At 51.1% G+C, this 67,555-nt stretch overlaps 1 protein-coding gene across 1 annotated transcript; it reads left to right on the top strand.

Moving 5' to 3' along the window:
* Positions 1 to 659: 659 nt before the first annotated feature.
* Positions 660 to 56,825, top strand: VDR (vitamin D receptor). Its single transcript, XM_043885921.1, has 10 exons — positions 660 to 759; positions 22,284 to 22,365; positions 25,598 to 25,745; positions 34,639 to 34,769; positions 41,803 to 41,987; positions 42,159 to 42,273; positions 44,248 to 44,419; positions 51,854 to 52,005; positions 52,197 to 52,313; positions 53,544 to 56,825. Exons 3-10 carry the CDS (start codon positions 25,600 to 25,602, stop codon positions 53,801 to 53,803), a joined length of 1,278 nt encoding a protein of 425 aa, XP_043741856.1. The 5' UTR covers positions 660 to 759; positions 22,284 to 22,365; positions 25,598 to 25,599; the 3' UTR covers positions 53,804 to 56,825.
* Positions 56,826 to 67,555: the final 10,730 nt, after the last annotated feature.

Genomic DNA, 67,555 nt, shown 5'->3' on the forward strand with positions numbered 1-67,555 from the left:
GGCTCAGGGCCCAGGGAACCTGAGATTCAGCTTGCCTGGATGACGTTCGCGCCGGGCCAAGTACGTGGTCAGCCGTGGTCACGCCTGAGGGGACATGGAGTAGGGATGACAGTGCAAGTCCAGACTTGACTTCGGCCCTGTTTTCCTTCGCTCTTTTAGTGTGTGGGATCGGGCTGAGCTCCCTGGCGCTCGGCTGGAGTAGCGCGACGGCGGCTGGCCCCCAAGATCCCTCTAGAGCGTTGGGAGAAGCGCTTGTGCCGGCTGCAGGCGCCCCTGTCCCCCATCCCGAGACCAGCAGACGACGGAGACGTCCTGGCCGGGTCATCCCAGGTGGGGGTGACGCACCTGGAGGAGGTGTCCGCAGAGAGTTGGGTAGAACCACGACAACGGGAGGAGAGGGGAAGCATCACGAATTATCGCAGGCAGACTCGTGGATCTGCACACGTATAACCATCGAAAGCTCTCGCTCACGGAGGGCAGAGCTTGCCTGGCCCCATGGACGGCAGTCCTGGACAGTCTATACTGGGCAGGCTCCCAGGAGAGAGTGCGGTGGTTGATTCCGAGTCAAGATGGTTGCAGCGCGGTTGCAGCGCTTGGCAAGTGAAGACCGGACCTGTGGGTGGGGCCGGGGCGGGGCCGAGGCGGGGGCGGGGCACGCGGGGGCGGGGCCAGGTGCTGGGTTGCCTCCGCCTGTCAAAAGGCAGCCGCGGAGCCCGGGGCGCCGGGAGCTCTGAGCAGCGTGCCCACCCGCAGGAACAGGTTCGCACCCGGGAACGGTGGGGCGGGGGGTCCCAGGATCGGGGTTAGCCGGCGCAGGGTTGGGGGCTTCGGGAGTTCCGGACCTCAGTGCCCCGGAACAAGCACTAGAGTCTGGGCAAACTTGGCGACTGAGAACTGGGCTGTCGTGCCGTAAGGCTGGGGCACTGAGGGGATCCTGAGGTCTGAGAAAGACCCGAAGTTCGTGCCAGGCTGGCACGGCGAGCGGCGAGCTCCTCGGCGCTCAAACAGCCGAACGCAGAAATGCTCCTCCGGCAGGGTGCTCCGCACTTGAGCAGTAAGAAGCGTTTGTGTCCTTCCCCAGTCTGGGCGCCTTGGCGTGAGCGGGAGGAATAAGACAGGGAAGGATTGGCTCTCGGAGGTGCTGAGGTCTTCTGGGGGGTGGGGGGTGTGTAGCCTTGTTATCTTGTAGGGCCCATCTATGGTCACCTGCGATGATGGAGTTGGATCTTTTAAGTGGAGTTTTTCTTTTTTCCTTGACTTAAAAACAAAACAAAGCAAAACAAAAAACCCTACCGATTATTTTAGACCTGGTTGACCCTAGCTCACTGCACTTACTTTTTCAAGAAAGCCTTTTCATAGATGTCCAGATGAACTTGGGAGACAGGCATCTAACTGAGGAGGGGGCTCAAGGAGTAGTTTCTACTGGAGGAGTGAGGAGCCCCACATCTGTGGGTGGTGGGTGGAGAAGGTTTCAGGGGAAGTATGTAGGAGAGAACATCATATCGTCTCCAGGCAGCAGTTGGACACTGTCCCCTCCCCACCATGGATAGCTGAGACGGAGACCCAGGCTGCCTGGGCTGGGAGAGCCCTGGGTCTGTGAGCCCAGGCCCTTCCCGCATCTCGTCCTCCTCTCTCTTCCTCCTCCGTGCGGTGAGTGAGTCAGCCTCCTGTCTGGGCTCAGTTGCAGCCAGAGGGGCCAGAGCCCAGGCAAGCAGTTGGGCAGGCATTTTCTGAGCATTGCAAAAGCTCTCCTGGGCAGAGTTCAGCTCTGTGCCATCTCCCTGCTGGAAGCCGGTGGTGGCCACTCCTGAAGGGGACACAGCACAGCAGTGATTATGGGATGGCTATGGTATGACTCCAGAATGGGTTGACAGTGAAGGGACTGTGGCTTGTGGTAAATGCACATTGCTTATTCTCCTTGGATCAGGAGGTGCATCCCAGCACTGCAGACTTTTCCAGCCCCTCATTCCATGTTTGCCTAGTGATCTCGTTAGCTGCCAGTGTCTTAGTGGGATGGCTATGCACAAGAAATCAGGGAAGATTCTGAGACGAGAGAAGCCATGTTGTTGGCAAAGGTTTTGAGTTGGGCTGGGAAATAGGGGTGGTTTGCTGAGGTGGAAATGGATTATCTGGACACTGGAGCCTCAACTCTATAAACCAACAGTGTCATGTTTGGGGGAGATCTTCCCCATTGCATCCTTGTCAAAGTGCTGGAGGAGATTCTAGGTTCTTTTGAAATGGTGTCAGACCAGGAGGTTGTTACTAAGACTTCACATTTCTCTCTGACTCTTGTTTTGGGTGCTTCAGATCCTTGGGCAGAAGTAGGAGCCCCAGAACTCATTCCCCACCACCACCTCAGTAGCCTCTCTGGACCCATTTGAGGAGAATCCACAGCCAGGCCATGGGACTGACTCAAACTGCAGAAAGCTGGGGAATTCACAGTGTGTGCTCTGGCTGGGTCCCATGGCTTCAGTTTGGCTGTCCCTCATCAACCACGACTTGGACCCTTTCCAGGGTAAGGGATAAGAAAGGAGGAAAGAGAAAAGGCATAAGAAAAGAGGAGAGCGGAAGAAGGGAAGAAGAGGGCTAGGAAGTTTTTCTGACTCCTCACAGCTCTTCAGCCAAGGCTGTCGCTTTATTTGAATAAATATTGTAGGAAGTCTGATGCTGTGTGAGGTGCCCTGATTACTTGTATTTGTGATTTCTCTGTCTTCTTTCCCTATTTGACCTCAGAATTAATCTCCTTTGGAGAATGAGTCCCAGAGGCAACACCAAGAGGTCTTCTTGGACTTCCACCCTCCACTCCCAGAGCAAATAGCCAGTGCCAATGCCAGTGCCTTCCACATTTGGAGGAAAGCCTGGGTCCTCATGGGCCAGACCAAGACAGGAGAAGGACTTGCAGTTGTTCATTTCTTTACCCCACATCCTGAGAAGGCAGCGGCTGTCCTGCCTGAGAACCAGAGTTTCTCTACTAGAAACCGGCTGGTGCCTACATCCAGCATGTAGGTTCCAGTGGCCAGAGAGCCAGAGTCGTGAGCACCTGGAGGTCTGAGCTAGGATGGCTCTCCAGGGTGTTGCTAACAGGATGAGCTATAGGAGCTCCAGCTTTCCATTTGTCACTGTTTATGTGGGCTTCCCTGGTGGCTCAGATGGTAAAAAAAAAAAAAAACAAAACACCTGCAACGCAGGAGACCCAGCTTCAATCCCTGGGTTGGGAAGTTCCCCTGGAGGAGGAAATGACTACTTACTCCAGTATCCTTGTCTGGGAAATCCCAAGAACAGAGGAACCTGGTGAGCTACAGTCCATGAGATTGCAAAGAGTCAGACATGACTGAGTGACTAACACTTTCACTTTTCTTTCATGTATGTTTTAGATGCAGGAAAGTACAAGTAAGCAAATGATAAGATTTGCTTCAGAGCTTCTTGTGTGCCCAGCATGGTCCTAGGTCCTCTGAGGGATGACAGGGAGCAGAACCCACCAGACTGGACCTCCTCCCCCCTAGACGGTCTGAGCCCAGGCTGGGCAGTGGGTCCTGGGCTCTCCCTCCACTATTGTCCTGTTCTCAGGGGATCCAGCTGGGCAGAAGCCAGCCTGGCTCTCGCTTGGGACCGGCATGGTCTTGATCCTTCTAGTTACACTTTGCTCTGATTCCCCATTGACCTTCTGTGTCAGTCCCCTCTTGGATGTGCTAGAGAGAGTGACTGTATAATTTATTGCCCAAACTGGGAGCAAAAGAGATGAGATGAATCGTTCTGTCAGGACAACAGACATAAGCCCAAGTTGTTCAGGACCAATTGGAACATTAAGGCATTCTAGCGAACCCCACCACAGACCTGGTGGAGGTCACGGTGTTGAAGCAAAGACAGGTGAGTGTGGGTTTAATGAGAAGAAGATGGGGGTGGGGCTTAATGATGAAGGGAAGTTGGGGGTAACCTGTAATGTGGCGTTACCACCATGCGCAGTCTCTCCCTGAGGGCAGCACTGGTCCTCGCTCCCCTCTCTCAGGACCAGCCTACCATTCACTCCCTTTCCCTTCCCGGTGACTTTCCTACACCCTTGACTTGTGACCGGCCTCACCTTTGGTTTTCCTGCCCCACCCCTATGTCAGACAGGGACAGGAAGGCCTGCCAACTCCCCTTCGGGTGCCCCTGGGGGAACTGGGAGTTATCCTGGAGCCGAGACCCAGCCTTACGCTTCCTCTTCCCTCTTCCCCCAAGTCTGCAGCCTCTTCATTCTGTCCATGCATCTTCCCAGACCTCCAGGGGCCATGCTGCCTGGCAGGAGAGCTCAGCATTAACACGGGTAGACAACCAGAAAGGGAAGGGTAGTCAAACCTTGCCCATGTGGATACAGAGCACAGGTCACTTGTAATCAGATTCCCAGGAAATAGTAAGTGAAGCGGAGGTAGGAGCTGAGAGAAGCCGCAGAGCAGGAGATGGAGTTGGGTCCCCTGGACGCTGGAGTTTGACTCTCAGCAGGTCTGACTATTGGGGAAATGGTCCAGGGTGGGGACAGATTGTTCTTGCTCAACCCAGACTAAAGGCGTTGGTGGCAGCTGCTGCATCCTGACATGGTGACATGTGGAAGAGAAACCGCCTTCCCTTCTGAGTCCTGTGTCCTTGTGGTCCAGATGTTCAGGGTGGGTTCCCTGGAGAATCCCCAGAGGTTCAGCCTGAAAGTGACGGGGACGTGGGGGTGGAGCCTCCTTGATGACTGTGTGCGATGACTGTCTACTGTGGCAGGAAGGAAGTCATTCTCATCATTGGCAAATGAAAAGGGCAAGTGAAGCCCTCTTGGGAAGTCTTACCCTTTGAAACAACTTGTGGGGAGGGGAGAGGAGAGACCTTCTGGGGTGGTAGGGGTGGCAGGCTGGTAGGTACATGGCAGGAGCCAGAGGCAGAAATAGCAGACTCTCGAGGAGTCTGAGTGTGTGTCATGCCTTTGCAAACCTGCTGGGCAGGTCCTGTGCCAAGGAATAGACCGAGCAGTGTTCCCAGAACCAGATGCCACACAAAGTCCCCATTCTGCACAGGGGAGAGCCCTGGTCCTGAGCAGAGCGTTGGCAGCCGCACTGGCGGGAAAGTGGAGCGTGGGCAGCACCCAGGGAAGCTGCTCCTCTCACTGGCCTTCTGAGGACAGGTGTGACTTTCCAGGCCCCGTGGGGCACCCACGAGGCCCAGAGCTCTGCTCGTGAGACGCTCACTGTGTGCCACCTGCTGGCACGGAGGCTGTAGCTCCAGGAACAGCGACTCGCCACATGCTCGGCTCCGCGGTTCCAGGTGGGGCACGGCCGCCCAGACCTGCCATAGCCTGGGACGTGGGAACCACATCCAGGTTCCATTTACAGATGGGAGACCAAGGCTCAGGGAGGTGGAGCCGAGGTACGCAGCTGGTGAGTGGGAGAGTCCGGACCCGCACCGGGTCTGTCTTAGCCTCCAGGCACCCTGACACCTCTGGTCTCAGCAGGCGGCCACAGGCATTCAGGGCCTGCCTTGCACGTCATATGCAGGCCTGCAGAAACGTTCCTGAGTGGCAGGTTTGGACTTAACACACCAATTTGAAGGAGGTGACCTGGGAGTGAGTTCAGTCTGCTCAAAGATTACTCTGGGGACAGTGGTCTCTCAGAAGAAGTCCCCCTCTGCTAGACCCTCAGGCCTTGTGCCTGTCCCACTTGCTTGGGTTCCTTGGGTAAAAACAGCAGACAAGAACCTGTGTGGGGAGATTGCATGGATAAAACAAGACTTGGATGGTCTGGAAGGCAAATAAACTCAATTTCAAACAAGTCACTTTACTGATGACCGTCTAAGTGCTAAGTCTACCAAGGAAGAAGAGGCCATTGTCCCATAGGTCAACTGGGAGCTTGTTTACCTCTTCCTCTCCTGGCTATCCCTTAAGGAACACTCCTGAACCTACACGCCTGGAAAGAGAATTGGATTCCAGCCTCATCTGACAGCCTCTGCCAGACACTGTGCTGATTACTCTCCTTGTCTCCTTTCGTCTTCCCCGCTTTTCTAGCTTTTCTTTGGGTTACTAGTTACTAGTACAGGAAGCCCCCTACATACTAATGAGTTCTGTTCTGAGAGCACCTTAAGTCCAATTTGTTTGTAAGCCCAGCAAAGTTTGCCTAGGTACCCAACTAACCACAGTCAGCTATATGGCACTGTACTGTAATAGGTTTATAATCCTTTTCACACAAATAATATATAAAAAACAAACAAATACAAAAATATAAAGAAAACTTTTTAAATCTTACAGTGCAATATCTTGAAAAGTACAATAGTCCAGTACAATGGCTTGCTGGCATACAGGGACTAGCATCACATGAACTGGCAAGAAGAGTTACCAATTAGAGGAGGGAGAGGAGGTGGGAGACGGCAGAGCTGAAGGATCATCAACAATAGGAGATGGAGGGCAAGCTACAATTCCAGTCAAGCCTGGATATGCGAATACACATTCTAATCTTTGAAGGTTCGTAGGTAGGGGACTTACTGTATTCTCTCCAGCATGTATATGGAAAACCAAGCTTTAACGTAAAGATGCAATAACCTGCCCCATGCTGTAAAGTTCACCCATGATTACCGTTCTATGGGCTTCCCAGGTGGCACTAGTGGTAAAGAACCCTCCTATTAACGCAGGAGATGTTAGAACCTCAGGTTCAGTCCCTGAGTAGGGGAGATCACCTGGAGGAGGGCATGGCAACCCGCTCCAGTATCCTTGTTTGGAGAATCCCATGGACAGAGGAACTTGGAGGACTACAGTCCATAGGGCAAAGACGCAGACACGACTGAAACGACTTAGCACGCGCGCAGACATGCTACACTGTGCCGGTGTTGGGCCTGGCTGTGCAAACCACTCCAAGCACCGGGAGCCTGGAGACAGTAGGAAACACTCAACCTGACCTTCAGTGGAATTCTCCGAGTTTCTTGGTAAACGACTGAAAGCTCAGGTAGTGTTATTAGCAACCTCATAGGACAGGAGAAACACTGGATTTGAGTTAGACATACTTGGGTTTAAACTCTGGCTTTGTCACTTTGTAGCTCGTGACCTTGGGCATGTTTCTTGGCCTCTCTGAATCTCAGTTTCCTTTTCTGTAACCTGGAATGAGAGTAACTCCCTTGCAGAGTTGTATGAGGATTACAGATGATACAAGCCAAGCACTTGGCACGAAGCAAGCTCTGGAAGAGAGAGTGTGTGCAGACACTCAGTAGATGTGTGCTGAGGTTTACCTTCCATGTGCCAGGCACTATGCAAGACACTGGCAATTTAACAGTGCAAAGGAAAGACTCTTGCAATTGTTGTAAATTTACTAGACCAGAAACTCATCATTGTGAGAGGATGTTTTAGAAGCCAGGAATGGCTAGACTCCGACTGAGTAACTCGATTTCGCTTTCTGTCATTTCTTAGCTGATGAGCTTAGAGAAGTTGTTTAGCTTCTCTGGGGCTCAGAGTCTTATTTTTTTTTTTAAACTAAATGTATCATATACACAAGAGTACAAGTAGTCCTATGTATAGATTAAAAAATAGTGTAATCTATGTGGTACCTACCACCCAGGTTTGAAGTGGAACAATTTCAGAACCTTAAACCATAAAACCCACTTTCCTCTTCCCTTTTACATCCTCTTCCTCACTCTCCCCCACAGCGAAACTAATATGAATTTTAATTAATGTGTCCTTGCTTTCCTTCGAAAGTTATTATCTCTGTTTGTTTTACAAACAATGTATTGCTCAGCTTTACGTCTTTTGAGTTTATATACATGTGTCTTATCTGTGATGCACTTTTTTCACTCAGTATCATGTTTCTGAGATTCATCCATGTCAAAGCACACAGATATGTTGATTAGTTTTCACCAGAATGTTGTATTCCATTAAGAATATGCTGCAATTTGTATTTTTCCTCTTGTTGATAAACATTTGGGCTCTTTCCAGTTTGGGGCTCTTATGATCAGCTAATACTGCTGGGAAGATGCTATGGTTGTCTTCTGGTGTCTCTGTAGACATTTCTCTAGGGCACATGGCATTCCATGTTTGGCATTACTCTACAGCACCAGCTGTCTTCCACAATGGTTGTACCAAAAACACTCCTTTAAGTAGTAGATAAAAGTTCCTATTGTTCTCCATCCTTTTTAACACTTGGTATAATCTTCATTTCTAAAAGGAAGAAGTTATACTAGGTGAGCTTCCAAAGTCCCTTTCAGCTATAGTAATTGTATCATTTTCAACCCAAGGGTCTGGTTTCTGGCTTATGCATATGCTTGTCTGCTGTGTTGTGCACAGATGGTCCCGTAAATGCCACAGCCCCGTGCAGGGTCCCCAGGTGCAGCTGAAGCCCTTCCTCACTGGGCTTCCACCAACAGTGGGGGATGGATCCAGTGACTCCACATCCTCCCTACCACTTGGGGTTTTGTTCACTTCAACCAAAGACTGGTGTCGGTGCTGAGAACATACCAGATGCTCAGTTAATACCTCCTGAATTGCCTTCCTGCCAAGTGGGTTGGGAGGCATGGATATTTTCCCTGAGCATTGATTTTAAGAACAAGACATGGAAGTATCAGAATCATGTGCATGCTAGCTAAGCAGAGCACATGGGGCTGGGAACAGTGGTGAGATTTACGAGTGTCTCAGGCTTCTTAATCACTTAGACTCCAAGTGAAGTGAATTGAAGTTAATAGTCTCCATTGACCAACTGTTCAGAGTCTGGCCTTATTCTTTGACTCTCTCACTTGCCTGATTGGAGAGAAGGGAGTATCTGGAAGATGAATTGAAGAGAGCAGAGGCCATGTGGAAAGGAGCAGAATGCCCACAGAGAACCCCTTCCCCTTCCAAGGGTTGAATATTTTGCCTGGGGGAGGATGGGAGATATACTCAGTGTCCTGGCAGCTATATAAACAGCCAGCTGCCCACCCAGCCACCCACGGAACAAAAGAATGTGGCTGGTTGGGCAGTTGCATGGGCCACCCCAGCCCGCAATCCTATAATTACCCATCTAGTCTGTGCCTGTCAGCTCCAGGGGCAGGCGGGTGCGTGTGCCCTGGGCCTCATCTTGGTCACCAGGCCCAGGCTGGGCTCCGTGGCAGGACCCCACCTATCCTCAGCCACCCCCACCCCCAACTCTCCCTGAATGTCTCTCTCTGCACCCACCTTTGACCCTTTGGAGTCTAACATATTATATAATAGGTGATAATCATAATAAACCAAAAGGTTACTATAACTTAATACGTTCCAGGCACTGGGTTAAATGTCTTTCATGCATCTTCTCATGTATGCGTCTCAATAATCCTATGAAAGGTAATATTGTTATCCCCACCATACAGATGAGGAAACTGAGTCCCAGGAAGTTAAGGGGCTAAATTTCTTGCCCTAAACCATCAAACTTCCGAGTCAGAGCTAGAACTTAAATTGAGGTCTTTCTAAGACCCGGCGTGTGGTCGTTCTTCCCCGGCCCACCGCCTTTCCTGACAGGGTCATGTCTCCCCAAGCCAGAGGGCGCTCAGACTCCCCGTCTCTTCCCCTTCCCTCCCCTCCCCGCCCTGTCTGAGGAGGGCTGGCAAGAGGCAGCAGGGGGTGCCAGTGGAGGGTGAATGGAACAGTTCCAGGCTGGCCAGGGTGATGCTGGAAAACACCTTCGGGGCAGAGATCTTTGTTCCAAAAGACTCTGAATTTCCGGACTTCTGCCAGAGGCGGGAAGTTACTTCTGCCCGGCCTATCTGGCAAGCGCGCCAACTTCTTGGGCGCCCAGTTAAGAAGTGGGGGATGGGCTGCCTCAGGTAAAATTCCATTGTAATGAATGCCATCTGAGATCTGAATGGCTTTGTTGAAATGGGAATTGTGCTAACCTGGGTGTAGGGAAGAACTCACATATGAGAAATTGGAGGTGAAATGGAGGTAATTTCCCACTTAGTGTCTCTCAATAAGGCTCTGGGAGGGTGTAGAGCCTAGACAGAGGAGAGTCAGATGCATTCCTGCTCTCCTTTGAAAGCCACGCTCCCCAGCAGTAGGGCAGGGCTGGGAGGGGACGAGGCTATGACTGACTGTTCAGTTGTCCATTCCCCGCATTGTGCTGTGAGATCTGAATCCCATGTCCGAGGTGTCATCATTCCACACGACACCTAAGATACCTAACTCATCACAGATACGCTCAATAGTTTATTGGGTGGAAATATGTTTGTAGGTAGACTGGGTCCCTTAAGCTAAACAGGACAGTTGAAGGACTGTTGCTTCATGTGACTAAAACATGAGATGAATCCTCCCATGTATTGAATAGTTTGCATAATAACAAACACTAACACTTACTGAGAAGGAGCCAGGGACCAGGCGCTGTGCTGAGCACTTTTCACGCATCGTCTCATTTCATCCTCACAGACAAATGAGGTAGGCATTGTTATTTTTCTCACTGGATAGGTGAGGGAACAGAAGCTTAGAGAGCCCAGGTCACTGGCTCTGGTCACACCGCTGGCAAGGAGGGAAGGCAGGGTTTGTGCCCAGGCAGGCGGCCTGGGCTTCCCGCGTGGCTCAGATGGTAAAGAATCTGCCTGCAATGCAGGAGACCGGGGGTTTGACCCCTGGGTCTGGAAGATCCCCTGGAGAAGGCATTGGCTACCCTCTCCAGTATTCTTGTCTGGAGAACTCCATGGACAGAGGAACTTGGTGGGCTACAGTCCATAGGGTTGCAAAGAGTTGGACACAGCTGAGAGACTAACGCACAGGTTGCCTCCCAGAACCTCTTTGCTCAACTGTCTCCCTGACAGCTCAGCTGTCGCTGGGGGCTGGTTCCAGAACCAGGGCCAGGTGGGTAAGAGCGAGTGCAAACCCTGGTGGGATGGAGTGGAGGGCACAAGCCTGGTCTAGACAGGCAACCCCACTTCAGGCCAGCAGGTTGCCTGGAATTGCAGAACAGTGTGGCCAAAATGTCCCTTTTTTTTTTTTTTAAATAGGAAGCTGGACACCCAGATTTTTTTCAAAAGTGAAATCTATTTTTTTAAACATTGACAAGTGACTTAAAAATGTATACTCACTGGTGGCGATGGGGAGGGGGGTGACAAACCGAAATCATTCATAGTCAGGTTTAGTTTCCTGTGTATCCTCTGGTAGTTTCTTTTAACAGATGACTGTTACCTGGAGGGGGACTAGGAAAGCCCTAGTATGCACAGAATTCATTACTAATGCCATGAGTGATCTCTCTCCATGGGTACAGTCCCATTGCATGAAAATACTTCACAAAGCAGAGTGCTTCTTTCTGGAGAGTAATAATGAAATCTTTCCATCTGATAGGCCTGGAATGAATCCTCCCCTTTCCTCCTTATCTTTCTCCCTCTCTCCTTCCTTTTCCCCTCCTTCCTCCCTTACTGTCTTCACAGTCAGATATTTTCCTATTGATGTTAGAAGGAAAGTTCAGTGTAGAGAAAAAACAAAAGTTTCCTTTTCTTAATGGTCAAAGAAAAGATCTTGAGGCCAAAAAAAAAAAAAAGTGGCATCTTGGGGTTGGGCTTGGCAGTCAATGACTGATGCTTATCAAGCCTGGTCTGAAACCCTACCAGCACTGCGGGCTCTCCCGGGCTGTGAGGATGTCACGCTGCTTGCTCTCTTGTGACCTCACGGAGAAGAGCTCACTCTCCACGTTACACTTCAGAATGTTTTTACAGCCTTCCACTGTGCCCCTGAATTGTAGGCCTCCTCCCCCTCTTAAATACCTGGGAGAAGAATTGTAAACTAATAACCAACATTGGTATGGAATATAAAGGCTTTTGTAACATATGTTTGAATCTCAGCTGATACAGCACTCCTGTAAGATAGGCAAATGGATATAGAACCCCCTTTTTGAGGCTTGATAGAGTAGCAGTTTGTGATTTTTTTTTCCTTCCATTCCATAAGAGAGCAGTAGCCATGGAGGCCTGAAACCCGGAGTGCAGGAGCCCCTGGCTCCCCCAGGCTTCCCTTACTTGCCGCTCTCACTTCTCACCTGGTATCCACAGGTTGGGGGATTGTGGTAGGTGGGACAGCCAGTAAGTTCAGAGCCCCTGACTAAGGTCTCCACCTCCCTGAAACTCCAGCTCCATGGCATGGGCATGGGGAAGGCCCTAAACCAATGGATGGCCCGAGGCCAGCCTCCTCTCCAAGCCTCCCCCCACTGTCTGTCACCTTGAGCCATTGTTCCCCAAGCTGGGCAGAAAATAGCTCACTCAAGAGAATTATTTTTGTCTCTGTTAAACTTCAATCCTAGGCTCCTGATGAGCCTGGCTGCAGAATTGTTTTTCAGGCTAGGAGGAGTTCTGGGAAAAGTGAGGGGTTGGGGAGTAAAGGGGAAGCAGTGGTTGGAGGGGTGCCACCTCTCCCCCAAGGGGCCATGATGAGCACAAGCACTGGTCCTCTTCCCTAAGACGCTGCCCATTGGGCGGCCTGACTAGTGGCCAAGAGTGTGCAGCCTGCCCAGCCAGCTGGATGCTGTTTCACTCATGGCTCCTTTCACCAAGTGTAGGCCCTGAGCAGGTCCAGGGATGTTTGCCTCTGCCTGAAGCTGTGTTGAGTGAAGGTAGTGGAAACTCTGTTACATGATGGAGGTCCACGTGGGCAGCTGGGGGGCTGCAGACGGCTGACTGCCAAGGAGGGAAAGAGGTTTTTGCATTGGAGACCTGGGCTCAGCTCCTCCCATGCCCTGAGGCAGCACTGAATGGCACAGTTCAGTTCAGTTCAGTCACTCAGTCATGTCGGACTCTTTGCGACCCCATGAACCGCAGCACGCCAGGCCTCCCTGTCCATCACCAGCTCCCAGAGTCCACCCAAACCCATGTCCATTGAGTCGGTGATGCTATCCAGCCATCTCATTCTCTGTCGTCCCCTTCTCCTCCTGCCTCAATCTTTCCCAGCATCAGGGTCTTTTCCAATGAGTCAGCTTTTCACATCAGGTGACCAAAGTATTGGAGTTTCAGCTTCAGCATCAGTCCTTCCAATGAATATTCAGGACTGATTTCCTTTAGGATGGACTGGTTGGATCTCCTTGCAGTCCAAGGGACTCTCAAGAGTCTTTTCCAACACCACAGTTCAAAAGCGTCAATTCTTCTGTGCTCAGCTTTCTTTATAGTCCAACTGTCACAACCATACATGACTACTGGAAAAACTATAGTTTTGACTAGATGGACCTTTGTCATCATACTAATATCTCTGCTTTTTAATATGCTGTCTAGGTTGGTCATAACTTTTCTTCCAAGGACTAAGCGTCTTTTAATTTCATGCCTGCAGTCACCATCTGCAGTGATTTTGGAGCCCCCCAAAATAAAGTCTGTCACTGTTTCCACTGTTTCCCCATCTATTTGCCATGAAGTGATGGGACCAGATGCCATGATCTTAGTTTTCTGAATGTTGAGTTTTAAGCCAACTTTTTCACTGTCCTCTTTCACTTTCATCAAGAGGCTTTTTAGTTCCTCTTCACTTTCTGCCATAAGGGTGGTGTCATCTGCATATCTGAGGTTATTGATATTCCTTCCGGCAATCTTGATTCCAGCTTGCCCTTCATCCAGTCCAGCATTTCTCATGATGTACTCTGCATATAAGTTACATAAGCAGGGTGACGATATACAGCCTTGACGTACTCCTTTTCCTATTTGGAACCAGTCTGTTGTTCCATGTCCAGTTCCAACTGTTGCTTCTTGACCTGCATACAGATTTCTCAGGGGGCAAGTCAGGTGGTCTGGTATTCCTATCTCTTTAAGAATTCTCCAGTTTGTTGTGATCCACACAGTCAAAGGCTTTAGCATAGTTAATAAAGCAGAAGTAGATGTTTTTCCGGAACTCTCCTGCTTTTTCAATGATCCAACGGATGTTGGTAATTTGACCTCTGGTTCCTCTGCCTTTTCTAAATCCAGCTTGAGCATCTGGAAGTTCATGGTTCATGTACTATTGAAGCCTGACTTGGAGACTTTTGAGTAATACTTTGAAGCTAGTAGTAATACTTTGCTAGTGTGAGATGAGTGCAACTGTGCGGTAGTTTGAGCATTCTTTGGCATTGCCTTTCTTTGGGATTGGAATGAAAACTGACCTTTTCCAGTCCTGTGGCCACTGCTGAATTTTCCAAATTTGCTGCCATTTTGAGTGCAGCACTTTCACAGCATCATCTTTTAGGATTTGAAATAGCTCAACTGGAATTCCATCACCTCCACTAGCTTTGTTCATAGTGATGCTTCCCGAAGCCCCCTTGACTTCGCATACCAGGATGTCTGCCTCTAGGTGAGTGATCACACCATCGTGGTTATCTGGGCAGCACTGAATGGCACTCTGTGCCGCAAATCAGCTCCATCTTTGCCCCAGGTACCAAAGGAAAACAAGGAAGAGGAAGAGGGCCAAGGGGTAGGGTTGGGGGAGTTTTAGTTTGGAGAGAGTTCAAGGGTTAGGACAAAGGCTGCTATTTCCTAGCACTTTGTGGCCCCAGGGAAGAATCCTCCAGTGGTTTGGCCTGAAACAGTGAAGCAAGAGGGTTATCTTCAGTGATAGCTCTAAGGGCTATCAGCAGTGAGCGTGGACTTCTGGACTTGGGGTATGGGCCAGCAGGGGCAGGGGACTTCCTGCACATGTCCATGGTGCAAGTTGTGTGTGACCATCATGTGTGTGTGTGGCTGATGCCCTTAGAGGGATTCCTGGGAACAAGGAAGTGACCTGTGGACTGGGAGGCAGGCATGGACCAAGCTGGCTGGTGGACACAGGTCTGGGGACTGGTCGGATGTGAGATAAGTCAGGTCTCCCTGTGCCTGGCAACCGTACCTGGCTGCCCTGGACAGATTGATGCATTAAATAAGGATTGGCTGGTCATATGCCGCTGAGCTGTTTACAGCTTCCGTCTGCCCTTGTTGAACCTTTTCTTCTCTCTTTCGCCTTTCTCTCACATTTTCTTATTTAGCTGGACTGGATTTTCCAGAATTCTCCCCTCTACCTTTCTTCTCCCACACAATTACTGATGGTCTTCTTCCCAGGGCAAAGCGCCAGTGCAGGGAGGCCCGCTGCCCAGCTGACCCAGGGGTCCATTCTCCATGAACCATAGAGTAGGAAGCCCGTTTTTACTTCCTTCACAAAACTCAAGGTCAATTCAGGTTGGAATGGGAATCTGAATGGAGTCTGAAAGCCTTCGGTTGCAAAATACCACTGCAACAATTTAAAATTCCTGGTATTCAAGAGTCAGCGGGTTTACTAGAAGAAGTACTCAGTAGTGGAGAGAATGGAATTTACTTCCGACTGAAATGAGTGTAGTTGGTTGGTTTCTGTCTTCCTGGTGCCCCCCACCCAGCCAGCCAGCCATATAGAACTAGTTTCTCTGCCTCCAGCATGCTCTTTCCGTTTTGCCTCGGAGACTTTGCTCATTTGGTATCACCTGCCTGACCTCTCTCTACCCTCTCACCATGATCATGTTAGAACTACGGTCCTTCCTGTCTCCGTTGGGAGGCAGAGAAGTGACATCCTCTAAAGAGCTTCTCTGCCTCTCCAAGACCAGGCCAGGTGCACCCCCCCCACCTGGTCCCGTCACACCTGTGCTTACCTGCATTGCAGCCCAGATCTGAGTTGAAGATTCCTGTCATTTTCTCCCTGTAGACAGTAAGCTTCACGAGGTTGGGTCTCTGTGCTGCTCACCATGGTGTCCCTGACTCCTTGTGTAGAGCTTGCCGTGTAGCCAGTGCTTAAAACCAGGCAAGGGTCACCATCAGAGATAAGGCATCAGAGACCAGAACCAGTGGCCACCACAGTGTGAAGCCAAGAAGAATTGCTGGGGCCTCCCTGGTCCTCCAGTAGGGTCCCCAAGAAGAAGTCTACACAGCAGGATGGCTGAAATTCTGACCAGAATGAAACTCTGGAAAAGCTCTCTGGAGGACATCATTCTACATGAGAACTGAGGAGCAAGCTGGGGGTGACTAGGTCTGCCCTTGAAAGTAAACGGGAACCTCCCAGCTTGGCCTCTTCCTGGGAAGCCTCAGGAACATAGGAGGACTGCTCACCTCCTCGCGAATAATGCTGAAGACAGACAGGATGTCTTTGGGTAAATGAGGCTTCCCTGGTGGCTCAGACGGTAAAGAATCCGCCTGCTAATGCGGGAGACTCGGGTTTGATCCCTGGATGGGAAAGATCCCCTGAAGAAGGGAATGGCTACCCACTCCAGTATACTTGCCTGGAGAATTCCGTGGACAGAGGAACCTGGCAGGCTACAGTCCATGGGGTTGCAAAGAGGCAGACATAACTGAGCAACTAACACACACAAACATGGGACTCAGCATGGGGCTCAGAGAGAGTTATCCAGCCCTGCCCATCTCAGAGAACCTGAGGGACCTCGTGGATTTCTGACACAGGCCTCAGAATCTATCCTGGGATCAGTGGTTGGCTTTCCAGGGCTGCCAAGAGCAGGGGGCAGTCAGGAGTCCAGGCCCACTGAATCAGAACCAGCCCAGTGCCTAGGTGTGGGGCCATGACAGAGCCACTGGCCTCTGCAGCCTTCTGCTGCCTGCAGAGGGGCAGGAGTGAGGGGAGAAAATGCCACTGCCCTGAGAACACACAGGAGGTGCCATGGTATGCTGAGCCAGTGTCCCACCGTGGACAGAACAGATGCTTGATGAGCCCTGGACGACAGAGGAGGTAGGAGAGAGACTTGGGGTGAGAGAGGAAAAGGGCCGGCGATGAGCAGAAGTGATTAGTAATTGGTGGCACTTTGGTAGCCACAGTGTCATCTTCTCTGTGGAGGAAAAGTCCAGATGTGTAGCTCAGCTTCTCTGCTTGTCGGGGAGAGAAGAGAGCAACCCATTCTCCCCATCCCTAGCAGCCAGATTTTTGGGAGCCACAGCCAATGGGTGGGGTGGTCAGTTTTTTCCCAGTTAAGAAATGTGCCTTTCTGGGCAATGTTTGTTTGGGGTGGGGCTTTGGGGATCGACAGCAGACTTCCTGACCTCTCTGGGTCCTGAATTCTTCGTGACTGTACTAACAGTAACTGCTGTAATAATGAGAGCAAACATATAAAACTCTGGTGTGCTGGGCATCATGCTGAGTGCTGCGTGGAGAACTTGGTCCCCATGACCGGCTGAGACCTGGGAGCCCTCAAGTCTCTGTTCATAGATGAGGACACGGGGAGGGGCTCTGGGGGAAGCGGGACAGTAGTCAGGTAGCCAAGGTATCAGGCTGGCCGAGTGGTTGTGGAGCTGAGCAAGGGCTGTGACACCAAGGATCTGGAATATCTTGCTTGGAGCTGGCAGGACCTGGGGCTTGGGTACTACCTTTCCTGCAGTGCAGAAAGAGGCTGAGTGATGCCTAGATCGCACTGATCCCAGAAGAAAAGCGAGGAAGACCACTCGCTTCCCCTGTGGTGGTCTCAGTTTTCTTCTGCTAGGAAACCAGAGAGATTGAGCTGCAGCTACGCACGGGCTGGTTCCCATGCTTCACTAGTCACCGTCACTGCCCACACTTTCCGGTAGTTACCTGGAGAGCAATAATCAGCCCAGAGATCTTGTTGACAAAGCTGAGGGCTGAGTTTCCACTGGGAAAAAAAGCAGCTTGCAGGAATAATTGTTGTTGATAAGAAGTGGAAACATATCTAAGTAAACTATGAATCTCCTGTTCTACTGCCTAGAGCCTCATGGATTCCTGCCTCTGGGTTCTGCTCAGCTCCAAGAAGCTGCCAGTTCTCCCAAGAATGACAGAACAGTCTGCCGAGAAACAGTCTTGATGAATGGCCAGTAGAGTGGGTGTCTGTGGCATGGTTTCTGTGGAGTGACCCGCTACCCCTTGACCCTGTAGGAGTCAGTCAGTCCAGAGTGAGGTGTAGTCCCCAAAAAGTTAATTAAGAAGCACTTTCAGAAGAAAAATTATTCCTGAAACCGCTGGGTCATCAGCCACTTGATCTACCATGCTTCAGCCAGCCATTAAACAGTTTGATCCACCTCAACCTTGTTCCTAGAGCCGCAGTGCTCAGCGTCAGCCTCCCCTGGAAACAGCTAAGCCTGAGACGGAGGTGGCAAGAAAGTTTGGAAAGGTTATATAGCTACTCATACTCTTCCATAGGCCCTTTTCTTGGGCTGGAAGCTTCTTTCCAGGTGAAGGCCAAGGAGGCAGACACTGTCTGCATCGACCGCCTTATTCACGGCCCTGGTGGGAATCATGACCATACCTGGGATGTGTATGAAGTCTAAATCAAAATGAAATGTAGCCAGGCTAGCTTCCTCTGCTTCTCCCCCTGAAACCTCACTTGCATCATAAACTTTGCAGAGTTTTTCTATTTTTTCATGACAATTTTCCATCAGGTGAGGAATGGGTTACTTTTTCAACTGTGTGTGGTGGCGTCATATGGTGGCCCTGTCGACCCCTCCTCAACAGACCGTGTGGGAATGGCCTGATAGATTCATCATAGATGGCTATGAAGAGCCGGTCTAGGACCAGTAGTTGAAAATTATTGGGGCTCTTTCATCTGTGCGTAATGAAAAACGTTCTAAGCATAGAGCCATCCCAAGAGAATGGGTTGGCCTGGGAGATAGTTCTCCAACAGAAAAGATATTTAAATACAGGCTGGAATATTATAGAAGGGATTTAAAATGGTTGGACTAGGTGATGTTCAGTTTTCTTTCAATCTTGAGATATTCTGAGATGACTGGTACCCTTTGGGTTTTACTTTGGACATTGTAGTCTGCAGAAAATAATCTCCAAACGCTCTCGCCATATTTAAAGTGTGTGTGTGTGTGTGTGTGTGTGTGTGTGTGTGTGTGTGTGTGTGTGTGTGCAGGAACTGAGGAGACGGTTGGGGAAGAAGGAGTTACGCCGAGTTCTAACTCTGCAGTGCACCTTCCTCTCCCCTTGCTCTCATGTCCACTCTGTTCCCTCTGAGCTTGTTCCAGAAGGCAATGCTGAGACTGTTCTGGAAAAACAATGTGGGTATATGTTGGGGATGGGAGAGAAGGAAGAAAGGGCATGACCACAACTGGCCATGAGACTAAGCTGAGCCTAAGTTATACTAGAATAAAGAGACGGCAAGTAAAAAATTGGGTAGGTCATACGGTGTTCAGCACTCTATGGGCAGAGTTGCAAGGATGATGAAATGAAAACAAGAAAAGGGCGTGCACGCATAAGCCCATGTGCAATTGTGGCTGGCGTGTGCAGAGGCTCATCCCCTCCAGAGACAGCCCAATGTGTGGTTGACTCCATGTGTGCCAATTTTAGGAAGAGGAGGAATTTTCTCCCCCTCTGCTGGGAAATCACATAGCTTTCCATTTCCTTCTAGAAGGAGAGGGAGCTTTGAGCTAATGTCCACAGTTAGAAAGCCCATTCTGATCAGTCCATTCCCAGCGCAGCTAAGCAGGGAGCCTGCTGCTGGGCTCCCAGCCCTCACAGGACCCTTGCAAGGGGCCACATCCCTCCTGTTCTTCCGGGGCCTTAGCATCTGAGGGTGAAGGGGCCTCACCTGTTCCTGGGAGGGTCAGGGAGAGAACTCAGTGAGGGAATTTCATTCCTGACTGATCTTAAAGCCTCATTATGGTGGGAATTCGGCCTGGGAGTTGCACACTTTCAGACCTGGAACAGACCTTAGAGATCAGACCTCTGTCCACTGCTTGTTCCCCCCAGAGTCACAGCTTTGCCGCCCTCAGGAGTCTGAGGAGGTCCAGTGACTGCAGCAGAGTTAAACCCAGCCCAGCGGCAATTTGATCTTTGTCTTATGAGGGCTCTGCTCCAGATGACTCTGCCGCCCCAACCCCAGAAGACTGTCCTAAGCGAAACTCTGCCTGGGGGTGTCCATTCAGCAGAAGCCGCTGGAAGATGGGGTGCCTGCTATGTGAGCTGCCAGGCAGACGTGTGGGAGAGGCGGTGGTTGTGGCTTCAATGACTGGAAGGAAACATGTTATCTCCTCATTTCTTGCTAAGGCAGGGTCAGACCTGGGGTCAGACTCTGGCAGGGGTTTTGATGTGGGATGCCGAGCCTGGAGGAGTGGAAGCCAGGGGAATTCTGCACAGCCGAACCACACCCCCTCTGCTTCTCTGAGGCTCAGTGCTAGGGGCATGGGTATTTTAAGGCAGGGGCAGGAGGGGGTGGCTTTGGGGACAGTCCCAGCAAAGGTAGTGGGATGTTCTCATACTCAGAACATGAATTGGGGGTGGGGTTGTATGATGTGGCAAAGAGGGTAGTATTAAGTTGTTTTTTTCCACTTGTCCTTTTTTCACCCTGTGTCTTTGCCCCACTTTCCGTGAACTTGGACCTACAGGACCATCTTTCCTATAAGGACCACCCAGTAGTGCAAAGTTGCCTGGGAAGGAGAGCTCCACCTTTTGATCGGGGTTTTCCTGGATAAGAGGAGTTGCCAGGATGAAGAGAGATCCTGGCTGATTTGGGAGCCTTGGGAGGAAAAGAGCCATGACATTCTTCCGTGGTGACCTGGGGATGGTCCTGTCTGTTCCTCCCTGACTTTGTGGAGGTGAGGGGAGTCCAGGGCTTAGGGGGAGGAATCCACTGAGCTATGTCCCTTAGGAAAGGTGGCAGAGTGGAGATGCAGGGCTCAGGTGCCTCGGTTCAAATCTGGGCTCCAAAGATAATCATCTTCTCTGTGCCTCAGTTTCTCCATACCTAGAGGTTGTTGTGAGGATTAAATGACTGAGTACACAGGAGGAATCTTGAGCAGGGTGGGAGTGATTACTAGCGCCCCTGCCAGTGGTTATCACTGGGCTGGAAGAGTGGAGAGGAGAAGACGGCCGCCCTTTATCGGCCATTGCAGGCAGCCCATCCTTGTCTGGTCCCTGGCTTCACTGCTGGTCTGGCCGTGGGACCCTGGGCAAGTCTCAAAGTGCCCTACCTGGAGTTTGGTTTTGCCATCTGTAAAATGGAACTGTTCTGCATCTTGCAGGACTGTTCGGAGGTTACATGAGATCCTAGGTGGGAAGCTTAGCAGTCTGGCATATGGTAGATATGCGTCCACTTTTTCTGTAAGTTCAGGGATGGTGAGCTACTTGGATCTCAGATCTGACTTCTGAGTGTCTTAGGGGCTGAGGGCAGTGGTCCTTTCTATACCCAGTTGGCCCTCACCTCAGACTTCTTGCGGAGCAACCCAGGAGTCTGGGAGATTGCCAAGGCCGTGGGTTAGGATCCCAAAGAGCCTGGTTGGCTGGGGGCCTTGGGCAGTACCAGCGGAGGGAGCAGAGGAGAGCCTGGGGGCAGTGGCAACTGTCTGTGCCCTGCAGGTATCCCTCCTCCACCCACAGTCCTTGGGAGGGGGTCAGCCATGTCCACATTATCTCAGTAGGGTCCCCTGACACTCTCCTCGCATGTTCCTTGGGGGCATGTGGGTCAGGGGGCTGGCAGTCCTAGGACTGAGCCCAGGTCTGGATACGCCTTGGGCTCTCCCCACCCCTGCCTAGTCAGACCACTAAGAGGCAGAGAAACAAAAGCTAAGGGCCTGAACCTTCCCCATGGTGGGGGGTTTGCCTTAAAGGCCTTTCCAGGGCTCAGGGTCAGACACCTGTGTATCTATTATCTCCCAAGCTACTTCCCATTGGTGTCAGCGAAGGAAGGAAGAGTGTGTGTGTGTGTGTGTGTGTGTGTGTGTCTGGGTAGACAAGTAGTGCTGGGTGTGGGTGAAAGTGGGAAGGGTGAAATTCGACCAGACCCAGCTTGGTGACCCATCACACCACTAAGACCCAGAGTCTGGACACCAGAGTTAGCCTACCTTCAGCGTTCGCCAAGGCCGGGGGTGTTGAGCATGTCTGGGAAAGAGCTAAAAGTGGCAGGAAACATCCTGTTTGAAAGCCGTGCGTTGCTGTATTTAACCCCTGCAGCACCTGCTCCACCTACACCCGCTCTCCACAGACCGTACATCCCAGACACCTGTCTTTGAAGCCATCCCAAGAGGCCAGGCCTGACTGCACTGTCCCCAGTGCCCGGGCGCTGGTCTCCTTCCCACCCTCTAGAGCATGCCAGGCCACCCTCTGGCCCTGCTCCTCCGAGCATCCCTAAAACCTGGGGTGGGGGCTGCAGGAGCATTCGAGCTCCCAACACCCTCTGCAGCAAGGAGGCTGCCTCATCTGCCCTTCCACTGGACGCTGCTCACGCCCTCCCTCAAGAGAGGGTGGATCCTGGCTGCCGGCTGGGCTCCTGCCCCTTCAGCCCTGCCAGTGATGATGTGGCATGCCTGCCCCCAACAGATCACCTCTGTCCAGTTTTCAGTCCCCGTTCTGAGGACCAAAGTCCCTGGAAAGAGGCTCACATCCTCTCTGATGGGCTCTCTAGAGCGCCAGTGGTGAGATCAATGCAGGGCTGTACATAAGCATTTATTTCCCTTTTTCATTTCAGAGTCCTTTTGGCTGGAAGCATCTACCAACCCTCACAGAAGTGCGCCCCCAGGCCTGACTTCCCTGTCCCCCTGCTTCTACAGGTGGGTGTTTCCCCCTCGGCCACAACCTCTGGGCTTTTTGTTTTTGAGGGGTGAGGCGGGCAGGGATGTTGGATGGGGGCAAATAGGAAGGCGGTGGTCAGAGGGAGGAAGAGATACTCCCTGCCTTTGGCAGATGTGGGTCGGTGCATCCCGTGTCAGCAGAGTCCACAGCAGCCCGAAGCTGAGACCCAGAGCTGGGCCCAGGTTGGGGTGGGGAGGGGCTTGCAGACACCCAGGCCAGGACCCCAGGGGGTCATCAGCATGGCAGTATTTCCAGCCCAACTCCCATCTCCTTTGTCTCTCCTGCCCTCCACAGTCTCTGCCCTTCATTCCTAGCACTCCCAGCTCTCAGGCCATAGATGCCTGGACCTCTTCTCCACTTCTGGACTCTGGTCCTGGGTCCTGGCTTCTTGGTAGCAGCATGTAACCCTAGGCAGGGCTGAGTTGTCTCTTAGTTCACCTGAAATTGTCCTGCTCACTGTGGGCCTCCGGCTGCTGGGTCCAGCCTTCGGTTGGGCCTAACCCAGTGCCTGGGGCCCCACTCCAGGGGCCAGCAACCTTCCTGACATCACCCTGTTACAGGAAGGCACAGTTGCAGTTCTGTGTTGTTGCATTCTACCAACTCTCATGCGTCATCACATCTTCCGTGAGCCCAGATGATGCTGAATACTTGTTAAGACTGATTTGACCGATTTCCCTCCACCCCCACATTTAATTTCTCTTTTTTCCACCAACTCCACCAGATGTTTGGCCACTGAATGACACAGAGTCTGTAGCAACATCACCATAACGGGGAGTTGCAACATCTCAGCTGACCTAGGGTTAAGCCACAGGCATCCTAGACAGTTTCTCTTCCTGGGGCCCCTGGGGTCCCTGCCCACTCTGTGGATGTGTATGTCATGCTCCAGAAGCCTGGAGTCAGCATAGACTTCCTAAGGGTTGTGGGGACAAGGCTGACAAACTAAGGGCGCCCTCTCTTTTATTTTTGTTTTAACAATTAGGCAATGTTTTATATATACAGATGAGCATATAAAACAGATAATAGTATTTTAGTAGTAGTAGTAATGGGGCTTTCCAAGTGGCTCAGTGATAAAGAATCTACCTGCCAATGTGGGAAGCATGGGTTTAATTCCTGGGTCTGGAAAATCCCCTGGAGAAGAAAATGGCAACGCACTCCAGTTTTCTCGCCTGGGAAATCCCACCAACAGGGAGCCTGGTGGGCTACAGTCTGTGCAGTTGCAAAGAGTTAGGCAAGACTTAGTGACTAAACACACACACACACACACATACATACACACCATAATACCTACCACTCAAAGAAATTGAATATGGCTAGTATGTAATGCCTCTGCAAGTCCTCCCCAATCTCACTCCATCAGAAGTTTCTGTTAATCATTCCTTTGTTCTTTTTTTTTTTTTAAGTGTTTCTCTCTCTGTCTCTGTGCATGTGTGTATATAAAAACATTATAGCTTAACAAGTATCAACTTTGCTAAGATTGGGCTGGGCAACAGGGTCACTGTTATTAAAGTTCCCAGGAAAAGAAAAGCTGAAAGAGAAAGTTGGAGGATCTGCTAGGTCTGTCTGTGATCAGGGCCCCTCTACCCCTTCAGGACTGGCAGTACCTGTCCTTATCGGTCCCATCTCCTTCCTTTAGCTTAAAACTCTTTGTGGATTATTTTTTTGCAATATTAAGTCTTTGTTTAGTGCCTTTGGTAACTGTAGTTGCTAGAGAACCTCAATGTTTGGGCTTCTCTGGGCCTCGTCTGTAACAAGTAATAATAGTAGTACTTGCCTTGGGACTTCCCTAGAGGTCAGGTGGTTGGAACTCCATGCTTCTCCTGCAGGGGGCACAGGTTCGATCCTCGGTCAGGGAACTGGGATGCTGCAAGCCTAACAACATTAATAACGATAATAGTACTTGCCTCATTGGAGTGAGTTGAAGATGGACTGAAATAAAACCCTACTGGTCTTTGACATACCTTGGCTCAGGTCAAGGGCCTCGTCATTGGAAAGAAGCTCGGAGCCCCCAGTGGCCCCCGGAAGCTACCTTTCTCACTTCAGTGGGAGGACATGGCACTGTGGTGTGGGAGGGGATAGGGTGCTTGGCCGCTCACCACTGACTTTCTCACTTGGTTTCCTTCTCTCCGGAGGGACCCTCCTGCCCTGAGGCCAAGGCACTTAAACCTGTGGTGACCCTTGTGAGGACTCAGATAAAACTGGGAGGCAGCCCAATCTGAAACCATCTCACCAGGCAGGAGGGACCCCAGACATAGCCCTGAGCTAGCAGCCGGCAGGACTGCAGGCAGCAGGTGAAGTCGAGGTCCCGGCCTGCCTGAGGGAAGGCTTGTCAGCTGCTTCCTGAGAAGGCACTCCCAGAGCTATTATATTTTGTCCCCTCTGTCTCTTTTCCCTCCTTCTTCAAGTGTGAAATCCATCTGTAGATGATAATGCCTATTTATAAAAGCAGTGTCTGAAAACAAAATTAGTTCCTGGTATACGACTCACATTACTCAGAAGGACGTTCAGAACAATGTGTTGAATTTACATTGAAGGGAGAGAGGGGAGGGAGAAGGCTTTGATGACCTTGCTACCAGGACAGCAAGGACACCAGGCTGTCCGCCCTGAGCCGTGGGGCTGCTTGGAGCGGGCGTGACAGGGTCTGCTGTGGGCAGGTAATCTGCCCTCTTCCCCTCGCCCTCAAGGATAGAGGAGCAGAGGGTGTCCCTCTGTGTACAAGGCTGTTGGAGGCCCCCCTTCCCTTTTGGAGGGGACCCTGGGCGAAGAGCCCTCTGACCTGCAGCAGGTCCACTGCTGAGGTGCAGCTGAGGCCAGTGGTGTGTGTATCATTCATAAGAACCTTCCTCACACCCAGTGAAGTAAAACGCATTCTTCAGATGAGGACAGTGGGACATAGAGAGGCGGGACCCCTCACTCAAAGAAGCCCTGCCCATAGGCACCAGACACGGCCTCTGGTCCTCCGCGCTTTGACGCCAGGCCACGGCCATGAGCATCGCCACAGCGCCCCCTGCAGACGCGCTCCAGCCTGTCTGGGGAGACCCGCTTCTGCTCGTGGCCGGCAGCCTCAGGAGGGTGAGCTGGTGGTACCCAGAGCCAGGAATCGAGGGCACCCAGGGTCCCACTGAGGCCTGGGCCCTGGGGAATGGCTTGGCTTTGCTGAGCTCCCGGCAGAAGTGCTGCCAGCAGCCTCATCCCCGCCTGCTGTTCTTGCAGCCATGGAGGCGACTGCGGCCAGCACGTCCTTACCTGACCCCGGGGACTTTGACCGGAACGTGCCCCGGATCTGCGGGGTGTGCGGGGACCGCGCCACCGGCTTCCATTTCAACGCTATGACCTGTGAAGGCTGCAAAGGCTTCTTCAGGTGAGTCCCCTGCAAGGGCGAGGAGTAGGGGGTGAGGAACAGGGTTTCCCGCAAAGGGACCCTGCGTGTTCTGTGTCTCCTTCCTAGCCAGGCCCAGGAACACTCCTGGTTCTCACAGCCCCCCAGGGCAACAGGGTCTGGTTCTTCCTCCTCTGCCCTCTGCTCCAGCTTGTCCTCTGGCCCAACTGCTTCCAGGGTGGCATGTGAGCCCCCATCCTTCCATCACCCCTTGGCACACAGCCCCCTTCACCCACCCATGTCCTTCCAGAGTGAACCACCTACCATTGCCGATCAGAGTTTCCTAGTCCAAGAGATGCGCATGGCCTCCAGGAGCCCCAAGAACTTGTCCTCAGAGCACCCACCTCTGCCCTCTTCTTTCTGACCACCATCCAAACAAACTGTTCCCTGGAGCAAGGGAAACGACATCCCTGGTTGGACCTCCATATTTGATCTGTGCACCATGACTTGCTCATCAAAGTTGGAAAGCCAACCTCAGAGTGTGCAGGAAAGCATGGGCATTCCGGTTCGGTCAGGGCTAGTTTCTCTGCCAGCAGCCTCTTCTCTTTTCATGCAGACCCAGCATTACCAGTGCAAATTGTATGGGAAAGTCCTGGAAAAGCTGGACAAAGGCTATTCCCATCCAGAGCCAGGGAGGGAGAAGAGAGAAGTGAGGACTCGCAGGGTGGGATTCAAAACCAGGAGAAATTAGCATTTTGCATATTTTGGAGAGAGAAAGAGAATGCCACCTGGAAGAAGGCGGCCAAAAATGAACTTCTATATAATAGTCTTGCTGGGGGTGAGTAAAGCTAATGGCAGGGTTTTCCATCAAAGAGAGGAAAGAGTGAATCAAGTCCAGAACAAGGAACCCATTTCTCTGAACTGGCACTGAGGGCAGCGTGAATCAGAGGCCTCAGGACTTGTGTCGTGGTCCCCCCACCGCTCAGCAACCCCTGGGCTCTATAAATACAGGCTCCTGACTCACCTGCCCTCTGAGGCGGAAGCTGGCAGGCCTGGAGTTTGATTGCCGTGAGCCTCCGTTCTGAGGCCCCTTAGAGTCTGAGCTGACTGATGGCCACTACTCCCTCCGCAAGGTCTGGCGTTATGGTCAGCAAGCTGCTTTTATCTTGCTTCCCTGTCCTCCGTCTTACCTTATAACTTTACTGCCTCTGCCTTGATGACAGCCCAGGCTGCACTTTCTGAAGAGCCAACATCTCTGTTGTTGTTTGGCTTGAATTCTGTTTTATAAATACACACAGTTGATCCTCATTGTTTGTGGAGTCCATATCTGCAAATTTGACCACCTGGTAAACTTTACTTGTCATCCCCAGATCAATACTTGCAGCACTGGTGTTTCTGGACACGTGTGGAGTGGAGAAAAATTCCATCTCGCATTGCACACGTTCCCAGCCAAGGCTGAACCAGACATCCTGCCTTCTGTTTCAATTCTTACACTGTGAACAAGTGTCCTGTTCTTGGTCTATTTAGTACCATCCTTTTTGCATCTTTGTACTGTTTGATAGTGATTTCACTGTGTAAGATGGCACCCAAGCATGGTGCTGAAATTCTATCAGGTGCTCCTAAGCATGCGAAAGCTGCAAGGTGCCTTACAGAGAAAAGACGTATTAGACAAGCTCTGTTTAGACATGGGCTATAGAGCTGTTGTCTGTGAGTTCAGTGTTAATGAGTCAACAAGATGTATTAAATGAGGTGCATTTAAACATATGACACACAGGAAACAAAGTTATTTACTGATGGATTAATGAAAACATTGTGACCAGAGGCTCACAGGAACCTAATCCAAATTCTCCTGGGAGTGATGATTCAATATTTGCTGATTCACCATTCATGGTGGCTTTATGAATGTAACTACCACAAATAACAAGAATAGACTGTCTGTACATAATTTCTCCTCCTCTCTCCACTCCACATACTTCTCCTCCTTTGCTTCATCCATATACTATTTGATAATCTTCCACTTTAGTCTGTTTCAAATAGCTGTTTGAGAATTCCATTGTCAGTTGTATCTGTCTGCAGAATCCTCATCCTGGGTAGGAAGGCCTCTGTCAGAAGGAGGTCCTTCTCTGTGTTGGGTACCGCATCCTTCAGAACACAAAGATAGCACAAGTCCTTGCTCTCTAGAAGCTCTCTCAGTCCTGCAAGAGCAATTCTCAAGGAAAAAGCATTACCTTAGGGTTGAGCCACTGACTATATTCTAACCCCTAGGGTATAAGCCCGTTCGACCATTTAGTGTTTGATTGACTTCTAAATCAAACAAAATCGCTCTAGAAGTGAGTTGTGGTCATTTCAGCAAGTCTAAGACTCATAATCAAACCAAAGTGTGATTATGGGGGTTGGTCAGTTCTATTGACCTATGGTCAAGAATTAGAGACTATTGCCAGCCTGCAAGCCATTTCATGTTGTTTCTACTTCCTGCTCCTCTGGAATACATGTAATCCATACAGAAAGATGCTATTTCCAGTGAAAATAAAAGGTTGGCATGGACGGGCTTCTAAATGGTTATATGTCTTGGTAATATGTTAACCTAATATGTTAAAAGGCAAAAACATCACTTTGCCAACAAAGATCCGTATAGTCAAGGCCATGGTTTTTCCAGTAGTCATGTATGGTTTTGAGAGCTGGACCATAAAGAAGGCAGAGCTCTGAAGAATTGATGCTTTCAAACTGTGTTGCTGGAGAAGACTCTGAATACTCATTGGAAGGAGTGATGCTGAAGCTGAAGCTCCAATATTTTGGCAACCTGATGCAAAAAGCCAACTCATTGGAAAAGACCCTTATGCTGGGAAAGATTGAAGGCAGAAGGAGAAGAGGGTGACAGAGGATGAGATGGCTGGATGGCATCACCTATGCAATAGGCATGAACTTGGGCAAACTCTGGGAGATGGTGAGGGACAGAGAGGCCTGGTGTGCTGCAGTCCATGGGGTTGCAAAGAGGTGGACACACCTAGGTGACTGAACAATGTTAACAACCAAATCATAAGCAAGAGCCACAGGGGGGAAATATGTAGGTCTACTATAAAGCATAAATATATAGATAGATCGATAGATAAAGATATATATAGAGAGAGAGTGAGTGATGATCTGTGGTTGAATCTCTGGTCATGAATGGCTTTGTCCAGATTCTAATATAAAGGAAGGTATAAGGGATGAGAAGAAAATCAGAAAGATCCCTTTGATGAAGAGAATGAAGAATATGCAGTTTAAAATCCTTGCCTGGAAGGCAAGCCTGGGAAACAGACCACCGTTTGCCTCTCTGTTTTGTCATCTTCCTCCTCATCAGGACACCATGAAGCTGGTATGTGCAGTAAGTGCCAAATTGACAAAGATGATGTGGAGCAATGCCTCCTTATTTGTGAGCCCCAAAGTGCTCAGGGACCTCATTAATGATGCTTTTGGGGAAGTGTAGGCTGGTGAGGATCCAGGAACATGTGGAATGTTCTGGCTCTCAGGAAGTTCACCCAGATGATATTTGCAGGAGCTGTGATGCAAAGCGAGGAGGAGAAATGGGGCAGATGTCCAGCGACTCAAAGTGCTTAAAGGCAGTAGAGTAAATCGAGAGGCAAGGAGTGGCCACTCAGGGTATTCCGTGGGCACAAGTGAATCAGTCACTAAGAGGTCAGCGTTGCCAGAGAGAACTTTGTCCAGGTCAGCTTGGCAGCTGCTCAAGGATGTGAATGGAAGAGAATGAGGGGGTCATGTTCAGAGCAGCCAAGAGTAATGTTTGGAAGTTTGGGTGGAGAAGCCAGATATTTGGAGAGGGGATGCCAGTGGACGCGTCAAGAAAGGCAGCTCCCTGGACATGACGAAGGTCGTACATTTCTTTCTGGTCAGTTTTATTTCTTTAGGAGCCCAGCTCTCCTCAGGGTTCTCTGGTGTAAATTCCCTCTCGGCACACCCTGGGAATCCTCCCCATGCCCCAGCAATAGAGGTGCCCATGGAGAGGATGGGCAGAGGTCACCCCCACTTCCAACCTGCCCATCTCGGGTCCTGCCTCTGTCCTTCTCTGTCCTACATGAGTCCTTCAAACAGCACCTGCTTCCTGCCCGTGGACTCTGGAGGGGCAGACTTTTGACACCTGATTCAGCTGGAATTGAGATATGGTAGATTCATGTTAAAGACCATATTACGTAAGAATCCCATAGGCTTTGGAATCCAACCAATCTTGATTCTAATGTCAGTTTTCACACTTTCTAGCTGTGTGACATTAAGCAAATTATTTCACTTTCCATTGCCTTTTTGTACCACTTGTAAAATTGGGAGGATACCTATCCCACTAGGCTGTTGAGAGCATCAGAGACAATATGTAAAGTGCTGGAAGAGAAGGCTCTCGATAAATGGTGCTTGTTATCACTGTTCCTTTGCAGTTTTGGAGAATAGATAGTCCTCTCCTATCCTCTTTTATGGGACCTGGAACATATGTAACTGTGATGTGTCAGCAAGGGTCTCTGGTAAAAGGTCCACAAACAGGAGTTAAATATCAGATATGAGAAAGCAAGGGCTTGTCCGGGGAGCTCTAGAGACCCTCATGTCAGTCAGGAACTCTGTGGGACCTGATTGGCACTCAGAGAGACAAGACATTGGTACTCACAGAGGGCTGTGGGTCTAGACATCAGAAGCAACAACACATGAAGCAACGATATGTTTCGAGCCTCTCTGCCTATGGAACCCCACACCAGGCACGCTGAGAGTAAGTGGAGATGTGCTGACTGCTCCCAGGGTCTCGGATTCTCATGGGAAGGTTACGCACTGCTGTCTTCAGCCACCGGTCAGCACTCCCTCCCACTGCCCCTGCCTGCCAGTCCCTCTCCCTTCCCTTTATTTAGTGCTTAAGCACTAAAGGTGCAGTAAAGGTCCTGCTTCCTTTACTTAATCCTTACAACACCCCCTCTGTAGGGTTGTTCCTATTTTACAGACGTGGAAACTGAGACATGGGGAGATTAAGTGACTTGCCCAAGGTTGTGCATTAGAATTTAAGCCCAAACAGATCTATGTAACCAAAGCCTGTGTTTCATTTAAATTTTTAAAATAGTTTTAAAGGGTGGTGTTTATTTGTTGCTGTATTTGGTCCTATGAATAACTCTTGTGAATTTTTTTTTTCTTTTTAGATGTAGACAGTTCAAAAGGGGACATAAGTGAAAAATAAATCTTCCCAATCCAGTTCTCAGGTCCCTACATGAGACTGGTCTACCCATTTCCAGGATGAACTCCTGGAAATGGCTTTACTGTATGAATAAAAGCTCTGTGCAGTTTACATACTGGTAGACACAGGCAGATCTTGTTTTATTGTGTTTTGCTTTATTGCACTTTACAAATGTTGTGTTTTTTACAAATTGAAGGCTTGTGGCAATTCTGCATTGTCAGATGATAATTAATAGTTTTCAGTGAGAAAGTATTTTTTAATTAAGGTGTGTACATTGTTTTTATAGATGGAATGCTAGTGCACACTTAACACAATACAGCATAAACATAACTTCTACGTGCACTGGGAAACCAGACATTTGTGTGACTCTCTTTATTGCTATATTGGCTTTATCGCAGTGGTCTGGAACCAAAACTGCCATGTAGCAATATATGCCTGTCTTGCCAAATTGCTCTCCAAAAATGAGGCCCGTGCTCCTCACCATCAACCTTCCTTTCCTTAAAGTTAGCTTTTCTTTTTTAACTCACCTGCTGAGAAGCCCTGGCTGTCGCCCCACACACAGTGAGCCCCATAGGTCTCACTCTCAGGCCACACGGACCTTTCATATCAGGAGCTCTAGCAGGCTCCTCACCTGGACCAGGCTCTGGCGTTTCTGACCCTGGAGCTGCAGTAGAGACAAAGCTCAGAGCTAGCACTTGGCCCCGGTCTTGGGCTTTACAAGGTGTGTCTCTGCTGGCAGGGATCACCTCCTCAAGGACCCTCCCGTCCCAGGCCTGAGACCCTGGCCCAGGCGCCTAATGCTTTTGTGAGCTGCCTGCCTCCTGTTTTGATGAACTGGTCTCTGGCAGAAGAATCGGTCAGTGTCCTCTCTCACCCCGGCTTTCTAGAAACGGCGTCTATATTTAGCCTGGTTGCACCACCACTACCCCCCTTTCCTGACCTGGGGTGTAATTGCCAACCACCCAGAGGATGAGGCTGAGAGCGCTGCTGAGGAAATGGGCTCCCATGGAAACCTGAGGCTCTTGTTTCTCAAAACCAAACCAACTCACAGGCAATTAGCTTTGGGAGGAAGGCAGGGCGGGGTCTGGATCTTGAGGACAAAGCGCAGAGCCAGAGCTGGCCAGTCTGGCTGCCCTGACTCTTCATGGGCAGAGCCCAGATGACAACCACATGTGTGCACGTGCCCTTAGCAGGCGGCAGAACTGGACGAGCTAGGCTGCAGAGCCCGGGGAAATGGTCCTGGCAAACAGCCAACACGCCTGAAGGGCTGGCTGCAGAACCCGGGCTCTGGGAAGGGCCTGGGTCTGCTCTTGGAGTTGGTGGGGGAGGTTTCTGCCCCCATCCCCTGCCCCGGACACTGAACCCCATGGCCCAGAGCATGATGATGTTCTTTATGAGGCACAGCCTCTGTCTCCCCAGCCATTATCCAGCTCCTTGCCTCTGATTCTGTTTGTAGACAAGCTGAGGGAGAGCTGGTTACTACATGTTTTCATAATAATAATTTTAGAGCTCCATGCATTCATAGGCTGCTTTCTGCTTTGCTCAAATAATGTGGAGACATAGTTCAAGGTTGGTGGGCTCCAGGACAAGGGGTGGCAAAGTGTGAGAAGCACAGGCTGCATTCTTACCCTGGTCTGAGCCCTGCTGTGAGGTCATGAGCTTGGCCACACCTTTCTCCCTCTCTTCCTCTCCCTCACCTTTCTTCTCCCCCTCCACCTCCTCCTTTCTCTCCACTTCTCCCTCCTCGTCATGGTCTTGGTCCTCTTCCTCCTTCTCTTTCTGTCTCAGTTCTCTTGGGCTTCATACTCCGAGCACACGGTTGAAAGCAATGACACGGGTCCCCGCCCCCAGCATCTTTTAACCCAGCTCTGCACCCTTTGGAGTCCTATCCCAGCCTCTTCGGAGTCCACTCCTGCTGTCAGGCAAAGGCGGGCTGAGCAGCTGTCTCCAGCTCTCCTGGGCGAGGCCTCAGCTTTGCAACATGAGAAAGATGAAAGAAAAAGGATGATGTTTCAAATTCTCTTTCCAAGCAAATTTGCAGTTGAGGGAAGTGTCCACCAAGGAGGGTCAGAGTTGGGGCCTGCAGAGCTTGAGGAAGGAGAGGCCTCGACAGGACACTGGGGCGCCCTCCCTCTGGGGCCTTGAGAAGCTCTCGGCCCCCGGTGCAGGTCTGAGAGGCTTCGGCTCACATGTCTAGAGGTACCATGATGTGTGTTCTTTTTGGTGTCCATGGCTCTCGAGAAAGAACAGGGTGATTGTGAGCCAGACAAGACAGTGGGTGGGAGGGCAGAGCAGCCTCTCAGCTGCCTCTCAGCTAGCCACCCCAGGCAAAATGCCTGGCTGTTAAAAAAAAAAAAGAAATGAGAGTTTGCTCTAATTAGAAACTTCTGGTCCTTACGTAGGTTTAGAGAATCATGGGCATTCTGGGGCCTGAGCGTTAATGGTAACAGGTGGCCCCTCAAGAACCACCAGGTGAGAGAGAGAGAAAGGAGTGAAGGGGGATCTGGTCCTGGAACACACAGATGTGTCTCACACCAGGCTAACTGAGGTGCTTCCATGTTCTTCTGTTCCTCTGGGAAGCCGCAGTAAATGTGTGCAGGCACAAGGAGAAAGGCTTTCTGTTTCCATAGGCAAGATCTTGGGGGTGCAGTCTTTCCCTGGGGGGTCACTGCAGGGGCTGGCTGGGGGTAAACCACCAGCCAACACCCCCGCCTCCCCGTATTGCCCAGTCTGTGGTGGCCCCTTGGGTATGAGGGCTGTGATGGGAGGGTACCAGGGGCTGAGGTCCAAAGCCAACAGCAGCTACTTCCCAGGTGACTGGGTGTCCTTTGCCTTGAGCTGTTCTTAAGGGCCAGCTGTCTGGAGCCTTCTGCCTATGGGCTCAGCTTCAAGCTCCTTGAGTTTCTGGGGATGAAACAGTATCCAAGAAGCTAAGAACTCACATTCCTAAGGCCTTCCCTGGTGGCTCAGACGGTAAAGAATTGGCTCGCAATGTGGGAGACCCAGGTTCCATCCCTGGGCTGGGAAGACGCCCTGGGGAAGGGAATGGCTACCCACTCCAGTATTCTTGTCTGAAGAATCCCACGGACAGAGGAGCCTGGTGGGCTACAGTTCCATGGGGTCACAAAGTGTTAGACCCGACTGGGCGACTAACACTTTCATACTCCTAAGATTCCAACTTAGGAGTCTTTATTCTTTGCTAAATTGCTTCACTATAAGAGGAACCTCTAGGAAGATGTCCTCTATGCAGCCTCATAAAAGTCCCCGTAGCTGGCAGCAGGGGAGAAAGCCAGAATTAAGAAAATGAACATTTGGGCTTGCGCGAACACACACACACACACACACACACACACACAGCTAAAGGCGGTGAAAGCTGCTCTGCAGATTTCAGTATTTATTAAAAAAATTTTGTTGGGTTAATTCACTCATATTTCCTGTGTAATAAAAAAGAGAAGGAGGAGTAGAGGACTTTGAAGGTAAAGAAAAGCAAGGATGGGGGAAGAATCAGCAGTGAACAGGAGGAGGGCACGGTGGCACACACCGCAAGTCAGACGGTTGGGCAGGGGTGGCCACTGAGAGGGGCCAGGGGCTTGCCTGGGCTCCCATTCTTCCTGGGAGTCTTGGTGCCAGGGGCCTGGCCAGCAGGTCTCAGGGTCACAGCCTCTCTCACGCAGGCAGGGCTGAGGGGCTGGGAGGTGGGTGACCCAGCGGAGGGTCCCTGCTCTCTCTCGGCAGGCGGAGCATGAAGCGGAAGGCGCTGTTCACCTGTCCCTTCAATGGAGACTGCCGCATCACCAAGGACAACCGCCGCCACTGCCAGGCCTGCAGGCTCAAGCGCTGTATTGACATCGGCATGATGAAGGAATGTGAGTTTCCGGGGCGAGGCCGGGGAGGGGCGGGGCGAGGGCGGGGAGGGGCGGGGCGGGGCGGGGCAGGCGGCGCCTTTTGTGCGTTTTGGCCAGAGAGGTCCGCTTGCCCTTTCTCTGTAGCTGCGGTGATTTGGGGCCCCCGCGTTGCGGCGTGAGTGGGACCCGCAGCCTGAGGCACGGTGGCCGGAACTCCAAGGTCCAAGGGGCCCTGTGAGCCTTTCCGGGATCTGTGTGTGTGTCCACCAGAGGCCTGAAAAGGGCCTCTCCGGTGCGAGGCCTGTGAGGAGGGACAGACCTGAGTCCCTACCCTCAGGTTAATCTTCCTCTGAGGCTTCATCGCTATTCTAACAGCAACCTTTTCTTAAGACCTTCCGGGAAAGGATGAGGCTCAAGAACCCCAGGGTTCTTTGGACTTTGGGGGAGACGGCTGCTGTGGGTGGGGAGAGGCAGCAGTGATGGGGAGAAGAAATATTCAGAGCCTGGTTGTCGAGGGGGTTCTGCCCCACCCTAGCCTTCCAGTTGGGCTGGTATCCAGAGCTAGGGCTTCCCAGGTGGCGCTAGTGGTAAAGAACCCACCTGCCAATGCTGGTAGATGTAAGAGATGTGGGTTCAATCCCTGGGTTGGGACAATCCCCTGGAGGAGGGCACGGCAACCCACTCCAGTATTCTTGCCTGGAGAATCCCATGGACAGAGAGGCCTGGTGGGCTATGGTCCATAGGGTGGCAAAGTGTCAGAGACAACTGAAGCGACTTGGCACATACCCAGGGCTAGGTGGAAAGATCCTGCAAGGGGAAGCACCGAACTCTTAGCAGGACCCTCTAGATCCAGATGAAGAAGGAGGAGCGATCTTCTAGGACTTCCTGTCTAGCTCTGGGGTTGCAGGAGAGGACCAGTGGGGCAGCTTGACATATTTTGATTCACTGTTAAAAACAGCTCCTGGAGTTTGCATCTGAGCTCTAGTATGAGTTACTTGGTAACCAGAGACGCCATTGAATCCAGTGGACCTGGGGAAGTGCTGGCCAGGCCCTCCCTGGACCGGAAGCAAGGGCTCTGGGCTGCCCTGGGCATGGGTACCCTCTGCACACTCTGCCCCGCCCTATCCCTTGGCCCACCCCTGTCTGTGCCCTGTACCCTGATCTGCTCCAGGATCTGCGATCGTGTGGGTGTCCTGCTGAGCTGTGGGCTGAGGAGGCTCAAGAGAGACACTCAGATGCATCCAGACCTGGAGGTCATCTTGGCTATGGGACCCATTCTTTGTGTGTGTGGGTGGGTGGGTGCAGGGGAGTGGGGGGGCCAGGTACAGGGGAGATGTGTCTCGAACAAGGGAAAAGCCACAGGACAGGGCTGAGAGGATGGGAAATTTCTTCCTTGGTGAGAAAAAAATTCTTTTGTTTTGGGGGAAACAGAAGCCTCCTCAGGCCTTGACAGGCTCCCTTCTGATGGGCCACGGCCCCTCTCCTGATCCCAGCTCCCCAGTCAACACTGGCAGTGCTGGAAGACGTTTCCAAGCCGTCGTTGCTCCTCACCCCCACAGGAGCAGGCAGGCCTGGGCAGGCGAATCGCTCCTTGCCCGGTCCCCTGCCCCACCCAACTCCTGTTTATCCTGGAGCCGTGGAGGCTCAAGGCCTGGGTGCCTCATGGGGCTTCTCACATGCTGGTTCAGGGCAGCCTGCTCTGTTCAAGGTGCTGGGCTACACACAGGATACAGAACGTGAAGCCCCTGCCCATTCTGAGCACATAGTCCCCACAGGGCAGACAGCCATGATTCTAAGGCCCCAGCCAGCCAAGAATGGCCCAGACTTATACCTGGGATCCAGTAAGGCTCTGCCACATGAGTTCTGGTCAGGGCCAGCCTCAGTGATGTCCCAGAGGTTCCTCTCCTGGTATCTTGGGAGAAAAGAGATGTTCATCAGCTTAGAACAGGAAGCACACTTAGAAATCATCTGAAACCCAGAAAAGCAAAAGCACCAGGGTTGGGGGTCAGAAAGCAAGTTGGGATTAGAACCCAACTCCTTGTCCCCTCCTAGATCCCTCCTGGTCCCCATGGAGAGCACCGCATCCACCCTGATGAGCAGGCCTTGAGTGTTCCAGGGTGCCCCGGCCCCAGGAATGCCACATGGTGGGGGGCCGGCAACCCAGAAATGGATGCTCACCCCCAACCTCCAATCAGCTTTGTGCCTCAGCCACCCCCACCTCAGCTTCAGTCCCTGTGACGGAGCCCATGCTCCCACCCTGCTCTGTGCCCAGGGCAGCCCGGTGCCCACCCCTCTCGCCACCCAAATGCAAGGAGCTGTGCTGAGCTCAGGATGGGCTGGTAGCGCTGAGTTCTTGGGGTCTGGGCCCCAGAGCTCCAGGTAAGATGGAAACGTTGGGGCAACCCTGAACTTATTCTTTCCACTGCCCCAAAAGGAAGGTCCTCCAGGAAGAGCTGTATTTCCTGCCTCTGTTTAGCCAAACTTTGGGAGACCTGTCAATATGTCTGGCCTGGAACTCTCCAGCTCCGATCGATCCCTAGTGGATCTGCTTATTGACCATCCGGGCTGGCTGTCATCCCCAAAGCCTAGCCTGCTGGAGACAACTGAGTGTCAACATTAGTAAAACCACAGCACACCCCAGGGCTTCCTTTGAAGGAAGCTGCAAACCCAGGCTCCTTTCTGGTGGGGCTGAACAGGTGGCTTGTCCCTACAGGAGGCATGGGAAGGGGGCGAGGATGCATGTGGGAACCAACATTTGTTAGCCACTTACAATATGAGTGTCAGGCACTAGCACCTTCTTAAAATTTGACAACAACCCCTGAATTTGTAAATACTTCTGTCTTTATTTTTATTTTTTGTAATAGATGTGCTATCTCAGAGACATTAAAATGTCATGCCTCCAAAGCTAATAATCTAGGTCTGTGTGCTTCCAAAGGCCAGGCCTGTGGGCTCCACCCCAGCATAACCCATTGGTCCCCCTTCCCCTTCTCCCCTACCCTCCTCCGTGGGCCAGAGCTCCTGGACTCTGCATTTGCAGGCACTGCCTGGGGCCCCAAGGGATGGATTGAAGAGAGTTTGTTCTCACTAAAGACTCTCTCTGTCTCTTCGAATCCAGGTTGACTTGATGTCCTTGGAGCCCAAGACATTTCATAGCTGAGTTCTGGCCTCTTGTAGACCTGGCCTGCACATGTGAACTTGTTTAATATTTTTATACATGGACATCTTTTCTGCCCATCATGAGCACAGCCTCTGATAGTAGGTGCTCCATAAATATGTGTTGAATGATTGAATATTAGCTCCCCATTTTGCTTCTTTGTATCTCTGTATCTCTTACTGATTTACAGATCAAGAAGATCACCCACATCTGATACTGTCAGTGTCATTCATTTGGAAAAATTTTGTCTGTTTACCTAATGTTGTCCTTAGGCCACCTTTGGCAACTTGAAATGTTTTTAAGATGCTTGACTCCCTAACTCAATCATAGACTTCATGGAATAGGGAACATCTTGCATGGGGTTAACTTGAGCAAAGCCCTTTACCCAGTCAGCAAGGAATTGAGAAGCTACTAAGCAGCCATATGGATTTCACGAAGTCCATGTACACAGCTCATGCCCTTTATTCACTGACAAACCCATCAATGGGCTTTTAACTTCAAAATGTGCCTCCTAGTGAAAAATAAATTTCTACTGTTTAAGCTGAAAAAACATACAAAACAAACAACAAAAAAGTGTTCTCCTACATGACAGTAATGGTATTTTTAGTAGCAATTCATTGAGAAAATGATTTTTTAAGCATTCTATGAAATTAACAACCCCTTTAAGCAAATGAATTATTTCGTAAGTCACAACAATATCTGCATATATGAGAGGCTTATAGCTTATCTAGTCCCCTGCCAACGTTGCCTGCAGGGAGGTCCGTGGATTGGCAGCCTTCATCTGAAACCAGCAGATCTTAGTGTTTCTTCCTCTAGTACTGCAAACAGGGTGATGGTTGTTGCTATTGCTAGAAATAATGGAGAGGAGAAATGCCATGAGTTTAACTTCAAATCTCTTAACGTTATCCTTTTAAAGTATATCACTTACAAGCTTTGCTACTTTATTTAATCATTATTTTCTCACACTCTTCAGGTGGATCAGAACACCTGTTCTGTCATGACTCCACAGCTGAAAACCAGGGTCCAGCCGAGCATTCATAGCCGATTATAGTCATAGGCAGTATGGAGTAGTAGTTAGGACCTTGGACTCTAGAACCAGACCGCTCAGACCCAATACCAGCTCTACCACTTGTTTGCTCTGTGACTTTGAGCAGGCTTGATAGCCTTTCTGGTGCTCAGGTCCCCTCACTTGTAAAATGAGGATAATAACATCTGCCTTAAGGGTTACTATAAGGGCCAAATAATGTGAGTTAATATGTAAGAAGTACTTGGAATAGTGCTTGGTATGTAAAAAAAAAAACTTTATTTTTATTAACAATGTATTTATTAACAGTATTTTTTATGACATATAGCTTGGTCACCAGAGTTTCTGGCTCCCAGCAAGTTAGAAGTAACTCTTAAGGAGGATAAAGGTACACTCCAGTAAGAAGAGACAACACATAGCTTAAGACAGCGGGATAGACTGGTTGGAAGAGTAACACAGGACCTCAAAATCATAGCATGCTAAAAAAAAAAAAAAATCATAGCATGCTGAGTCACACAGTGCAGGAAAACAGACCCATATGGTTCTGAGATCATAACCTTGTTCCTGCAAAGGCCAATAATTATTCAGAACGATGCCTCTGAATCATCAAGCAAAGGTTACATGATGTTACAGGTGCTCCGTTACAAGGGGTTCTGTCTTGAAAATACTTGTCACAAGTATTTGAAAATGTAAACTTTGCTCAGTGATCTGGTGGACTGGCAGGTAGAATGTGCTATTCTGAAATTGTAGAGAACAGGCATCATTGGTGCACATCCAGAGCCAGAAGGACGACCAGCACACAGTAGGTACAGTCAGTGTTGATATGTTGGGTTTCTGGTGCATCAGACCACTGAGGATGCTCCACTGGGCTAGCCTTGGTACGGGAGATATAGGCATTGTAAGATGCAGCCCCCAAACTTAGATACCCTGCAGTTCCAGTGAAGGAGACATTGAACTTAGTCTCTCTCTATTGCAAGTATTTATTGGAACCTATATGTGATATATAACCATAAATGTGATAACCATAAATGTGATAGAGTGAAAAAAGATCGGGTGCCAGTGTGTGTGGAGAAAACCGCTCCTTGCAGATCAGGGCAATACAGAAGCCTTTGTGGTACAGGAGGGTGTGAGCCGGGTGCTGGGGAACTGGTAAAATCTGCATGGCTACTGGGGAGAAAAGACCCAGCTGGACAGGCATCCAGCACATGGGAAATGCCATGGCAGGAGTGAGCAGGTCATGTTCACAGGCCAGCAATCCCAGTGCGACTAGACTAACAGCTGTGTCAAGACCCCGGCAATGAGGCTGGAAAGTTAGGAAGAAGGGAAATCACAAAGAATCTTGGCTTCAGGTGGGGCATGGTAAGCAGGAAGGATTCAGAAGAAGTTTCTGAGCAGGACAGTGACGTCATAGAATCACAGCGGGTTATGAGAGCCCCGTGGGGCTGAAAAGCACCCCTGTGGGCGGCCAGAGCCGTCCCCCCAGCCCCAGCCTCGTCCCATCCTGCCCCTGCCCTTCAGATGAACAGGACTTGGCCTCCCCAGGCTAGCGTCTCACACCCTGCCTTGAATGGGGTGCTCCCTGCTGCTCCCCCTCCCATCTGGCTGGATCTCTTGGGGTCTGAACTGACACCCTCTGTGGGAGGAGGTCGGGCCGCTCTTTGGATAGGTGAGTCAGTAACCTGGGCGTGGCCTCCGCCCAGTCTTCCCCTAGGTACGGTTTACCTCAGCTCTGGAGGGAACGCGCCATCTTCCACCACCAGCTTCCTTTTCCTGCCCTGCCCACTCACACCCACCACAGGCTCACCTTCCCCCACCCCCACTCCTTTCGTCCTACCCCCCACCCCCAAGAGGCCAAGGCCTATGGGCCTTTCCTAAAGCCCAGAAGCCACCCACTCTGGCATTCTGGTTCTTTTTTCCTGCTCTTGTGAAACGCTCAGTTCTGTGGGCAGATGCCCTGGCAAGACTAGCACAGAGCAAGCAGCTACAGGCCGAGGGCCCCAGTGCCCACTCCTGCCGTCAGCGCTCTGCAGGCCCCGGCCAGGAGGTCTGTGTGCTGGGCCTGCTCCCAGCCCCACCCTCCCGGCAGTCGCCCAGAACAAGGAGGTTTGGAGCCCCTGCAATCAGACACCCTGGCTAGCCACTGGAGAGAGCTTCCCAGATAGAGCGTGAGCTGCTACCTATCCTTGGGGACTTCTGAAGGACTGGAAAACTTCCTTGGGCAGAAATTTCAAGACTGGAAGGACTGAAGGAGGGGTTGTTTTGCAGGGAACCGAAGAGGCAAAGTCTTTTCTACTTTGGCCAGAGTAGATCACATGCCTGGAAAGTTATGTGGGGATGACCACGTAGAGGGGTCTTCTCAGCATCTCCTAGCTTCCGACGCTGGGACCCTGCACCCTCCCTCCCCCTGAGTGATCATCTGCTCTGTGCAGGGCTGGATTCAGGTCTCAAAGCAGTTGACCCTTTGAGGTAGGATCCCCACACCATACGCTTCCTGGAAGAAGGAATAAAAAAGGATCTTAGGAGAGATCCTATGGTCCAATCTCCTCATTTTAGAAATGAACAAACAGAAGCCTGGAGAGTTCAGTCTGTTTAGAGTCAGACATCTTGTTCCTGGGAATCCCAGTCACCTTAATGATGCCCAAGCATCCTGCCTCCCAACTGCTCTGTTTCCTCCTCTCATGCTCCTGCCTTTTCAACATACAGCACCCACTCTTTCATCCATATCGTGGGCTTTGGGTCCCCGTGGCAGGATGGCCTGGTGAGCTCCGAGTGTCAGGGCACAGCCCCTCCCATCTGGAGCCTTTACCCCTGGAGGAAGGTTCCTTGGAGGTGCTGCAGGCCCCGCCCTCCTGACACCCCCTTCCGGGCCCCCGCAGTCATCCTGACCGATGAAGAGGTGCAGCGGAAGCGGGAGATGATCCTCAAGCGGAAGGAGGAGGAGGCCTTGAAGGACAGCCTCCGGCCAAAGCTGTCGGAGGAGCAGCAGCGCATCATCACCACCCTGCTGGACGCCCACCACAAGACCTACGACGACACCTACTCCGACTTCAGCCAGTTCCGGGTACATGGGCTGGAGGGCGAGGGGATCTGGGCACAGCATCCGGGGAGGGCTGGAAGCTGCTCTGCCCTCTGACCCTAGGGAGGGCTGCCCCTCCTGTAAACAAGATCAGGAAGAGGAGGGAGGAAGGTGACCTCCAATGTGGGCTTCTGACACTCCCCCTTTCCCTTCCAGCCTCCAGTTCGCAAGAGTGAGCACGAGGGGAACCATCCTTCAAGGTCGATACTCACGCCCAGCTTCTCTGGAAGCTCGTCCTCCTCCTCTTCGGATCACTGTACCTCCTCTCCAGGTGAGAAGGACAGCACACTCCCTCCCCAAGGTCCTAGAGCTTTCCCAGCCCACCTACCCTCAGCCGCAGCCAGAAGGACAGCACTCACTACTGTGTGCTGCCCAGAACAACCCCTTTTAAGAGAAGAGGCGTGACATGCCCAAGGGCACATGCTGAGGACTTTAAGGAAGAGGCCAAGCTGTTGCCTGCAGAGCCTCTGTTCCTTCCTCTAAGCCAGGCTTCTACACCGGGCACCTTCCCTGGAAGTGACCTGATTCCTTTCAGTGGTCCTTTGAGCCTGGGCCCTTGTTGCCGGGTGGATTGTTTGTTGGTTTGGTTTTTGTTTTTTCCAGCTTTATAAAAATATAACATGGCACTAGTGGTAAACAATCCACCTGCCAATGCAGGAGATGCAAGAGAAGTGGGTTCGATCCCTGGGTCAGGAAGATCTCCTGGAGGGGGGCATGGCACCCCAATCTGGTATTTTTGCCTGGAGAATCCCCCTGGACAGAGGAGGAGCCTGGCGGGTTACAGTCCTTGGGGTCGCAAAGAGTCGGACACAACTGAAGCGACTTAGCATGCATGCATGCAATTGACATACAGCATTGTATAAATTTAAGGTGTATGACATAATATTTGATATAGGTATTCATTGGGAAATGATTGCCACAATAAGCTAGTTAACCTCATAGAGTTACAAAGAGCTCCCCCCCACCCCATGATAACATTTAAGATGTACTTTCTCAGCAACTTTTAAACATAGCAAACAGTGTTGTTAACTAGTCATCGGAGCCTGAACCTTTGGAAGGTGAAATTCAGCATGGAAGCCCACCTTCCACTCAAGCCGCCTTCCACTAAGGTCCTGGAGGATCTGTCCATTCCAGCTCATCCTTGCTTTCTTATTGTCCTTCTCTACCTTCCTCTGCATCTTCCTGCCTCATCCTCCCCCATCCTTGTCTTCATCACTCTACCTCTCACCCAATCCAGCTGCCCTCTGCCAGATAGGAGGGCAGGGATGGAAAAGCTCCCTCCCCTCTGGGGAGCTGGAGCAGTCAGACACGGTGCTTCCACACTCACTGATGGATCTGTGCCCAGATCAAGAGTAGGTGGGAGGGGTCTCTGTGCCAACTAGACAGAGATAACAGCGGAGCAGGTCATGTGTCTACCCATCTGCTGTGACCGCTGCATGGATAACTGATCCCTGAGCCCCTCACCTTGTAGTTAACCTTGTAGTAACCCCTCTCCTGTGTTATTTTTCTCTATCCACCTTCCTACTGTTTTTACTTTATGGTCGAATCATTTTTATCAGTGAAGGTCTAGAATATAATTTTTGAAGCTGCATAGTATTCTGGGGTATAATGTATAATAACACATCTAAACCCCCTACCACTGGATATCTAGATTTTCCCCCAGCTCTTGATTAAGATAACAGTGTGCTTATGGCTAAATATTTGCACTCGTTCTGAATTTTTCCTTATGCTGAATTCATGGACATAGGATTACTGGTCACAGAGTGTACGTGACCAGTAGGCTTTTGACCCTCATGGTCAAATTGCATTCTAGATTAGTTGCACAAATGTGTGCCTCCTTTAGCACCCCAACACTGCACAAGGATTGCCTAATTTCCTGCATCTTTACAAATACTGGTGTCAACCTTTAAATATATTTGCTTCTGGTTTAGAGGTAGCTGTTCTTTGATCACTAGTGAGGCTGAACATTGTTTTCCACAACTTTATTGGTTCCAAATTCATCTTTGACTTGAGATCATTAGGAACGACATGTAAAATCACTCTTAAAGAAGTCTCATATCTCAGAATGTCTCTGCTCTTTGATTTTCCTGCTTCTTCACTCTGTTGAAGAAAAATGTGGGGAACCTCAGGGGGACACTTGAGTGGAAGTGACTTTGGAGAGAGGCAGTCATGCCGGAGAACAGGAGGGCCTCACAGGAGCAAGGCTGGCTCAAGTAGTTCCTTCTCTTCCCTCTTCCTTCCCCAGACACAACGGAGCCAACCAGCTTCTCCAACCTGGATCTGAATGAAGAAGACTCCGATGACCCTTCTGTGACCCTGGACCTGTCCCAGCTCTCCATGCTGCCCCACCTGGCTGACCTGGTCAGTTACAGCATCCAAAAGGTCATCGGCTTTGCCAAGATGATTCCAGGGTTCAGGTAAGAAGTTTCTGGGACATCCAGGAGACAGAGTCAGAATCCTATCCTGAGCCCAAAGAAGTCTTGGAAATTCTCAACCTACTGCTTCCCAAAATACACCTTCAGGTTCTTTCCCAGACCTCCTAAATCAGAATCTCTGGGTGAGGTCCAGATCTGTATTTAAGAACGTCAGCCTCTCCAGCATTATGGGGCAGGCTGGCACTGGAAAGCCATGCATCCTTCACAGTGTCTGTGTGATAGAACAGACATTGCCCAGTGAAGTTCGACACTGGGATTTCCAGTGTTGGAGCCGGTGTGTCCGAACTGGATTGAGAACTCTGAGTTTGCTGCTGTGTCCACTCCAGCTGCCTTGAATCTAATTCTCATATTATCTTTTTATTTTTTTTAATGTTTTACTTGTTTATTTGGCTGAGCTGGGTCTTAGTTGTGGCACGTAAGATCTTTGATCTTCATTGAGGTATGCAGACTCTTAACTTCGATGTAGCGATAAAACCCAGGCCCCCTGCGTTGGGAGTGTGCATGGAGTCTTAGCCGCTGGACCACCAGGGAAGTCCCTCATGCTATCCTTTTAAATTAAACCTACATTAATCCTTCACTCCCAGTTCTGAAATCAGGATGAAGTGATGGAGTGGAGAAAGGGCTGAGCTTGTGAAGTAATTTAGAAATCCTAGAGGGAGAGGGAATTGCATCTATAACCTGGGCATCTTTCACCCGACTGATGTATCACCCAAGGCTATTTCCTAATTGTACTGAGATATTTTTTGCCAAAGTAGGTAAGTATAAGGAGTTTGACTAAAGTAGCGCATGCTTAGTCACTCAGTTGTGTCCAACTCTTTGCAACCCTATGTACTGGAGCCTGCCAGGTTCCTCTGTCCATGGGATTCTCCAGGCAAGAATTCTGGACTGGGTTGCCATTTCCTCCTCCGGGGATCTTTCCAACCCAGGGATTGAACCTGCATCTCTCACGTCTCCTGCATTAGCAGGCAGGTTCTTACGTCTGAGCCACCCAGGAAGCCCTCAACTGAAGTAGAGACCCTCCCTTATGGATTCATTTGTACATGTTTAAATGTTCTATTGTTTTGGTAATAATGGTATATAATACTTATATTTAAATGGTTGTGCGTGCTCAGTCACTTCACTCATGTCTCACTCTGTGAGACCCTATGGACTATAGCCTGCTGGGCTCCTCTGTCCATGGAATTATCCAGGCAAGAATACTGGAGTAGGTTGCCATACCCTCTTCATTTAAATGGTCATGCAGTGCTCAATATTCTCAACAGTATGTAAAAGTTGACACTTTTAATAGATATGCTGGGAGGCAGTTGAATCTATATTTATGAATGTTTATAGCCTCCTTCTTTCTAAAAGTTCATTTGGGACATTGTCTTCAAATACATGGACAATGTGGTTGAGACATGAAGTAAGTTAAGGAATATCAAGCAGCATTCTCATCATTTCAACTAATAGCAATAGTCGAAGTCGTACCAGAAAGGGGCAGCATGCTTCCTCAACACTAATGCTCAGATTCGGGGCTAGAATATTGGGAGCTGGAAAATGACTGTATGTTGGCCAGCTCTGGATTGAAGCTAACAGGGGGTGCATTTATTGTTTGGGGAATCTCTGCTGTGTAGGGAAGCCATCAGCTGCTGTCAAAATTGCCACGCTACCAGCTAAATGTTAGTAATTGTGCAGCTAAACCCAGCACTTCCCAGTTTGTTTCTATCCTGAGACAACTTGCTGTCTGTTACTTTATGCCTCACGCCAATTCAAATACCAGGTATTTCCAATGCTCTTTCCTGGAATTAAAATGAAAATTGTAAAGGAGTGAAAACATCAAATGGTGTTGAGACATTCTTACCACATCGCGCACCTTGGTCGCATTAAAAGGAGTAAAGGCCACTCCAGCAGGCAGAAGGGGTGTTGTCTGTGAGGCCCGAGATTCACCCTACAGAGCCCTTCCTTGGAACCGATGACACATTCTGCTCAGTACAAGTTCCAACTCCCTCCTCCTCCCTTCATGTTACTGTTGGCAAACTGTACTTGTTCCAAAGTCTTGTTTTGTGTAAATAGCTAGAGAAAAAACACTTCAGGTTGTTGATGGATACACTGTAGCAGGCGGCTCCCAGCTGAATTCCAGGAGCAGCAGACCTCCTCTGCGCAGGGTTCCTCCTTCCTAGCCCAGTGGACCAGAGAGCACCCAAAGCCCTGTCCAGAGGCTGAGGTTTGGTGATTATCAGTGGTGGCTGGGTGATTTTCCACCTGTGAAAATCGTCCTAAAAAGAAAATGACTTGTTTAACCAGACTACCCAAATGCACCCCCTCTACTAAGTAACCCGAGCCCCAGTTTTTCTCTTGGCCCTCATCCCTTACCCTTACCCCACACACCCTCATACAAAATAGCATCACTAGCCCCTCAATTCCTCTCCCCATGTGAAAGTCATGTCCGACTCTTTGCGACCCCATAGACTGTAGCCCACCAGGCTCCTCTGTCCATGGGATTCTCCAGGCAAGGATACTGGAGTTGCCATACCCTCCTTCAGGGGATCTTCCCAACCCAGTGATTCAACTTGCATCTCCTGCATTGCAGGCAGATTCTTTACCACTAGCGCCACCTGGGAAGCCCTTCTCTCCCCAAGGATGAGATAAAATCTCCCCCCACCCTACCCCCACTTCCTTCCCTTTCAAGTCTCATTCTCCAGAGTTCCCTGGTCTAGCCCTGCAATCCTGGCCGAAGTGAGGTGTATACAAACAGGTACTGCAGCCACCCAGCTATTGAGGCCAAATGGATTAAATCATGCTTGAGTTGACTTTTCTGGCTTTGGCATGGCTTGAGAAGTCACAAAGTGGAATGTTTTCCAACAAAACCGGAGCAGGCCTTGGCAAGGGCTCTGGGAGGGTCACTGAAGTGGATGTTCGCTGGGACTGGATGGAGCAGATGCTGCCCCAGGCCTGGACCAGGGCCCAGGCTACCGGGACCCAGGCGGGGCCAGCCCATCTGCTCTCCGGTTCTGCCGGTTTCTGCAGTTAGATGTTCTGTTCTTCCAAGAAGTGAAAGAACAATGGCTGCATCCCTGGTAGCTTTGATCTTGCTGCCTGGAGGCAGGGGTGGAAAGTGTGGGGAGGGCAGGATGGGACTTCTGTGTGGATGAGTGGAGGCGAGAATACAGGATGAGGCTCCAGTGCGGGTGTGGGACCAACATGGGGCAGGACTGGATGGGCCGTGCTGGGTGTGAACTGCCCTGTGGTGTGACTTTGGCTCTGCTCCTGCCTCCCACCTCTTCTCCCTCAGCCTCTTAGTCTGCACCCCACAAATCTCCCTCCCTCAGCCCTGCAAGAGAAATGCAGGGGAAAGCGGCATCAGGAGCAGCAGCTCAATGACCAGGAGTGGTCTTGGATCTGAGAACCAAGGAACCCAGGTTTCACTGCCCAGAGGTGTGTATGAGGGACCAGACCCAGTCAACCCCAGAGGGTTACATGCCTTCAACCTCACCACTATTTTTATCCCTAGGGACTCCTTCCTGGGTCAAAGGCCTGGGGTCACAGTGCTTCCCTCCTCCTGTGCTTTTCCTCTATATTCACTTATGCATCTGTCCAGCACTCAGCTTTCTTACATATACCATGAGAGATAAAAGATGACTGGCCTCCAGAGGGTTGGTGTCTGATGGAAGAGACAGATAGACATGTGAACGGCTGCAGTGAATGCAGCTGATGGAATACAAGCAGGGAGGGTCTGGACACCGCCTGGCAGGGATGGGAAAGACAAGCGTCTCACAGATGCCCAGAAGCGGCTGCAGGTGTGAAAACTGATCTGGGTGTAAATATTAGTCAGGTCCAGAGAGAAGCCCAGAGCCAGAGCTGATGCAGGAACCAGGAAGACCTAGGTCTCTTCCTGACTTCTCCTTTACTTCCACCGCTACCCCCACCCACCACCATTACCAGTTCTGGCTGCAAGCTGCACTTAGAAAGTCCCTGTATTTCCAGGCTGTGGGTGGTAATTAGAGGTCGTTCTAGATTTGCTCTCATAGAAGTAGTATGTCTGGATCACAGTAGGCAGTGGTCCTGCTGAAATCTCTGTAGCCAGGCACCCGTGGGATGCTTGTTTACTTCCAGCCATCCATTCTGAGTGTCCCCATTGAACAAAACATTAGGTACAAAGATGTCCCTCATGGAATTACTTATAACAGCAAAACTCGTTGTTGCTATTGTTCAGCCACTAAGTCATGTCCGACTCTTTGCAACCCCATGGGCTGTAGCCCACCAGACTCCTCTGTCCATGGGATTTCCCAGTCAAGAATACTGGAATGGGTTGCCATTTCCTTCTCCAGGGGATCTCCCCAACCCAGGGATCAAACCCACATCTCTGGGCATTGGCAGGTGGATTCTTTACCACTAGCCACCAGGGAAGCCCCAAACAGCAAAACTTAAAAGTGACCAAAGTGCCCAAACATAGGTGGGTGGGAGACCGATTAAATAACCTTTAATACATTGATGTAACATGATGCCTCACACTATGAACTGACATAGAAAATTGGACACAGGATTACTATGACCTGGTGCACGTTTGAAAAAGAGGTATTTACATGGAAAACAGATAGGAAGAAAATAAACCAAAATGTTTGTTGTGGTTATGAGCCATTTTTACTTGACTTTATATTTTGTCTGTATTTCCCCAAGATTTAATAATGAACATATTTTACTTGCATCATGAATTAAAACCCAAATGAGGGTGGTATTAGTTTTCACTTTTTCAATGGGGATTGAGCACCCAGAGAAGGGTGCCAAGGACAGTGAAACATTCAGACACCATGGCATCAGGGTTGTTTATTCCAGAGAAGAGGCAAGGGGAGAGGGGACATGATGGCTTTCCTTAAATGGTTAAAGGGATGTTCCATGGATTGGGCTCCACTGGTGACTCAGTTAGTAAAGAATCTGCCTGCAATGCAGGAGACTCAGGTTTGATCTCCGGGTGGGGAAGATCCCCTGGAGAAGTAAATGGCAACCCACTCTAGTATTCTTGCCTGGAAAATCCCATGGACAGAGGAGCCTGGTAGGCTACAGTCCGTGGCGTCACAAAGAATTGGACACAGCTTATCAACTAAGCCACCACCACACCCATGGCTAATGCAGAACTCAGGTTCTGTGTTCCTTGAGAGGACGGAACTACAAGCCATGGATGAGTGTGTCATCTTGTGGGTTATTGCTCAACAGAAGATGTTATTAGCCCAAGAGCCAAGCACCTCATGACTGTGGCCAGAGGCTGGGAGCTCCCTGGCCCCGGGGGGAATCCCGCAGAGGTTGTGTGAAAGCCATCTGTTAGAGATGCTGAGGAAGGAACTGGACCACAGTCTCGAGGAGGGGCCGTCCAACTCTAGCACTTTGTGATTTGCCTTCAGCGTAGCCCCTTTGGTGCCCATCTAGTCATGCAAGCCTTTCCACACCTCCTCACCTATCACCTGTTGACCTAGGGCTCTTATCCATTAACATCTGTTTCCCACCTTTTTACATTCCAAAGTGCAGCCACAGGGGGTGACAGCCCCTCAACAGGATATCCAGGAGGAAGTACGCAATCAGAAAGAGAAAGGGAAGAAGTGGAAGCAGTTTGATCTGTGGGCCCTGATTCTTTCCTTGTCTTTGTTCAGATAAGCCCAGCTCGTGACTCAGAATAGTGGAGCTAGTCATGAGCCTCTTGACTCATCAACACAGAGTTATTGACCCTCTTGTCAAGCTCAGGACTCAGTGATCAGTGCAAGTGTGGTGCTGGCCTTCAAGCAGTTTATGATAAAGAGCCAGAGACAAGCATCTAAAGGACACGAGTAACTAGAGCCTATTATACAGCGTGAAGTAAGTCAGAAAGAAAAACACCAATACAGTATACTTACACATAAATATGGAATTTAGAAAGATGGTAACGATGACCCTATATGCGAGACAGCAAAAGAGACACAGATGTAAAGAGCAGTCTTTTGGACTCTGTGGGAGAAGGTGAGGGTGGGATGATTTGAGAGAACAGCATTGAAACATGTATATTATCATATGTGAAATAGATCGCCAGTTCAGATTCGATGCATGAGACAGGGTGCTCAGGGCTGGTGCACTGGGATGACCCTCAGGGATGGGATTGGGAGGGAAGTGGGAGGGGGGTTCAGAATGGGGAACACATGTACACCCATGGCTGATTCTTGTCAATGTATGGCAAAAACCACTATAATACTGTAAAGTAATTAGCCTCCAATTAAAATAAATTAATTAATTTTAAAAAATAAAAATAAAGGACAGGAGTGAAGGGGGAAAGGCAAAATAGAGGTACAAGCAATGTGCAGCAGGTCTTATAGGAATGGCTCTAATTTTTTTTTTTTTTGGCTCTAATTCTGTAAAGAGAATCAGAGGGTGGAGGGATCCATGAGAGGCCTAACTAGACTCAGGACCTGAAGAAGATGCATTCTCTAAGCTGGAGCTGTCCTATGTTTAAAGGCATGGCAGTGTGAGAATGCCGAGCATCCAAGCATGGAGTAGTTTTATGTTGTTAGGATGGAGGGCTGGTGGAGTCTGTGATGGGAAGCAGGGCTGGAAAGACATGTTGGAGCCAAGTTATTGAGTATGGGCTTGGCCCTAGGGTGTTGGATAGTCAGTGGGGATTTCTGAGCACAGGAGTGACACTTTCCTGTAGCGACAGTAAGAAAGGCAAATGAGAGACTTGACTTCAGGATTCTAATAAGAGGCTACTGAAAAAGATGATGAAACTCTGAATCAAAACAGTCTGGAGGGAGTGGGGTCCAGCGATGTCCTGGAGACAGAGTTGACTTCACTACTGGAAGGACCATAGAATAGGAGCCACTGAGGATGGTCCTGGCCACGCTTTTGCAGACCTCCGTATTCATGCCGTGGGCTTCCCAGGTTGTGCTAGTGGTAAAGAACCCACCTGCCAGTGCAGGAGACATAGGAGTTGTGGGTTTGATCCCTGGGCCAGGAAGATCCCCTGGAGAAGGGGATGGTAACCCGCTCCAGTATTCTTGCCTGGAGAATCCCATGGACAGAGGAACTGGCAGGCTACAGTCCATGAGGTCCCAAAGAGTCAGACATCTTAGCATCTTAGCACACACATACTCATGCCATAGCCCTGGGAGCCTCCTCAGTCTCCATCTTCCTGACCCTAGAAGAGCCATGACTGCTTAGGCTTGGGAGATCCTGGAAAGTCACTGGATTTTCCCTGTCAGTGGCTGAGTTACACCAGCTGGCATTTGGTCACACCTTTGAGTTGTTCTCCTTCAAGAAACAGTCTTGTTCTTCCCACCCAGGCTGCAAGTTCCTCAATGGAGGACCCAGAGCACGTGCTCGTCACCTGGCAGGGGTATGCCTGTCAAAGCATCATACTGATCGGCATGACATGAAGGTCTTGACGATTAACCTGACCTCCCCCTCTACCCTCCCTGGCAGAGACCTCACCCCTGAGGACCAGATCGTGCTGCTGAAGTCGAGTGCCATTGAGGTCATCATGCTGCGCTCCAACCAGTCCTTCACCCTGGACGACATGTCTTGGACCTGTGGCAGCCCGGACTACAAGTACCAAGTCAGCGACGTAACCAGAGGTGTGGCTGGGTTCTGCCTCCACCTGCCTCAGCTCCACCCGTCCTGGGGCCATGTGCCCCACCAGGCACTTCAGAGGGAGGGAGGTAGCAACTGGGAGAGAAGGGCGAGGGTCAGGCCAGAGGGTGGGTGGAGTGGGGTGGATGGCCCCTGCGGGTGCCCACAGCAGCCGGCCGGCCGTTCTCTCTTGTAGCCGGACACAGCCTGGAGCTCATCGAGCCCCTCATCAAGTTCCAGGTGGGGCTGAAGAAGCTGAATTTGCATGAAGAGGAACATGTCCTGCTCATGGCCATCTGCATTGTCTCTCCAGGTACCTAGCGGCATGGGGGGGTGGGGGGCATGAAGGGTAAGCCCCTCTAGGGCCAGCAGAGATGTTCTGGGGGGGGAGGGGAAGTAAGCAAAAGGAGAGACAGACCAGGAAAGACCCACTTTGCTGGGTTTGCACAGCCCGTGTGGTATGGGTTTGTTGAGGGTTCCCTCACTGCCCTTGAGCTAGTGAGACCATTGCTGGCTCATGGTTGGGATTCTAAAGAACCAGACTCAGGCTCTGCTCTTGTGTGAACTGGATTGACCTCTGCTGACACTTGAGGTTCCCTGGGGACAGGTCACAAAACCCTGGGGCCTGATAGATGGCTCTACTGGCCTAATAGTTTAGCTGACAGATGCTGGAGGCAGAGTGCTGTGACTCTCAAGCTCTCCTGCCTGTTTGGGGTGGGAAGAGGAAAAGAGGTCGAGAAGGAGGAGATCTCGCGGTCCTGAGGATGCTGGATGGCTGGTGAGGTTCCACCTAGACAGTGTTCAGGGAACAAGCCAGTGGCCTCTATAAAGGGACGCTTTCCTGGGCAGGCACCCAAGGAGAGGACATGGGCGCCCCTCCTGCTGCCCAGCGAGCATTCACTCATTCATTCATCGACTCAGCACCGATTTGTCAGGCTTCTGTCAAGCACCGGGCACTGTGCCTGGCCCAGGGACTCAGCAGCAAACAGGACACAAATCCCGCCCCCCCATCAAGTGTAGGAGGAGACATTAAACACATGCAATTTAACAACCAACTCCTAGTGTGGTGAGAGTTTTAAAAATAAAGTAAATGATGCTACAGAGGGTAGAGCAGAAAATGGGAGCCTGATGTCATCTGGAGGTAAGGGCTCATCGGGAATGACCTTGAGGAAGGTCCTTTATGCTATTACCTGAAGAATCAGTAAGAGGCAGGCAAAAGTAAAGGCGATGCCTTCCTGGTAAAGGGAACACAGATGTGAAGCCTGGAGGTCAGAGAGCCTGGGATCGGGATCCTGATGAAAGATGGGAGAATAGAGACAGGAGAGAGACAAGGTGGGGACAGGTTGAGATGACCCAGGTGGACCTGAGACTTGATCCTCAAGGCAGTGGGAAGTGGCCAAGGGGTTGGGGAGGCCTGGTGTCACAGGTCAGCAGCTGTCCGGGAGTGACCGAGGAAGATGCTGGGGGGTCTGTCTGAGGGGTGGGGCTGGGCGGTAAGGGACCCGGCTCAGAGCTGCCCCCACCCCCGCCGCTCTGCCCACAGACCGCCCCGGCGTGCAGGATGCTGCGCTGGTCGAGGCCATCCAGGACCGCCTGTCCAACACGCTGCAGACCTACATTCGCTGCCGCCACCCGCCCCCAGGCAGCCACCTGCTCTACGCCAAGATGATCCAGAAGCTGGCGGACCTGCGCAGCCTGAACGAGGAGCACTCCAAGCAGTACCGCTGCCTCTCCTTCCAGCCCGAGTGCAGCATGAAGCTCACGCCCCTCCTGCTCGAGGTGTTTGGCAACGAGATCTCCTGACTCTGGCGGCCTGCACTGGCGCCTGGGAGGGGCGGCCTCTCCAGGGCCGGGCACCCAGGCCTGGAGCTGGCGGCTGCCCAGCAGCCCTTTCCACCCCTGCTGGGGCTCAGCCCCGCCGCTCCCGCCTCCCCTCCCTGGCTGGCCCATCCTCTCTCCTGCCCCGTCTAACACCAGGTCGCCCTCACCTGCCGGCCACAGGCTGCACCCCGCCACCCCACCCCTCCTTCCCTCAAGGCCTCAGTCATGAGGATTTTTCGTTTATTTGACAAAGGAACTCAAGTGGGGGCAGAGGGCAGAGGCTGAAGGTGGGCCCTTGCCCGGGGATGCTCCCACCACTCCGGAAGTGGCTGCTGGCTGGTGCCGAGGGAACAGGCAGGAGGGAGAGACAGAGCCATTCCTCAGGGACAGAGACACCTGTACCTCCACTGCACTCCAGGCCCACCCATCCAGAGCTGCTGGGACCACCCTTCCTCTGCCCACCCACGATAAATACTGACTCACAACCCCCTCCTCATCCTGCTGCCAGTCCGTGCTGTCTGCCCCTGGGCGGCGTGCCGCGATGGGCCCTCCTCCTCTGCCTGCTTACCCTAGCCCTCCTAGGACACTCGCTGCCAAGGAAGCCCCAAAACCAAGGTGACCAAGATCACAACCCCCACTCTCCTTCGCACACTGCCAGCCAAAGGATGCTTGCCTAACGCTGTAGGGCCCACCTTCGTCCTATCACCATGGTAACACTCTCCCTGGTAGTAGCTCTGGTAGGATGGGCTTTCTCCCCATGGTAGGGGCCACTGGCCCAGAGCCGAAGTGCTGAGAGGCCAAGCAGGGAAGCGAGCAGGGCCCAGGTGATGCGGGGACAGGCAAACGCAGCCTGGTAGAGGAGTAGTAGACACAGGCCCCACCCATCCTGCCACCGAGCCCACGGCTCCTCAGCCTGGATCTCAGGGGCTGGCGAGGCGGGAGCTCTTCTCCCTCCCACAGTCCACGTGGCAGGACTGAACGGCCCCCAGGCTTCAGAGGATTGTGGCCACCATCCTCATTCAAACCCTGCGGGTCCCGATAACCCACCCCAGACAGACGACCGGCCACAGGCTCCAGAGCCCTTGCACAGCAGCTGTGGAGCTGGACAGGCCTCACCCTGGGGTGGATGGCCAAGGGTGGTGACCCAGAGATCGGTTCACCGTTCCCGCCCCCAGCAGTCTGGAGAAGCCACTTACCATCAGGGCCTCGTCTTTCCTTCCTGGCAGGATGGGATAAAGTGTAAAAGTGTCAGTCGCTCAGTAGTGTCCGACTCTTTGCAACCCCATGGACTGTAGCCCGTCAGGTTCTTCTGTCCATGGGAGGGTGGGATGAGGAAGAGGAATTTCCAGATCCCAACAGCCCCAGCCCGCCCTGGCTGCCTGAGTCTGCTTCCAGCACCACTCCATCATCTCAAGTGTGGGTGGGGGGCAGCGGGTCTGCGAGAGCATTTCCGGTGGAGTTGGGTGAGGCTGGTTCCTCCTTGTCCCCACCCCGCCCACTAATGTCAGAAAGGGCCAGTGAGGCGGGTGCGATGGGAGCACCAAACTTCAAAGTCGGTGTTCTTCCCATATCCAGAGCTGACATCTGATAGATGGAAGTTGTCTTTAGAATCAGACGCCTTTGGGACCACATCCTGATATAGTGGATAGTAGGCACCGCTCATGAAGAGATGCTTATGGGAGATGTGGACTTACATTGGGGAAGTTCTGCACACTATTGTTGTTATTTTACAAATTAAGGAGAGACCCTTGGGATCCAATTGTAGAAAAGTCTTGAAAATCGCTAACCCAGTTCAGTCCCCTTGTTAGAGAAAACTGATGCTGAGGAGAAGGTGTGACTCACCCAAGCTCGTGTGACTAGTTGGGAGCAGCCCCAGGTCTGGGCCTGGACGTTGGCCATGGGTCCCGTGCTGTTTTTCCTACACCGCGCTAGAGCTCAGACCTCATGTCCCATTCCCTGGTGGCCAACCTGCCCCTCGGTGGAAGCCCTGGGTTTTCGACGGAGCAAGTCCAGAGCCCTGCTTCTCTTTCCTGGGCTGTCAGCCCACTGACCCCTCAGGACCAGGAAAAGGGGCGCCCCAGCCTGCGTCTCAGTGTGACTCACACCCCACCCCAGTGTGGCCGTGATCAGGCGGGGTCTCTGTCTCAGCTTGGTTTAATGCTGTTGCCTTATCAATAAAGCGAATTTGTCTTTGTACTATCTTCACCCTCCCAGTGCTCCCCAGCCCTGCCCCCCGCAGGGAACACGGCAGGACACAATGAGGACGCTGTTCCTCAGCCTCGACGCCCCTGACAGCCCCGTGCAGTCCCAAATACAGTCCAGCAGCTGGAAGGGAGAGAAGAGTGAGGTTCCCTCGAATGAAAGAAAATGTTGTCATCTCTCTGTTTTAGAATGAGAGAATGTGAAGGCAGACAGTCTTAAATCTCAACCTTTTAAAGTGTATTATTGGAAGGCCAGGAAGTGTTAGTTGCTCAGTCATGTCCGATTCTTTGCCGTCCCATGGACTGTAGCCCACCAGCCTCCTCTGTCCATGGAATTTTCCAGACAAGAATACTGGAGTGGGTTGCCATTTCCTTCTCCAGGGGATCTTCCCGACCCAGGGATTGAACCCACATCTCCTATATTGCGGGCAAGTTATTTACCATCTGAGCCACCAGGGAAGCCAGGAAAGTGTACACCAAAAATGCCAAATAAACAAGATTCTGGGAAATAGGAAAAGCCTTCTCTGGCTGACTGGAAGAAGTAGCAGAATCAGAATGAGGTCAACAGGGAAGCTTGGAATGTGCAGCAGATCTGGTTAAATCTGGAAAAAAAAACCCAGCAAAGAGGGCTTTGAAGAATGAATGGCTCCTGGTGATTTCCAAAGAGAAAAAAACATTTGCCAAAAATGTGTCAAATAAAACCAATGAAGAAAGCTTCCCATATGGTAATAAAGATGGCGGATACTTACATAGCACTTACTTCATGGCAAGTACTGCTGTAAATAAATGCTTTATGCAAAACAGCTTGCTTTTTCCTTTTAAGGACCCTTTGGGGAAATGAACAACTACTACACTCATTTCACAGAGCGGATAACTTGCCCAAAGCGGCACTGGTGGTAAGTGAGAGATGGGGTTTGAACCTTGGCAGCTGGCTCCAGAAGCTGTTAATTACCTGCTACACTACACTGACTCCTGCTGAGCTGAAGGGGCTGACAAAGGACAGCTGGTCATGCCAGCACTCTACAGAAGGGGGTGGAAGGGAGGTTCCCATTCCTAAAGTCGACCTTGGGAAAGAGAAATTGGAGGTGCTGGATCCAACAGGGCTCTACTCTCAGGAAGCATTCAGCGGCATGTGTTGTATCCATTTCTGTGTGGCCCTTACCTAAAACCTCCAGAATAGAAACCAGGCACCTGTTGACCAAACTGTGCCCGAATTTGACATGACGTGGCAAACTGCAAATGACTCTTGTGAATATCCAGGACTTCAAAAGACCCCGAGGAGCCAATGCACCCCCTCCATTTCCAAAAAAAAGTGGGGTTTATGATAAAGGGTGGGGCTTTGCAAGTGATTCTAGTGGTAAAGAGCCCCCCCGCCACCCCCCACCAAAGCAGGAGACCTAAGAGTCACTGGTTTGATCCCTGGGCCAGGAAGATCCCCTGGAGGAGGGAATGCTAACCTACTCCAGTATTCTTGCCTGGAGAACCCCAGGGACAGAGGAGCCTGGTGGGCTATAGTCCATGGGGTCACAAAGAGCCAGACATGACTGAATCGACTTAGCACAGCACACGTAATAAAGGGCAGCTTTGCTAAACACACAAGCACAAATAATTAGCAAAAGACACAGAATGGTCATCTCAGGGGAAACCATGCAGGAAAAACATAACCAATGTATTTATTTGGGATAAGTTGGTCGGAGAACCTCTGGATGTGATTTAATTTTTAAGGAGCATCTGAAAAGATTTCAAATCAAATGTGTCAGTGGGGGATGGGATGGGAGTAGAAGAAATGGGGATGGGGCTTGAGGGCTGTTTTGTCAAGAAAAGTGAATGAGTTTAGAGAAATACCATCCCAGGGTACATCTCTGGCAGGAGAAATGTGAAGACAAGTCCCCAGAAACTGTTAAGAGGCTCTTATTTAGCATTTTTATAGATGATCCAGAGGAACACAAAATCTCCCAGGCTTTGTGCTACAATCAACTTTTCCAGGTAAACAGAGAGGAATGCATCCAGTTTAGGAGAAAATGATTTTTAGTTTTCATATTCCAGGCCTTGGGTCCACATCTGTGTTGTTCAATAAGGTAGCTGCATGTAACTATTTAAATTAAAATTCATTAAAATTAAATAAAAGTAAACATTTAGCTCTTTAGCTGCACTCACCATTCTTAGTACCCAGTAACCTCGGGCCTATGGGAACGGACAGACCATTTCCGTCTTTGCAGGAAGTTCTGTAGGACAGGGTTGGTCCACACAGTGCATCCTGTTCATGGATGGTATGTTTCTGTCCATCTGTTGGTCAGATGGACACTAAGTATTTGACACCATATGAGGTGTCACATGCTTCCCTGGTGGCTAAGTGGTAAAGAATCTGCCTGCGATGGAGGAGACATGGGTTCAATCCCCAGGTCAGGAAGATACTCCCTGGAGAAGGAAATGGCAGCCCACTCCAGTATTCTTGCCTGGAAAATCCCATGGACAAAGGACTACAGTCAATGGCATCACAAGAGTTGGACACAACTTAGCTACTAAACCACCATCACCAGAGGCTATTTAGAGAACATCCTCTCTACATCAAGCAGTGTTGTAATGGGACTGCTGTGAACACATCCACTCCTCAGAAGAAATGTAAGTAAGAAACATCTCACAGATCACAAAGCTGATAGGCTCGGAGCTTCATGTGGCATAAATAGGTCAGCACTGTGCCAGGACATACTGATTACCTCAGTTCTGGGGACCAGCAGACAGGGAGGGCTTGCCTGGAGTGACCAGAGCCCTCAGATCAGGGTCTCTGGCTGCTAGTGAGGTTCCCTGGAGGCTGTCTATGCACCTCGGATCTGTCTATCTGCCTGCCCCGTGGCCCTGCAGGGGACAAGGGTGATGCGTGACATCCCAGTGTGACCATGGGGATGCCTCTTCATGCCAACTGGCACTCACTGTAGGCATGATGTCTGCAAGGCTCCTGGAGGGGGGTGTGTGCCCCAGCTGGCCAGAAAGCATCGCAGGATGTGGAGCAGAGACTGGGGGTAGTGATGGGGGTGGTCACTGGTCCAGACAGCTGCTTGGAATCTATGCACTGAGATACACCGTATGTGATATAGGAGATGATGCTGCTGCTCGTGGGGTTCTGGGGAAGCCAGCTCTGAAATGTAGATGGAAGTGCAGGGAGCTCAAGGGGAGTGGTCACAAGGTCATCATTGTGGGCGGCAGGGAAGAAAGTGGGATCGGGTGGAGGGAGAAACTGGGCTGCGGGGCAGTCTCAACAGAGGTCTCAAGCAGCCCTTACGGGGGCTCTGAAACTGGGATGGCCCTTCAGACTGCCCCAAGCTGAGGTGAGGGAGCTGGCTTTTACATTCCTGGTCATTGGATGCAGGCTTCCCCCCAGAAAAGAGTGGGAAGTTCATATGTCCTCTTTTCAGCCAAGACTAAGTAAGGATTGGGAGTTGTTTCTTCACATTTTGTACAACCTGGCGCCTTGTGGAGGGACCAGCACGCTTCCAGGCCCTTTTTGGCTCCAGGGAGTGGGCAGCAATAGTTCCTGGGTCTCCCTCCAGAGGGGGCTGTTCCCAGCTTCTTCTGAGCTTTGGACAGTCTAGTTAGTTTTTTTCTCCCCGAAGCCACGTTGAGTTCCACCACTAGGTGGTGCTACTGCCCTACAGGGACAGGTTTGGACTATTTGCCTGGCCAGTCTCCCCCACTCCCTTCTCTCCCCCTATATCCTGCTCTCGCCTTTTATCTCTGTGAAAGCGCCTGACCCCTTTTGTCTGGGGCCTCTGAGCACCTTCCCTGCTGGCCCCCGCTTCCCCCTGAGGTCCTGCTTGGTGGTGCACTCCTTGCAGTGTCTCCTAGCACAAACCCAGCACTGGCGTCAGTGCTGGGGATACAGCAATGACTAGGACAGCTGCTGCACCCAAGAAAGGCACAGTTCACTGGAAGAAGACAGACCTGCAAACAGGCCATCACCAGGAGCGCAAGCAGAAGCCAAACACTTAATGGCATAAATTGATGGGTCTTTGTCTTGGCTCTGCCAATGGCTATCTGTGTGACCTTGGGCAAGTGAATTAATGTTTTTGAGTCTCAGAATCTTCATCTATACAATGCAACAATAATAGTACCCACTTCTAGTTCGTTGTTGTGATATAATCTGTGAAAAGCTCTTATCATAAATGCTGCCAGCATCATTATTAGCTTGCAGAGTGAAGAGATGGTCAAATAAGTTTTCACTGGATGTTGACACCGCTGCAGCTCTCTGACGACAGATCCTTGCTAGGCTCTCTGGAGTAGCTCCAAAGAGATCTGTCTGACCCCGCCACGCAGATCTCAGCCTCTGGAAGCCATAATCTTCTGCTCCATGAAAATCTACCGGCGAGGAGAGAAGGCGTCATTGCTCTATTCGGCCACCAGGGGGCAGGTGTGCAATTTAATAAGCCAATTAGGCCTGAAATGAAACCGCTCCGCTGGAGAGAAAATTGTGGGAAAGAGATGGGAAGGTAGGCACAGAAATTCAAAAAACGGGGAACTATAGTTAATGCTGTTCCCAGCTTCTTTCAATTATGGTCTTTCTTTACCAGCTTCGCTTCCCCAGTGACCTCACTGTACACATATTGCTGCCGCTACTGCTAAGTCACTTCAGTCGCGTCCGACTCTGTGCGACCCCATCCCTGGGATTCTCCAGGCAAGAGTACTGGAGTGGGGTGCCATTGCCTTCTCCGTGTACACATATTACCCACCCCATAACCAAAGTCCGTATTGTCTGGACCTAAGTGGCTCCTGTCCAGAGGGGAATCGCGATGAGCCGCAAGAATCAGGTTTGCTCCGTATATTTGTTGCGTCACAGTTTCTACTCACTCACCTTGGTGTTCACTGGACCCATGCTCCCTTGGTGGGGTGCACAGCCCACAGTGATCCAGGAGCACATGTCCCTGTCCAGACTGTGAGACTAGCTATGATCACATTCAACCACTTGCAGCTGTGACCGTGGCTCGGCAGGCTGCTTCCACATCAGCTCCTTTCAAATGTTTTGGTCTTTGGACCATTAAAAGTAAAGAACGCCTGCGTGCTCAGTCAGTCGCTTTAGTCGTGTCTGACTCTTTGCAACTCTATGGGCTGTAGCCCGCCAGGCTCTTCTGTCCATGGGATTCTCCAGGCAAGAATACTGGAGTGGGTTGCCATGCCCTCCTCCAGGGGATCTTCCCAAGCCAGGGATTGAACCCCCATCTCCAGTATTGCAGGTGGATTCTTTACCCACTGAGCCATCTGGGAAGCCCCAAAAATGCCTAACCCCCACCCCCAAAGAGCTTTCGTTTATGTGGGGTATAGCCATCAGTATTTGCCAAGTTAGAAACTTATGTGTTAATTTCTGCTGTACAGCAAAGTGAATCAGCTATACGTACACCTATGTCCCTGTTTTGTTTTGTTTTGTTTTTTATGAAGATCACCACAGAGCACTGAGTTCTCTGAGCGACACAGTATGTTCTCATTACTCACCTATTTTATACATAGTATCACTCGTGTGTATATGTCAATCCCAACCTCCCAGTTCACCCCAATCCTCCCCCTCCCTATTTCCCCCTTGGTGTTCATATGTTTGTTTTCCACACCTGTGTCTGTATTTCTGCCTTGCAAATAAGATCATCTATACCATTTTTATTAGAAATTTAAATTGAGAAAAATATTAAAATACTCATTAAATTAAAAAATAGTAATGAATTTATTCTAAGTTAACATAAATAACACAATTTTTTATTAAAAGTAACAGGTTTAGTGACAAGAAGGAATTGTTTGACAGTGTTGCGGATCTCTTTGATGTCTGGCTTCATAGAAGGCAGCTAGATTCTCATAACTGGTTTTGCAGCCCATCTGTTAGAGTATCCCACATCATGAAAACTTTGGGAGACTTCTGTGTACACAAGTGAGAGAATGAGCGTTTAAAAGGCACTTAATGTATTGGTATTATTATGAAAGTAGTTTCGACCTTGCAGAGCTCCTAAAAGGGGCTCAGGAATACACAGGAGTCTCAGCCTACACTCTGAGCGCTACACTGCCCAGCCTTCTAAGCTTTGTTTTCTTGGTCTGACTTTGCCCCACCCTGTTCTCCATCTCCCAGTGTTCTCAACCTGTCAGACTCTTCCTGCTGCTTCAGTTTCCAGCTCAGGCTTCATGTCTTGCACAAATTCTTCCCTGAACTTCACCACACTGTACCCTCCCTTGCCCCATTCGGATAGAATGGTGCACCCACTCTCTGGTAGAATGAAGTGTACATTGTAGTATGTTTTACATTTCTGGTTGGCCTTTGGGGCTTCCTACCAGACTGGAACAAAGGAGGGATTCCATGAATGTAGCTGATTAAATACATGAATGAATGAATGAAAATGAGGCAATGCACCACCCACTTCTGTCAGTGTCTCAAAGATCTGATCTTCACAATAGATGTCAAGTTTAAAAAAAAAAAAATTCTGCGTGGGTCCCTGCTGGAAGATGAAATGCAAACAGACTTATGCAAATTTCAACACCTTCCCTTGAACTTTGGAAACTGAGAAGTTAAGTCCCTTTAGCTTCAGAACCCATATGTTAACTGCCTCTGTCTATAGCACCAGCCATATCTCCCTTACTCTGTATGAGAATGATTGGGTTGGGGGAGCAAAATGCAGAATTTATCATGGCATTTATCCCTATTCACATCTATCTGATTTGATTTTGCCCACATTTTAGTCTGTTCAAATCTTTGGAATTCTCACTTTGTCATCTAACATTCTGACTATCCATGCTGGCCTTGCATCTTCCAAAACTTAGGTCTGCAAATCAAGTACAGAGTTGGTTAAGACAGAGCTAAGACAATGCCTTTTTGCAGGTTGACACTAGTGCCCTTTGGTTTGGTTGCTCAGGACTTTCCTGGGAACAAGGGAAGGGGCGGGTAATGAGACTGAGTCTTGAGGAGGTGAGTGGATGCCTTGCAAAACCCCAGTCATCCACAAGAATTTGGGGAACTTGGCAATGCTTCTATAGCCCCTCCCTCTCCAGGACCCAACCATCTCACCCCAAGTCTGAACAGATTCTTGCAAAATTAGACCAGATCTGAGCCAAGGCTTGGGGAATCCAAGGATATCTGATACAGAGGTTGCAGGAAGGGGTTGATCAAGTATCAGATTCCAAGCTGGATTGTTCTGCAAATACTGTCTGAGCTAGACTGGGGGAAGAAAAGCGTATTCTCTTAGATCCTGGTTACTGAGAGGGGAAGACAGTGGGCAGCGGGCAGAACTCTCCTGAGGCACCCACCGTGAGATGCCGTGGTGAAAAATGGAGAAGCCACATGCAGCACAGCCTGGCAGCCCTTATTTAGCTCCGTGGGGCCTCACAGTCCTCTTCAGTTGCAGTCAGAATCCTACAGGGCATTTGGAAGGGTCCGTGCCACCCAGACCCAATCCCATCTCATGACAAATTCTGTGATCATCTGTGGCAGCCAGCATGGGGCAAGGACAAGGTGAGGGGAGAGCAGGGGCCCCCAACTGCGTCTGTCCCTGGCTCCTGTTTCTCAATTTGCCTCCCAGGAGGGCCAGGTCGAGCAAGCAGCCCACCAGAAAAGGCTCCGCAACCAATGCCAGCCCAGCCAAGCGTGGAGGACCAATGAGCAACTAACTGGGTTCAGAGAGCCAGGGAAACCCCTTCCCGCTGTCCCTTCTGTTTCCCTCCAGCCCTACCCCCAGTTCCACTGATTTAAATTTCTTCCCCTCTCCCACCCTGGAGCGCCAGGGGAGCAACAGGGTCGGGGTGGGGATGGTGGAACAGCCCTGGGTGATAAAGTAGGGATGGGGAGAAGTGATAAAGGGGATGGGAAAGAAGCCAGCTTCACTTCCTCTCTGATAGGGACCCCGCCCCAAGGGGCTCCTGCCTTCTGCCGTCTTCACAGGAAGGCCTCGGGGTGGTGGAGGAGTGGGTGGGCGGGGGGCAGAGGGAGTCCTGGCGGTGGGCAGGATGTCAGTGGCCTTGGCAGTGGGCGGTTCAGTTGGGTGTTGGTTCTCTTGGGTGCTCCCCACGGCTGTCCCCACTGCAGGCCAGCAGGGGCTGGGCTGTGGCTGCGGAGTCAGAGGGACACAAGGGGGTCCCCTGCCCCTCCACCCCACACCACTCCCGGCCTTGAGGAAAGCAGCCACGGTGGTGAAGGAGAGGGGGACTAGACAGCAGGTGGTCCTGAATCCTGTTACCACCTCTCACCAGCGGTGTGACCTGGGGGCAGTGACTGGACCTCTGGGGCCCTTGCATGAAGGGCAACGCAGGGTCTTTGTGAAGCTGAGAGGGGGGAGCTTGCCACTCCTGCAGGGCCTCCTCTAGCGGAGCAGCCGGCCTGAAGGAGCCACTGTAGGTGGACCGGGTCTGTCTCTCTCCCACAGAGCGAGGACACTAGTGAGCCTCACTTGGGAGATGTTGTGAAACGTAGACAAGTGAACACACAGCCTTGAGACTTGTGCCTGGTGCACACGCAGCAAGGGCCTGGTGACTATTACACTTCGTTCTCAGAGTTCCCATCACCTCCTGGGGGCTCCTCTCCTCCCCAGTCATCCTCCCTCATCGTACATACACCTAAGTTGGGACTGGAGCAGGTGGGACTCATGCCTGGTGGGTCCACTTGTGAAGGACCCCGCCGGTGCCCCAGCGGAGCTCACAGGTCTGCACAGTTCACCCGAGGAGGGGGAAGGCTGGCCCCCCTGGAACCCTGTTCCAGGCCAGGGCCCGGCTCCTCCCCATTATCTCCTTCTGCAAAGCCTCCTCCACCCGCCAACCCCCAACCGAGATTACAGACCCTCAACTGTCTCCAACTGCCCTGATTCGGGACGAGGCTGGACCCTCGCGCACACCACCCAGCCCTGGCCACCCCAGCCATGTCCTGCAGTGGAGAGAGGCTGCCTGCTTCTCTGGGAGCTGGGGGAGCCAGGCCGGGGGCCTCCAGGGGGACACTGCCCCCACCCCGGGCTGTCTCCGGAGCTCGAGAGGGAAGCTGGTCCCTGGCAGGAGAGACCTCGACGGGCCTCCCAGGCTTGCTCTGTCTCCTGTTTCGGCCTCAAGTCTGCAGTTTCTGCCTCTCTCTCTCGGGCTGCTCTTCCCCCCACCCCCAGAGCACACCTGGCTCCTCACATCAGATAACACAACCACAGCTCCCCTCGCCCCCGCCTGCCTTCTAGAGCCCCCTCCTCGCCCCCATCCTCTTCCTCCCCTGCCTCCCCCACTTTGCGGCTCCCTGACTCACTTACATTTCCCCGGGGAGGGCTGGGGAGGGGTCCCCAAAGCCTTAAAGCCTTACTAGGTAATTAATGAAGGTGTGAGACTACCCTTCCTATTCCTACCCCCCCAACACACGTGCACACACACACACACACACACACACACTCTGTGGAAACTCTACACCCCTGTGCCCTGTCAGAGCAGAATAAAGGGGAAGGAGGGACTCAGGGACCAGCCTTGAGGTACCAGGAAAGTCCAGCCTGAGGAAGTAGCGGGTGGGGGTGGCAGAGGGGTTCTGTAGCTCCCTGCTTCTGGGCCAGGAGAAGCTTCTTCCCTTTTCCTGCTCACGTTAGTTCATCTGGAGTCTCAGCAGGGCCTGCCTCAGGCCAGAGTCTGGGCTGGGGGAGAGGATGGAGAGTACCAGCCCCTGCCTCCCACTCCCCAAAAAAAGCCCAGTGGGGAGGAGCTTGGGGTGGGGGTGCTTGTGGAGGAAGAGGTGCTGTGAATGGGGGCTGCTGGGGTTGGATGAGAGCTGGGCAAGAAATTGTGGGAAGGGACAGGGTGGGTCCCAGGAGAGAGTGGGATGGGGACTGGTGGGTGCCTGGGAGCTGAGGCTGGAGGTTTTAATGCCTCTTGACAACAGATGAATCATAGGCAAATTATGTGGAAATGATGGCATAAATAAAGATATGTTATTTCAAGGCCCCAGTGTGCATTGTCGGAAGAGAGCTGAGGGGGGAGGAGCAGGAGGCTGCCCAGGCCGGATGGTGCTTGTAGGTGGGGGCCCAGGTAGAGTTCCTGTGGGGGGGTGGTGGAGGTGATGGCCCACTCACGTCTCTTGTCACCTTCAGGATGATATGAAACAGCAGGTGGCCGACCACAGCCTGCCAACCCCTCCCCCAGGGCAGAGCAGCCCTCACACACCCTAAGCTCCTTGGTGATCCCCCAACCCTCCCCTAACCTCCCTGGGGCCTCTGCTACCCCCACACGCTGTTCCCTTCCCCCGTGTCTATCCTCTTTGGGCCGTCCCTCCAGGGGCTCAGGGGCTTCGCTGGTGGCTCAGACGGTAAAAAATCTGCTTGCCATGCAGGAGACTCCGGTTTGATCCCTGGGTCAGGAAGATCCCCCTGGAGAAGGAAATGGCAACCCACCCTAGTATTCTTGCCTGGAGAATCCCATGGACAGAAGAGTCTGGCGGGCTACAGTCCAGGGAATTGCAAAGAGCTGGACACGACTGAGCAGCTAGCACTTGCAGAGGCTCAGACGGTAAAGAATCTGCCTACAATGTGGGAGACCCAGGTTCGATCCCTGGGTCAGGAAGATCGCCTGACAAAAAGAATGGCAACCCACTCCAGTATTCTTGCCTGGAAAATCCCATGGACAGAGGCACCTGGAAAGCCTGGAGTCCATGGGGTCACAAAGAGTCAGACATGACTGAGCAGCTAACACTTTTCCAGCCCCAGCACAAAGTCTTGCCCCCAGCATGGACTTGAGAGCCAGCCGAGCTCCGGGAAACTTCAGTGCACAGAGCCCTCAGGGATGGTCTGGCAGATGGATGGTCCAGTTAGTATACGCACTGGAGGAATGAATTGAGCACCTCCCTCCGGTCATCAGGGCCGTCCCTGTAGCCCAGTGGAAGCTGGTGGTCAACCCTCAACCCCAATCTCCACAGCGTTTCACGACATTGACAGTCCTTAAACAACTAGAGGGACTTCCTTGGAGGTCCAGTGGTTAAGATTTCTTGCTCTTAATGCAGTGGATGCAAGTTTGAGCCTGGTTGGGGAACTAAGATCCCACATACCGTGTGGCACAACCAAAAAAAAAAAAAAGACTAGAAAATTGTGTGCCTTTATACCACACGACACAATCATTACCTGTCACTCATATCTCCTCTCAATCTTTTCCTCTGTGCTTACATTGGGTTTCTTTAAACACAGTCACCACCACTGGGCGTGGGGAAATCTGTATTCTGTTGCCATGCTATATCACATTCAAAACATCTTTTTAGCAGCTTTATAATTTTCTATTAAGTGGAAATATAATTTGCTTCGCAATTTTCCAACTGTAGGTGTTCAGATTGTTTCTCATTTTCCATATGGTAAAGAATGTGGTGATGAACATTACTATGCACATATTCCACTTGCCCCACCTTGAATTTTGGTTTTAGGGTATTTTGGGTGGGGTTATTGAGCCAAACGGTAAAAACATCTTCTAACGCTTACTATATATTGCCAAATTGATTTCAAAAAGCAGTTACACCACCAAGAACAACATGTACATTTCACCACCTTCTCACTAATGCTTGAAAATGGTGCCTGCCTTC

Source organism: Cervus elaphus, chromosome 3 (genome assembly GCF_910594005.1).
Source record: "Cervus elaphus chromosome 3, mCerEla1.1, whole genome shotgun sequence".
In the NCBI taxonomy this organism is placed as follows: domain Eukaryota; kingdom Metazoa; phylum Chordata; class Mammalia; order Artiodactyla; family Cervidae; genus Cervus; species Cervus elaphus.

Coding starts and splice junctions, on each gene's coding strand:
- VDR (XM_043885921.1), top strand. CDS start 25,600: ATGGAGGCGACTGCGGCCAGCACGTCCTTACCTGACCCCGGGGACTTT. Junction 41,988..42,158: donor CCGACTTCAGCCAGTTCCGG/GTACATGGGCTG, acceptor TTTCCCTTCCAG/CCTCCAGTTCGCAAGAGTGA. Junction 52,006..52,196: donor AGTCAGCGACGTAACCAGAG/GTGTGGCTGGGT, acceptor TCTCTCTTGTAG/CCGGACACAGCCTGGAGCTC.